The 68,677-nt window shown below is 31.4% G+C and overlaps 10 protein-coding genes, 2 long non-coding RNA genes, 1 other non-coding gene and 1 pseudogene across 17 annotated transcripts in view; 7 read left to right on the forward strand and 7 right to left on the reverse strand.

The window, feature by feature from the left end:
• Positions 1-4,844: 4,844 nt before the first annotated feature.
• On the reverse strand, positions 4,845-5,565 carry LOC107923670 (brassinosteroid-responsive RING protein 1). Its single transcript, XM_016853849.2, has one exon. The coding sequence runs from the start codon at positions 5,486-5,488 to the stop codon at positions 4,997-4,999; it is 492 nt and encodes a 163-aa protein (XP_016709338.2). The 5' UTR covers positions 5,489-5,565; the 3' UTR covers positions 4,845-4,996.
• A 1,883-nt stretch (positions 5,566-7,448) lies between these two features.
• LOC107923331 (1-aminocyclopropane-1-carboxylate synthase) lies at positions 7,449-9,604 on the reverse strand. Its single transcript, XM_016853536.2, has 4 exons — positions 9,229-9,604; positions 9,004-9,135; positions 8,757-8,917; positions 7,449-8,672 (listed from the first exon to the last, which is right to left on the reverse strand). The coding sequence occupies exons 1-4, from the start codon at positions 9,373-9,375 to the stop codon at positions 7,679-7,681; spliced, it is 1,434 nt and encodes a 477-aa protein (XP_016709025.2). The 5' UTR covers positions 9,376-9,604; the 3' UTR covers positions 7,449-7,678.
• A 3,226-nt stretch (positions 9,605-12,830) lies between these two features.
• LOC121209594 (uncharacterized) lies at positions 12,831-15,155 on the reverse strand. Of its 2 annotated transcripts, XR_005904717.1 has the most exons (3): positions 14,958-15,155; positions 14,116-14,206; positions 12,831-13,485 (listed from the first exon to the last, which is right to left on the reverse strand). It is a non-coding gene; the product is annotated as an uncharacterized lncRNA (long non-coding RNA). The 2 variants fall into 2 exon arrangements; XR_005904716.1 differs by lacking the exon at positions 12,831-13,485 and having other exon boundaries at positions 13,609-14,206.
• A 1,385-nt stretch (positions 15,156-16,540) lies between these two features.
• Positions 16,541-21,531, forward strand: LOC107924109 (uncharacterized). The gene is made up of 6 exons (XM_016854405.2): positions 16,541-16,850; positions 18,074-18,408; positions 18,909-19,064; positions 19,255-19,595; positions 19,830-20,337; positions 20,737-21,531. The coding sequence occupies exons 2-6, from the start codon at positions 18,171-18,173 to the stop codon at positions 21,243-21,245; spliced, it is 1,752 nt and encodes a 583-aa protein (XP_016709894.1). The 5' UTR covers positions 16,541-16,850; positions 18,074-18,170; the 3' UTR covers positions 21,246-21,531.
• A 577-nt stretch (positions 21,532-22,108) lies between these two features.
• On the reverse strand, positions 22,109-23,178 carry LOC107924110 (protein LURP-one-related 17). Its single transcript, XM_016854406.2, has 2 exons — positions 22,643-23,178; positions 22,109-22,549 (listed from the first exon to the last, which is right to left on the reverse strand). The coding sequence occupies exons 1-2, from the start codon at positions 22,904-22,906 to the stop codon at positions 22,163-22,165; spliced, it is 651 nt and encodes a 216-aa protein (XP_016709895.1). The 5' UTR covers positions 22,907-23,178; the 3' UTR covers positions 22,109-22,162.
• A 2,211-nt stretch (positions 23,179-25,389) lies between these two features.
• On the forward strand, positions 25,390-27,690 carry LOC107924112 (reticulon-like protein B3; annotated as a pseudogene).
• A 1,080-nt stretch (positions 27,691-28,770) lies between these two features.
• Positions 28,771-31,906, reverse strand: LOC107924394 (uncharacterized). Its single transcript, XM_016854829.2, has 4 exons — positions 31,552-31,906; positions 30,963-31,115; positions 30,396-30,467; positions 28,771-29,853 (listed from the first exon to the last, which is right to left on the reverse strand). Exons 1-4 carry the CDS (start codon positions 31,696-31,698, stop codon positions 29,185-29,187), a joined length of 1,041 nt encoding a protein of 346 aa, XP_016710318.2. The 5' UTR covers positions 31,699-31,906; the 3' UTR covers positions 28,771-29,184.
• Positions 31,907-33,264: 1,358 nt separating this feature from the next.
• LOC107924393 (calcium-dependent protein kinase 1) lies at positions 33,265-36,636 on the reverse strand. 3 transcript variants are annotated; one of them, XM_016854825.2, is made up of 9 exons: positions 36,121-36,633; positions 35,747-36,033; positions 35,311-35,454; positions 35,069-35,221; positions 34,849-34,964; positions 34,578-34,745; positions 33,990-34,117; positions 33,785-33,884; positions 33,265-33,690 (listed from the first exon to the last, which is right to left on the reverse strand). In XM_016854825.2, the coding sequence occupies exons 1-9, from the start codon at positions 36,531-36,533 to the stop codon at positions 33,607-33,609; spliced, it is 1,593 nt and encodes a 530-aa protein (XP_016710314.2). In that variant the 5' UTR covers positions 36,534-36,633; the 3' UTR covers positions 33,265-33,606. The 3 variants fall into 3 exon arrangements, 1 of the variants encoding a protein (XP_016710314.2); XR_005904718.1 differs by lacking the exon at positions 33,265-33,690 and having other exon boundaries at positions 33,830-33,884; positions 33,990-34,068; positions 36,121-36,636; XR_005904719.1 differs by lacking the exon at positions 33,265-33,690 and having other exon boundaries at positions 33,830-33,884; positions 33,990-34,470; positions 36,121-36,636.
• A 4,194-nt stretch (positions 36,637-40,830) lies between these two features.
• LOC107924594 (BTB/POZ domain-containing protein POB1) lies at positions 40,831-44,039 on the forward strand. The gene is made up of 7 exons (XM_016855108.2): positions 40,831-40,904; positions 41,001-41,274; positions 41,363-41,506; positions 41,851-41,972; positions 42,056-42,119; positions 42,365-42,644; positions 43,024-44,039. Exons 2-7 carry the CDS (start codon positions 41,010-41,012, stop codon positions 43,835-43,837), a joined length of 1,689 nt encoding a protein of 562 aa, XP_016710597.2. The 5' UTR covers positions 40,831-40,904; positions 41,001-41,009; the 3' UTR covers positions 43,838-44,039.
• A 469-nt stretch (positions 44,040-44,508) lies between these two features.
• TRNAM-CAU (transfer RNA methionine (anticodon CAU)) lies at positions 44,509-44,580 on the reverse strand. The gene has a single exon. It is a non-coding gene; the product is annotated as a tRNA-Met (tRNA).
• Positions 44,581-45,565: 985 nt separating this feature from the next.
• Positions 45,566-48,272, forward strand: LOC107924563 (ubiquitin-conjugating enzyme E2-17 kDa). 2 transcript variants are annotated; one of them, XM_016855072.2, is made up of 5 exons: positions 45,566-45,748; positions 45,885-45,964; positions 46,444-46,571; positions 47,591-47,695; positions 47,952-48,272. In XM_016855072.2, the coding sequence occupies exons 2-5, from the start codon at positions 45,895-45,897 to the stop codon at positions 48,093-48,095; spliced, it is 447 nt and encodes a 148-aa protein (XP_016710561.1). In that variant the 5' UTR covers positions 45,566-45,748; positions 45,885-45,894; the 3' UTR covers positions 48,096-48,272. The 2 variants fall into 2 exon arrangements, with proteins under 2 accessions (XP_016710561.1, XP_016710562.1); XM_016855073.2 differs by having other exon boundaries at positions 45,639-45,748; positions 45,864-45,964.
• A 6,277-nt stretch (positions 48,273-54,549) lies between these two features.
• Positions 54,550-59,470, forward strand: LOC107924173 (crooked neck-like protein 1). Its single transcript, XM_041080512.1, has 7 exons — positions 54,550-56,000; positions 56,087-56,152; positions 56,874-57,018; positions 57,106-57,324; positions 57,749-57,968; positions 58,070-58,268; positions 59,097-59,470. Exons 1-7 carry the CDS (start codon positions 54,847-54,849, stop codon positions 59,209-59,211), a joined length of 2,118 nt encoding a protein of 705 aa, XP_040936446.1. The 5' UTR covers positions 54,550-54,846; the 3' UTR covers positions 59,212-59,470.
• A 2,250-nt stretch (positions 59,471-61,720) lies between these two features.
• LOC107924645 (high mobility group B protein 6) lies at positions 61,721-63,853 on the forward strand. The gene is made up of 4 exons (XM_016855181.2): positions 61,721-62,426; positions 62,538-63,083; positions 63,169-63,513; positions 63,617-63,853. Exons 1-4 carry the CDS (start codon positions 61,956-61,958, stop codon positions 63,734-63,736), a joined length of 1,482 nt encoding a protein of 493 aa, XP_016710670.2. The 5' UTR covers positions 61,721-61,955; the 3' UTR covers positions 63,737-63,853.
• Positions 63,854-64,991: 1,138 nt separating this feature from the next.
• Positions 64,992-68,677, forward strand: part of LOC107923805 (uncharacterized) — a 5,027-nt gene continuing 1,341 nt past the window's right edge. The window contains exons 1-4 of the long non-coding RNA XR_005904720.1: positions 64,992-65,377; positions 65,472-65,785; positions 65,931-66,018; positions 66,945-68,677. The exon at positions 66,945-68,677 is cut by the window's right edge and continues 1,341 nt beyond it. This is a non-coding gene — a long non-coding RNA (uncharacterized lncRNA). The remainder of the gene's footprint in view (positions 65,378-65,471; positions 65,786-65,930; positions 66,019-66,944) is intronic.

The following is a 68,677-nucleotide window of genomic DNA, read 5'->3' on the forward strand; positions in this document are numbered from 1 at the left end:
ACCTTAAATCACAACTTTTTCACAATTAGGTCCTAAAATTAATTTCTATTGAAACTACTTGATAAAATCATCAAACAACAAAATCAAAGCTTCAAATTCATTTTATTTCATCATAAACAGCTAAAACTTATCAATTATAGCTTTTAATTTTGTTCATAAAATCAAAAACTAACGAATTAAACACTTGGACCAAATTGTAAAAGTCACAAAAACATAAAAATATCAAAGAAAAGGGTAAGAATTGAACTCACATATGTCAAAGTATGAAAAACCAGCAGCTTTCAGACATCCCATGGCGTTTTTGCTGAAGAAAAATGATGATATCTCTAGATTTTTCAAATTTGTATTGTTTTATATGTTTAATTTGCAAAATTTCCCATTTTGCCCTTGTTTCTCCTTGTCTTTTTTGCTGATTTTCTTGCCCAACCGTCCAGCCCATACAATTTGGGTCCAATTGCCTTTTAAATCTCTCCTTTTTAATCACTTAAACTATTTAATCACAATTTAATAAATTTTGTACTTTTTTCAATTTAGTCCTTTTTAATTAATTGACTAACCAAACGTTAAAATTTTCTAACGAAACTTTAATACTAACTTAATAACACTCCATAAATATTTATAAAAATATTTATGGCTCGGTTTATAAATCCGAGGTCTCGATACCTCGTTTTTAACCAAATTTACTTGATTAATTCTTTTAAAATCTTCACTAATTAAAAATAATTCTTTTAAGTTCGCGCTTGGCCTATAATTATTATTTGTTAAAATTTCTAAACTTACTCGTTGGATTTAGTGATCTCGAATCACTGTTTCCGACACCACTGAAAAATTTAGCTGTTACAGTATGACCCCTTATATAAACCAAAACACATGAGAGAATAAGGTTCCTTCTTCTTATCACTAGCTCTTCACCTTACACGAGTGAATTGGACTTTATCTCCACCATCTTCTCCTCCTTATTGGTATTTAGTATCGAACATATTATATTCAAATTAAATAATATATTTCATATATATATTGTATATTATAGATTATATGATACCATATCATTAAAAAAGTTGAATGAATATAAATTTAATTTTTTTTAATAATGTATCATAATCTAATTATCTAATTCAATATATCAAAATTTGATGCCCTTTCCCCTCAAATTTTCACCTCCAAAAAAATCCCTTTGAGATGAAAATCTCTTATTTTAATATTAAAAACAAAGAGAAATTCCCTAATTTTATTATATTACTAGTATGGTTTTCCATGCGGTACGTTAATTATTTCTGGATTAACTGATAGAGTTAAATTTAAATGTTATAATATTCTTTTAAGTTTATGTACTCTCTTTATACTTGAAATTTAGGCCCCATGCTTTGATTTTTAAGAATTTAGTCCCTATTCTTTTTGAATTTAAAAATTCAGGTTTAATTTTTAAAACTGTTAAAATTCTTCTATTAAATTTGTTGTTTTGACATCCTCAAGTTAAAGAAGAAGAAGAAGAAGAAAATACTCACTTGATACCCATGTGACCAAAAAAAAGTATTGTAATGGACTTTAATATGACAAAGAATTTTAAAGATGTTAACAATTCTTAAAATTCGTGTGTACATTTTAATCAAAATAAAATATCTAAACTAACCAATGACATATCAAATTATGTAAAAAAATAAATTATAAAGATTAAATCTCAAATTTAAATATAGTATAGAGACTGAAATTAAAATTTGTCAGTTTATATAATCTCTGAAAATAGAGGGGCCAGGATTGATATTTAACCATTACATCAAATAATGTCAGTATGAAATAGGGAAGGCCACCAATGCACGCCTTGGACCGTAAAAATCCTTAGACAGTACTTTCATATAGGTATCTCTCTCTATTTCGTCCAATTGGGCCCTCAGAACTTCAACATGAACTGGGTTTTGGTGGTCTGTTTCTAAGAATCGAACCGAAGTTTCTTTTATCAATTAAATCCAAAACTCCAAAATATATAATAAAATAATTAAAATTAACATATCTAGGCACTAAACACAATGGTGAAGCCAAATGAGCTGACAAGCCCGATCCACTTTAAAATAGAAAATTTTTTATTTAGATTTTTTTTTATAATTTATAATATTTTAAATTAATAATAATAAAATTATATTTTAGTTCCCTAAAAATAATAAAAATTTGATTTAATTTTTTAAAAATTATAAAGATATAAGCTAATAAAATAATGAAATTACATTTTTAGTATGATACAAATATACAATTTAATCAGGGGCGAAGCTAGAACAAATTTTTAGGGGAGGCCGAATGAAAATTTAATTTTTTATAGTCTATATCTTTATAATTTTTAAAGGATTAAATTGAATTTTTATAATTTTAGGGGGCCAAAATATAATTTTACCTTTACTAATTTAAAATTTTAAAAAATTTCAGGGGCTTAAATAAAAAATTTCTATTTTAGGGGGGGCCAAGGCCACTGCCATCCCCCCTTGTATCCGCCTCTGAATTTAATTTCGGTCTTCCAAGAAAAGTTTTCTAACTTCACCCTTGACGGAACATATGCTTAACAGAGTTAAACAAGTTGTTTGCGTGTATACAAATAATCAATATTGAACAAAATTTTTAAAATATATATATTTATATAAATTAATTTCTTTCATCATGAATTTATAATTATATCTATAAACTTATTACTTAAAAGAAATAAGAGACATGTGTTAACATTTATAGAATTGGAATTACTATGGATATTTAATGCATATATATATTTTATGGATAGTTATTTTTTTTAATGTTTTAAAATTTGGATGCACAATTACAATTATTATTATTATTATTATTATACTTTAAATAAAATAAAGATTGTATAGTTGAAGACGAAGAACGCAGTAAGTTGAAAAGGAGGTTTTGAATATGAAATAAAACCAATCATTTTCAGTCCATGCGTTAATTAAGAATGCAAAGTTGGCCTTATTTCTTAATCAAATTTATAAGGAGAGTTAAGACTTATTTAGTATTCCAATCCTGACGTGAATGTTAAAAGTACAAATATCATTATTAAAATCAAATTTTAATGTTTTCTGTTTTTAGAGTTTACCATTCTTATAAATTAATAACTATGACTAAATATATTTGGATAAATTTTAGGCATCATAATTGAATTGGGTTAGGTGAGACTTGAATTTGGATATTCAACGATAAAATATCTCAAAATTTGGGTAAATTTTATTCGTTTCTGCTGTTAAAAACTGGTCATTATACGTCAAAACAAGGTACACACGATATACATGTCAATGTTTAGTTATCCGATCAACCACGTTAATTTTTAACAATACAAATGAATGAATTTTTTAATAGAAATGACCGATTTACTTTTTAATCAAACCTATAACAACCAATTAAAAATTGTTGAAGTATTATTATTAAATTATTAAGAGAAGCAGCCCCTACCAGTCTTTGGAGCCGCCCTAAATCAAAAGTTCTTTGTTTTATTTTATTTTATTCCAAATTGATATAATTATTTGGTTAATTAGATACATTACCCCACTTTGAGAGTAAAATATAATGCCTTAAAATATTTTATTTCATTCCAAAGACCAACAATTTATCCACATCCTAAACAACAACAAATCTTCTCTCACTCTCAACCCTTCACCTTATCCCAATAATAATAATAATAATAATAATTAATATTATTTTTTTTTTACAAAACCTACCTAATTTCACCAACATAACTTCATATATTGATTTACATCAACCGTTAACACTCATTATTTAAATTATCTTGTAATATATATGATATAATCTTATTGCAACACATTTCTTAAATAATTTTAGTTCGCGAGTGTAATCTTAAATTTTAAGTTATTTTACCCTTTATTTTTATTATTCTAATCGATTTAAGATTTTTTTCTTAAATAAAATTTAAGACTAATTAAAAAACAAAAACAAAAAAATCTTAACAATAAACCATTAAATATCATGCATTACAATTATAAGCGTTATATTTTATTTAATAATTTTTCTGTTAATAAATTAATTATGCTTACAACTATAATTATGGTTGGTGTTATTATCACTTTTCATAATTTATTTTAATTATGATTTATAAATTTATTTCAACACAATACATTTACTTGTTAGTTTATAAATTTTAATAAAAAGTAAGAATTGCAATAATTTATAATAAATTTAGGAAAATTGAGACTAAAAAATATTAATGGAACTAAACTTGTAAAAAAAACAAATTCTATAATAAGGACAATTGAATAAAATGTGCTTTTAGATAATCTTACATTCCAGTCCAATGGATCAAATAAGATACTCTCACATTTCACCCGTAATGCTACATTCCCATAATTTTATTACGAAACACAATCTAATATTCAGCAAGCTAAACGCGTTTAGAGTTTAAAACTTCCATAAGAGTAAAAGTATCATGGAGACTTTTGTATTATGAATCAAATTACATTTTGTCCTTTCTACTAAAAAAACACAAATTAGTACTCGTATATTAAATCAAAAAGCAAATTGGTATTCTGTACAAAAAAAAAACCGTCAATTTCTGTTTATATAAAATGATTCATGTACGTCAAAACAAGTTACACATAAAATATGTCACACTATGTGTAATTATAGATTATTTTGCCCTGCACGTTAGTTTTTAATTTATTCTTTAATTTAACATATATGAATTAATTTATCTATAAATTAATTTAAAATTTTCTCAAGTCATTTCATGAATATTATATATATGTGCATAAATATATATATTAAAAAGAAAAGGGTAAAACCCATGCAATAGCCTGATAATTTAGGGTATTCACCGCCATAAATATGACATGTGTATAAGTTGTGCTGGTCGGGTTAATTATCCGGACTTCACTCAATTATTGTAATTAAAAAAAATTAATGCAAAAATATTTGTAATTTCGTGGATCTTTTGACTTTTAAACTTTATATACATAAAAATAATAATATAACAAAAATCCCCATTTTGTAAATTTGAGAAGAATCAATAATCATCAAACGATTCAGGGATGGAAGCAGCAACCCAAAGCCTTTCATTAAACGTCTCTTCCATATCATCGGGAACGAAGCTCATTCTACAAAGTGGACATGTTTTCCGATCATACCCCATCCAACGATCCAAACAGCTCCGGTGGAATACATGCCGACAATTCGTTAGCCATCTGATCTCATCCTCCCTTTCGAAGTCGTAAAAACAGACGGCGCAACTGTCCGGCGGGTCCACGAGGTCAGAGAACTTGACGACGGGTAGTAATTCCCGTAACAGGAGAGCGGTGATCGAGGTATCTCGGTGGCGCGCGGCGGGAACGCCGGTGTCCGCCGTGTGAGTCGGGGGAACGTGGGGTTCGAGGAAATCAGGGAAACCCAGAAAAAGGAAGAGAGCGGAAATGAAATCGCGAAGGTAAAGGAGGAGAGTTAATGTAGGGAGAAGTGGCTTTGGGAAGAGAACCGCTGAGAAACCTACTGGAAACCCCATTAAAATTCTTATTTGTTGTGCTGTGTGATAAAAGGAGAGAGGAAGACGAAGATATTGGGACGAATATGGTCGACTATATATAGTGATAGCTGCAAATGAAATTACCGTACAGCTTTCCATCAACCTTGGCTTCAAGTTTTTACTTACTATTATTTAAAATTTTGTCCAAAAAAAATTGTTTTAAAAATAATAAATTACCAACGTTGTCTTTGAAAGGCACGTTTTCTTTGTGTACGAAAAATCCTCGCTGGGTATCCACGATGTGAAAATGAAACTTCATGAAATTGAGTTGGATTATGTATTATTATTATTGGGACCAATTATTTCAAACATTTTTTTGTTAATAGCCTTTTGCTTTATTTATCTATGTGTTCCTTCTCTTACCCATTCACAAACTGTCCTTTCATGGCATGAAAACAACATTATCTCTTTTTAAATGCTTGTGTCAGGTTTGATAGATAATCATATTTCACTCTCCATTTAGATGCTCCACTAGAGTTGTCACCATCTAATATTCTTTCTCTTTTTCTTTCTAGGTCTCTCTCTAGACCTTTTGAGAAGAAAAGATTTTATTTAGTGGTGAAAAAGTTCATAAGTTATCATTTATGTAAGAATTTTAATCCTCTTTTATTTGATAAAATTACTTATTTAAGCTTCAAAAATTGTTCAATTCTGACATTATTCTTTGATATTATCTCGATGAAAGCTTAAATACCTAAAGATGTAGTGGGTACATAAAGTGAAAGTACCTCATTATATATACAAGTACATGAATATTGCGTACAATCTCACTCGAAGCAATGTCCTAATGCTTATAGGCATGCATAGAGGTGATATTAGTTCACTTTGGTTAAAATAATTTGGATTTTTTAACTGTCAATTAAAATTGTGTTTAGGTTAGTTCGAGTTTCGATTTTTTCATATTAATTTTTAGTTCTGAGTTTTAGGATTTATTTTGACAAAATAATATTTATTTTATAATTTGGTATTATTATTTAAAAATGTTTTAAATCCATTTTTCATAAATATTTCTAATTTTTTTTTCAAGAATTTTTAAATTATTTTCACTATTTTAAATACAAAATATTTATATTTATTTAATAAAAATTTAATTAATTATATATTAAATAAAAAATAGATTTTATTTCGATTTTAGATAGCTATAATTTTTAAACTTATTATCTCATAAACCGTTCAAATATCTCAATTTAAATTGATTTTCAATTTTTCAGTTTTTGTTGCTCAATCCTTGGTTTGTTATTATGCTATCACTTGAGCATATAAACAAACCCCTTTTTTTTTCAATTAAAAATGGGCTTTTTAATTGTTTCGGTCAAACACAAGGCATTGGGGCCCCATCGGGCAACACATCAAACTCCTCAATTGGGCAGCTTTTGATGGGCTATGTTCGAACATCGACCCACTACACTTTAGAAAGTTAGCTTTGAAAATGGGTAGTTAACTTAAACTTCATTTTTTAATGTAATAGATTTAAGGTAAAAATAAATATTTCGCCCCCTCTCAATTTCTAGTAGATTGATCTCTCCAAAAAAATTAGAGTAATTTAATCTCTATCATTTACAAAAGTAAGCATCTAAAGATAATTAATCACATTGTTAATGTTTTTCATCAAATTTAAATAATTTTAATTGCTATAATAACAAATTTAGCCCTCAAACGTTACACATTCTACTTGTTTTTTTTGAAGTTAAAGTTTTTTACATATTCTTTTTGAAATTTATATATATATATTTTAATTTTATACTTTTGGTTAGATAAATTTTTAAAATTAAGACCAAATTGATAGAATATATAAACATTGAGGGTTTAGTTTGATATTAAATCAATCAAAATTATGTACAATTGATAGGAAATATGAATTTTCATATTTGATAGAAATTAAATTGCTTCAAAATTTTTTAACCAATTTACTCAATATACTAACCAAAGTTTCAATGTAGCACAAAAACATTATGTTTAATAAAAAAAAATACAATATGTTATCCATGAATATGATCAACACAAATACAAGAAATTATAGTCCTTTATTTTGCACATTAACCCATGGAGTCCCACCAAAAAAGGATCTTGTTATCTCCATGGAAAAGAATAGTGATATCTAATCCTTGTATTAAAGAAAAAAAAAAAGGTTCCTTTGGATCCCAGTTTAAGCTCGGTTGCACCTCCGGTTTAAGTTCGGGCTTGGACGAGAGGTGATTGAGGAGACATGATACTTGGTGACATAATGAAATCATCCATTTTCCGAGATAAGCTTCGGGATAAGCTGAGTTTAAGGCTAGTTCGTCTCAATAATTTGTTACGTGGTGGAACCATGGTCTCATTGTTCTTAACCATGAAGTTCCTAATCCTCGATAAAGCAATTTCCATGGTGTAATCATCCATGTTAGCAAAACAAACCCTAAACCAACCCGGTTCGTGACAATGGAACGACGATCCTGGCGAAACGTTGAGCTTAACTTCATCGATGATGACTCGCCATAAATCCATTTCGGCTTCGAATGTTTTCTCTTTCAAGAGTTTACGTAGATCCATCCATATAAACAACCCAGCATTGCTTTTCAATGAACAAATCCCGATTTGTGAAAGCGTCCAAGTGAAATATTTGTGCCGTTTGAACAACCGTTCCCTACTTTCTGCGGCAAAATTATCGATGAATTCATCGTTAGACAGCATCGTCGCGATCAAATGTTGTGTTTGAGACGATACTAATCCAAAACTCGACATTTTACGTGCACAGCTCGTGACCGTATCGTTGTAGGAATACACAATGCCAACTCGGAATCCGGGGAATCCCATGTCTTTCGAAAGACTGTAAACAATATGGATCAAATCACGGTTGCATTCAACTTCTTCGATGACTTCTGATATACTAACGAATTCGGGTTCCGTGAAAACTGTGGCCGCGTAGATTTCGTCGCCGATTAAATGGATGTTCTTTTCGTTTACGAAGTTTATGATGTTCTTCAATGTGTCCTTATCCATGAATGTTCCTAATGGATTAGATGGATTCGTTATGAGCAAACCTTTGATTTTGATGTTAGCTTCTTGTGCTTTATGGTATGCAGATTGTAAAGAATCAATGGTGATCTTGAAATCGTTGGCACTGTCACAAACCACCGGAACAAGCTCGACTCCAGTTCGCCACCTTAAGTCCCGATCGAATCTGTAAATGAATGGAATTTATTTAAAACCCGAACTCGAATACATCCGAAAAGAAAATATATAAAAAAAAAATGCAATGCATTACCCTGGATAATAAGGAGTGGGAACCAGAAAAGCTTCACCGGGATCCGCCAAACAAAAGGCAACCATTTCATGAGCTCCAGTGGCTCCGCCGCTCATAACAATCCGGTCCGGATCGAATTTTACTCTATCCCCTCTCACTTTCCCCATAAATTTTGCTACAGCCTGGTGTATAAGTACACAAAGTTAATCAATAAATCAACACAGAGACACAAAAACACAAACACATTATGATCATAAATTTGCCATACTTGTCTGAACTCAGGGAATCCATGATAATCCTGGAAAAGAGCTGTCTCTTTGAATTTGCTAACACCTTCTGCAGTACATATGGAAGCTTCTGGGTGTTCCATTAGCCATTTTTCAATGAAATCAAAGCAAAGCTGAAGAGTTCAAAGAGCAAAAAAGTTATGAGTCGATCAAAAAAAGACACACACAGTTATAAATAAATGGAGTTTTTTATTTTTTCGACTTACTTGATTCTCAGCTAATCCCATTTGAATAACACCATCGGGTCTATCAGTAGGATGAAAAGGATTGGTCTCGTATGCTTTCCACCCATCAAAATAAGCTGAGTTTTCACCATGGCCATTACCTGTTGCAATCTTGGATATGGCAGCCATCTCGAAAATGAAAGAATCTTTAGATCAAAAAATGAAGTGGATTAGTATTTGGTGATGAGAGAGATTTGGGATCTTTGAGCTTTTTTTGTGGGTTTTGTTTTGTTTGATGGTAGTGTGTGTTTGCCTGCAAGGCTTATTTATAGTGTGTGTTTTTGATGTTATCCATGTAGGAAAGTTCGATGAAAAGAGGAAGAGTACCACGTATGTTCTGACAAGAATATGTGATTTGGTTTCCGACCAATTAAATAAAATTTTGCTATTTGTCTTTTAAAAAAGACAAATAAATTAGGTGACACAGATAGATTGATGAATGTTTTAAAGAATTTTAAACATTAATGAAAATAATTATCATATTTACTTCACTAATTATGTCACTTGAGTATGGTAGTGATTATAGTTGGATTAAATTAAATTAATTAGTTGAATTGATCTAATTTGGTTAATCGGTAGGTGGTCGAATTTAGTTTGGTCAGATGTTGATAAATGATTTTTTAAAATTTTAATTATTGATTAATTCAGTTCGAAATCGGGTAATTAACAGAATTAAATAATATATAATATATAATATATATAATTATTAATTTTTTGTTAGGTTATTAACTTTCATGATTTATGTAATATTTCTAATCTCTTATTTGTTATTGAAGTTCTTTAAACTATTAAAAAAAAACATTAGCAATGTATTTTTTTAATGTGTAATACTTATTAAAAGACAAAAATATGTAAATTTTGGTTAGTGTGGTTAATAGGACTAATCGAAATATTTCAATTTAATTAATGTATTTGAAAAAAACTTGAATTTATTTAACGATTAAAGATTTTTATAATTCGAGTATTAATTAAATCAGCCGTTTAAACACCCCTAATTAAATATATGTTAATAATCACTTTTTTTTTCATATTCAAAAGAATTACAGTAGACTAGTTGATTATGGGACTGCATCAAAAATTCAACAAACGACATGATCATAAAATACACTAAACTTTGCATGGTAAAAATTTTCGTCTTCTCCGACCACATTTTTCTTCCATTTTTCGTATGTTAAACATGGCACCATTTTTGAACTCAAAGTGTAAACACTGAAAATGAATGCATGTTTGATATAAATATGGGAATTTTTCAAAAATCATATTTCCGTATTCAGAACCAAATGCTACAAACTCGTCCCAAACCTGTGGATTATCTTCATTAATTAATGTTAATTACTTTGCTTTTGTACAAAAACATGACGAGTTCAACGACAAGGACAAATTATAAAATGAAAGATTAGCGGAATAAACACTGAAAGCATTGGCTGTAAACCACAAAAGAGTATATATATATTTTGCAGTAAGCATACCGACAATCCGACATAAGGGAGGCAAACTGTTACATTAGCTAATCCGACAGTGATCACCGACAGTATATTAATTAGGAATTGAAATTTATAAGAGGGACCGACTTTCAGTTTCACTTGACAGTTTTGAGAATCTTTAAATGTTGGATTAATATTCAGATTCAGTACCATGTCTTAATCTGCTTACCTGCAATGGCTATGGCCCCTTTCACTATAATAATTCAACTCGCTTTGGAACTCCTTTTTATATATAAATTGAACATCATTTCATTATAGATCAGTATTGAGGCACTGATTGAAAGGGTTATGACATATGCAATGACTTAGTGTTTATTTTAGTTTTTTTACCAACACTCCCATGGTAATTGTGATTAGAGATGTAAATAAGACATCGATAATCACAACCTGTTCAAATTTAGTAATTATTAAATTGAGCTATCAATTGAATTACATTCAAATTTAGTAATATTTGACTCAAATAGTTTACAAACCTTTTTATATCTTATATTATTAAATTTAATTATTAACCTTAATACATATTATTAATCTTAAATTTAATTATATTTCAAGTCGAATTTGATCTTAAAAGTAAATGTTTAATTAAAATTCTATTAATTTACTCACTATTCATTAATCCACATATGTCAAAAAATTAGTAGTGGGTACATAAAGTGGCATGGAGGAATTTTGTTCATCGAGCTTGATTCGAGTGTGGGGTTCGATCCACATGGTTTTACTGTTCCTGGATTTGTGGTTTTCCGATTTTAAGGCAGTCGAAACATTTGGCTCCTTAAACAGTAGGTTTGAAATTTCTTATCTGCTACTGTAATACATGCAACATGTGGAGTGGCCGGTCGGCTTATTTTCTTGTCCTGCTTTTGACTCAATGTGTTGATTTAGTTGGTGAGTTTTGCTTTATTATTTTAATTTGATTTAAATTTTTTGAGTTGAGTTTAATAAAATTAAATCATGATAATTATGTGATTAAATTTTAAGTTTTAAAAAAATATAAATATCATATATATTTAAAAATATTTTCGAAACAAAGTAAGATAATAATAACATTTAAAATTTGTAAAAGTAAACTTTATTTTTTTAAAACAAATAAAATACTCAAAACATAAAATTAATATAAAAAATCGACAACTAAACTAAATAAAACTAAATAATATAAACAGTTTTAATTGAATTAAACCAAACTCACCCTAAATGGTTTATGTTTGATCTAATTATCATCTAAATTTTAATAAAAACTCAATATTTAAATTTTTTTCGAACCTAAATTTAAACAAAATTTATCAATAAAAATCAAATTAAATCAAAACTCTTTTTACCAACCATAAGTTTGACTTTGGGTTTTATTTATTTTTTTAAAACTAAAACGCGTAGGATGCTGACTTAATTGACGATTTTAAAAGCTAATATAATTCCTAACCCAATCTTTGAAATGGTCGAAGCATAATATAAGTACTTTTTTCTAGTTTTATTATAGTGGATGCTCCCACTCAAAATGCCACTATATACAATTATAATAAAAATAATACAACTTGGATCCAAACCATTATACCCATGATCCAAGTATTAAAACGGAGCTCATTTTTATGATCGGGGACGGTACTGAAAACACTTCATTTTTTTATTATCTTTTTCTTCTCTACTCTTAAATCAGGACACCATTTTTCTCTCCACTTTGACCCCATTAATACTATGTGTCAACAATTATATTTAAATATTTAATTGAATTAATATCATAAATTAATAAAAGATAACTCATTAATTCAATTAGAAATGATTAAAAAATATTTCAAAAAATATTATTATATTTTTTAAAATTAAATTTATAAACCCAAAAAAACTCATAAATATATATTAACACAAATTATTTTTTATTTGAGCGTGCAATGATGTAATTTAATATAAATAGAATCATAGCGAGAGTATCATGAATTGCCAGCCATATAGAGTTTCTGAAAATGGTTTTTTATGTCTGCTAGTTTTGACTTGAGGGAACATTCTCAAACCTGAGTTGTCCAATTGAAACATCATAGTATTATTAGCTTTGTAGATTTCGTGTTAGGACGGGCAATTGCATGCAACAAAATAATATTTTTTAAAATTTGAGTGTAACTCTCACCAAACTTTATTAAATAATCACGTGAATTTCATGGTAATCATGTATTTCATATGAATTTTAGTGTGAAAACTTTGAGATAAAAGAATGAATCAAAAACACCAAAAGTTGAAATGTAACATTTCATTTCACGTCCTAAGTTGTTGGATGGTCTGCGGATGACACTTCACAAGGGACAGTCTCTTCTCATGGAAGGATGACTGAGTTGACCTATAGGCGGTCCGTCACGCGGCACTTACCAAAACCACTAAAGCATAACCACCATGTATGACCCTAAGGGCGAGAATGTCAAAGTAAGATCACAAAGTACACTCCATGACGGCAACTAACATGCAACAGCACAGCCACCTGGCTAACCCGCACAACCGTGCAGAAAACTGTACTGTTAGTTACGTGGCACTATAGAACAAAGGATGACCCCTCTATATAAGCCTGAGTGCACGAAGGACCAAATATCGACTTTTCTCCCTAGTAACATTACACATCAACTCTAGAGCATCCTCCTCCTCCTTGTCCTTCCTCCTTACACTGATTCGCCGCCTATCACAGGTAAACTGGCACTCCCTTCCACCATCTCTTTACCCGTATCAACAAGTTCCGATCTTTGAACCTACCTCGCGTACGAGTCTCACTTAAAATGAACTGTATTGCAAAGGCTGAGCTTTATTAATCTAAATAGAAGAAAAACAACATTTCAAAACAAAAATGGATGTCATGTAATTGCTAATCATTCTTCCTAATGCTAATCCCAAATGAAAACAACAATATCATAAACCCGAGTTGATTTCTCTCTTCAAATACAAACAGAAAGTAACGTGAGAGGTTCAAAGTGAGGCATATAGCATAAGTTGTTTACCATTTCTCTTTACAGACTAGGATTGAGATCATCATACGATATATTACCTAGTAAGAAAGAGACGACATTGTCAAATAGGGTTTTCCGGCACATACATGAATATACAAGAAAGGTGCGTCCGCACATACAATCCACTTTGAGGGCGAGATAGGATATAGGGATTTACAGAGTTTTCTATGCTATATTCACTGCCTGCTATCAGAGAATCAAAGACATCATAGCTTTGATCTAATGCAGTAGTATCATATGCACTTATCGATTCCTGGATACAACAGGCATCTATTCATTTGATTTGGCAATGCATCTAAGATGAACAAAAACAGATAGAAATTACCCAGCCATGCCATACCCCTCTAGAGATCAAACAGGTAGTGCTATATCATATGAGCAGCATGAAATTTCATCATCCAAATTACCCTGTAGATTGAAAATGACTTGAAACAGGTTGAATCCGTCATGCATTCAGACCCGATTTCTGGTTGATCCAGCCTATCATGTCCAACCTCCCTGAAAATAATTGATCAGCTTACATGCTGGAAATTCAGTTAAGCTGCAATTGAGCCTATTGCTCGTCGTAAATCAACAAAAGTATCAGTAGAAAAGAACCCGAATTTGAAACTTGGGAGGGAACAAGAACAAGACAAGCTTAAAACTTATGAAACGAAACAACAGAACAAAACCAGAAGTTAAACAACATAAACATTTGCCTAGCCCATGTTACAGTGAACCAAGGAATATGGGGGTGTTTGAAAACCTGCAAAAACTTGGTAAGTGAAGGGGATTTGTAAGGGATATTGATTCAAAGCAGTCATCAATGGCAAAAGAAATCTTGGTACTAAATGGTTGAATCTCTTTCCCTCAGTGGCACTAATTGAATGGGTACGAGAATACGATCTTCTAAGAAACTTTTATAAAAAAATTATAAAAAAAATTGAATATATCCTAATGGACTTAAACCCAAAACATACACGCTCGTCATGGCACCTGCATTATCAAATTCACCAATGTAATTTGGGTAACCATCTTCTACAAACTTGATCAAGTATAGAAACATAAAAGAAACAGTAAGAAAGTAATCTAATCGGAGTAAATACGATACAATATAATACACATTAATGAATCTGTATCAAACCCATATAAAGTCTGTTCAGATCCATTCTTTAAAACACAATTTTGATTATAATGGAGCATATTCAAAAGATCATATACATATATATGTCAAACAAACGAAGTCAATTTCATTGCCAAATTCTCGTACCTCAACAGCCAGACATCATAGCAACCTCGTAGCATCATCATCGGCTTCAGCTTTTGCTCTTCGAACTTCGATTTCAGCCATGGCTTCGACCTTCGTGGATTGGAGCTTGGGTACCCCTTGATCAGTGGCGGGATCGATATTCCTCAGCATTAATGCTGTGAGGCTCATCATTTTGGCGGGATCCAAAATGTCGGATCCGGGTTTGGTTAAAAAAATTGTTTTATTATTAAAATAACAACTTTCATGGAAATTTATTGGTAAAAATTTTCTATTAGTCTCTGTACTTTATGAAAGTTTTGGAATTAGTCCTTGTACTTTAATTTGCTCAATTTTAGTCCCTATGTTTTTTGAATTGGTCAATTTTAGTCCTTATAGTTTTTGAATTATGAAATTTTAGTCCTGACTTGGTTAAATTTAATTATTGCTCCTGTATTATGCATACAATTATAGATTTAGTCTATATTCTCCAATTGAATCATTTTAAATCATTATACTTCTTCAATTTTGAAATTTTAATTTTGACACAAATGATCCATTAATTGAATTTTTAATGATTAATATGTAAAAATAACAAGCTGACAAGTCGTTACGCAAATGACATTTGTTAATTCATTTATTATTTGTAATTAGTAGTTTAATCAATTCGATCACCTAATCGTGTTTACAATACTAGATATTGTAATAAAATTAAAATTATTTTTAAAATTTATAGATAAGGCACACATTATCCTTTTAAACATTACTTATAAAGTGTAAAAATTTCTTTAGTGGTATAAAGAATAATTAACCTAACTTCATATTTTTATAAGAATTAGCGGTACCAAACATCACCGGACTATGAACTAAACTTTAGTTGGTCATTAGAATTCAAATATTTTAATTAATTTCAATAATATTTTACCGTACGTAAAACATATTTATATTACATTCATTTGACTATAAATATATATTTATTGTATAAGCAAATTGGGTTTATCAATATAATTTAAAATGATTATTTTTTAATACATCACAATTACATATAAATCTTTGAGCACCCGCGAGTGCATATGAATGGACAAATTTTGCTTTTAGACCTTGTTATTTGCATAAGTTATTGACTTAGTATATATACTTTAATTTGATCAAATTTAGTCCCTCTACTTTTTGAATCACTTAATTTTAGTTATTGTACTTTTTCAATCTCGAAATTTATTCCTGACCAAATGGTAGTAGCTAAATCTGTTTGGTTAAATTCTGCTATTAGCCCCGTCTTAGTCTCTATGTTTTTTGAATTTTGAAATTTCGATCTTAATATAAACGACAACCATTAAATCTATTAAATAACTTTTTTATTTGTTTGTGTATGAGTAATATGTTTGTCACATCAGGTTTTGGACTGAAATTTATTGTTTGATAAGGACTGAAATTTTAAAATTCAAAATATATAAGGACTTAAAATGAACAAATTAAAGTACAGAGGTTGAATCCGCAACTTTCATAAAATATAGGGACTAACAGAAAATTTTAACCTATTCTTTTGGTAATATCGTAGTCTGTATTTCATAACTATATATATGTAAAGCATAAATAAACAATAAATTGGCTTTAAAATTTTCAACAAATTATATGAGATTCAGAATAATACGTGTTTTAAATTTAAATTTGTTTTTACTTTAATTTACTATTTTACCCATAATTTATATATACTTGAAAAATCCTAATCCCTAACCTAATTTCTCTCTCCCCCTCCATCTCCCACCCGCGTCTCCTTGCGCCCTTTTTTCTCAACCATAGCTGCTTTGTTGTCTTCCATTTCCACCGGCTCGTCCGCCGCCGGAGCCTCCTTATTTCTCTCCCGTGTTAGGTCACCGCCTCCGGCCAACGACTGTCGTGATACAACTCCCTTGGGAGGTAAGTCGGCAACGCAACTCTTTTCAGATTTGATAATAGGTCTGTGTATGTTGATTTACATGGTTTTGTTTGACTAACTGTTTTTTTTTTTTGCTTTGTTTGATGTGTCTAAAGATGTTTTTGGTTTCTTAGTTGAGAAATGCTAAATTTTTGTAAAATTAGAATTGAAAACGCGCCGAAATTTAATTGATTTCTTTAGGTTACTAAGATATATGCAGTGTTTCTAAGGCATGAAACCTCATGTAATCGTTCTGGAAATTTGTTATAAAATCAGTCAGTAAAGCAGGATCTATAATTTGATTCTTAGGGTTTCATAGTGGAAGTATTTTGGTTGTTCTCTCGAACAATGTATTTCCAATGACCATTTGAGTAGCAGTCTTAACTTCAAAACGCTTTAAATTTCACAACCTTTCTGTTATTTGTTTGTTTGTCAGTTTATTTATTACTTCATCCAAGCTAATAGAATCTTTTAAAGTTCAGATCAATAAATTTTATTGCAAAGAGAAAGAAACTTTGGTATAAAATTGCAAATGATTGCAACCGTTAATGTTCCTTTTCAATGATTAAAATAAACTAAATTACTCTTAATAAAGCAGAGAAAATGCACCCAAAAGGAATTGACAACCAGTTACATGAGCTTGTATCTACTAAGTTCTTTTCTTTTTTTCTAAAGGAGGAAAATATTATACTACTAATCTTGATGGGAGGAAAATACCATAAGCTTTCCTTGGAGGCAGCACAAAGTTGCCTTCTCTGAGCCTCGATCAGTTGAACTTACCTGGTGGTCCTCCCATTCATGATCACTACCAGTCTCCTTATGATATCATATCAAACTCTCACACATACAAAAGATAACCCTAAATTAACCCTCCTTTGCCCCCTCAAACTAACACTGGAAAACAACACATTCTCATTCAGAGAAATGTCTTTGATTATTATACTTTTTTCCAAAAGGAAACTGTATGTTCTGATACACTAGTAGCTGTTTATGTGGTGGGAAATGTGCTGCTAATTTTAGAATGTTGTTTTCTTGATGTAATACTTTACGGAACTTACTCTTGCATTACATTAATTGATTATGGTTATTGTATTTCGTTCATAGCGTTTACATGGTTGGAATCTTATCCCAACTTCTCTATTTACAAATTGTTGATCATTAGTGTGTAATGTTTTCTTCTTAAATTCTTCTTTGAAATCTATTCTAACAAGATCTGATTTTGTAGATGGGACTGGCATTTTTATTGCTTTGAAGTTGGCTTCATAGAGGAAGATTCCTTATGCTGAACTTTACAGGCATGTAGTCAGCTGCCCAGATGTCAGATGGAAGAATTGTCTGAGCTGCATGATCACAGGGGCAATGGTTGCCCCTTACCAAATCCGGGTCACGATGATGTTAACACTCCAAGAAAAGCTGGAAAAATGCTGAGTAATAGTAGCGGATATTCTAAGAAAGCACGTTTTAGTCAACTAGAAGACACTATGGTTTCAACCGGAGTTGATGACATAAAGGACATAAATGATAAGCTAGGGTGTTATACTACAAAATCTAACTTTCCAGGTTGTACCTTTTCTTCCCCTGTTTGGAAATAGTAGATTAATTTAATCTAGGTTTCAGTCAATCTAGTTAATTGCCTTCTTAGAGCTTGTCTGCTTCTTTTTATGCTCTTGTTTCTTTGCATGTTTAGTTTCTGCATAAGTGGCTCCTGTTCTTGTAGTTGCAATTCTTGGAGTAAAATATTTGGTATAGTAACTAATTTTATTTAGCTTGAAATTACAGTGTTGGCAAGTATCCTTGTTTTAACCTATGTATGTGTGTATCATGCAATCATTTTGATTGCCCCCAGCATCCTGGGGAGAACAAGTCTTATGAGAATAATGTTTTATAAAACTGGTTAAAATGAACTGCACAATTAAAGTTGGAAGTTTCCATGCATTTCATGTACTGAAGACAATAATATTAGAAGGAGAAATTTAAAAGTAGAATCTGGATTGCCTGTGCAGTTTGCTGGAGATTATGCTGATTGTCTGTTTGCTTCTTTTTGTAAAAATATAATCCAGATAAAACACAAATGTCGAGACAAAAGAACAGCTTTAGTGGCAAGCGATGTGACAGGAAAAATTTCAAAGTCCCTATGAAGCCGAAATTTGATTCTTTCTCCAAGAAAGCAGGTTTTGCGAGCTTTACTATGGCCTCCGGAGGAAACAACTTCCTTGGTATGTCGTTGTTACCAAAAGGGTTTTGTTAACATGCATTTTTTTAAAAGAATTATGCTAGGTTTCATATGAGCGGTCACAAATTTGTGGGTGACTGGTTATGTGATATAATCTATGCATTTAGTTAAAATTAGCTACTGGTTGTATGTTTCTGTTTTTTGCATGATTCACCTTTGGGCATCAATTTCAGGATTATATGGTCTGAAGTCTGATGATATTCATGATGTCACCGAGCTTGTAGAGGATTTATCATTAAATGAACTCCTTGATGGCATATATGAGCATCCCATTTTAGGCATCGAGAAGGGTAGGAAAGCAACTAACACAACTGAAAATTTTCTACATTCTGTTAAAAAGGTGTTCTCCGTTCTTCCACTTCGAAGGGTTCAGTCCCAAAACGTTACAGATATGGACAGTTCTTCCCACAAGAAAATGCCCTTGTGTCCACTGAGCTCTGTTTCTATTCCAGCATGTAGTGCTAATAGTGATAAAGAAGACACCTATTCTGTAGACCCATCACCATGTGACAAGGTGCGTTTTGAGCTAAAATCTAATATGATTAGTCCTGAAATCAATTATAAATGCAGTAAAAAAATTCACACCTGGCGATACTTGATTAAAAACACTGTGCATGCTCTGGAACACCCTGTTATTATGCCTTGAAGTCTTAGGTCCATCTGGAAAGGGTGTTTTATTTTTGTTTTTAAATCTTTATAGGCGCTGACAAGTTATTAACTTTGTACTTTAATCTTGTTCCAAACCCAGGATTCATCCGGCAAGCCTGAAATGCCTTCCAGTCCTCCAGATTTTTCATTGTGTCAACCGAAAGATATTCTGGAGCGCTTGGCATTGCCTCCACCAAAAGATCTGGACTCTCTACTTCTAGATGCGACCAAGCCTTCATCCACAAGGAATAATTCTGACGCTCGTCCAGGCAAGCAAATACTCCGCCGAGCTAGCTTGCCACCATTTCCTTGGTCACATACTATTAATGGGTGCAGAACCAACCCTGATGCGGTTAAGCTTTTATCAAATAAGAGTATGTGCCAAGGGCGATGGGTAAAAATACCAAATACTTCCAGTTCGCCTGGGACTGCAACTGGATGTTTTACGAACTTGGAGTCACTTGTCTATGATCCAAGCCTAATCCCTTCACTTCCAAAGTGCAGTAGTTTGGAAGGTGAAATAGCATCATCATCTTGTCATCTCCGTTTATGTGAACAGGGTGCATCACCTCTTACGACTTATTCCAAGGCTTTTAACCTTCCTCAAGGTACTTTCCCGAAGGGTAGCTTCTCGGTCTTTCCCTGTCTATAGATATACTGATTTTTCTAGAAGTCTTTTTACATGGTTTTCCAAGGGCAACTTGTTTTCTGGATCAAGTTACTTGTTTCACATGATTCTTCTTCGGAGTCCTGCCAGACCGAATCCGAGCATGTATATCCCTTCTTTTTAGCATTTTTTTTTTCATTCTGGGATAAAGAACTGAATTATAGAATCTTTCGAAGTGGAATCTGATCTACCTGTTCTGGTTCTGGTTATCTAGCCTTAGATTCTTAGAACCAAGTTACTTTAGTATGAAATATAGGTCATTTTGGTTAATTTAATGAACACAAATTTATTGCCATTTTGGTTTGTCATTTCTTATTTATTGTTCTCTTTTTGTTGATAGTTGGGCACTGTCCAAGAATATTGGCTGCAGCTCGAACATTGTGTGACATTGCAACTAAACCCTTGAGGCAAAACCCGGATGGTATTACAAGGTGGCCAAAGAAGCCTTCACAAAAGGCCATGAAAGCTCGTAAGACGAAATCAATTGAGAAACCGGACGAAATATATGCAACACCCTCTTCTTTATTGGGATCTGACAAACCGGTGAGATGTGACACAGACCAGTTAATCCTCTCGAAAAGGCCTAAGCTCTCCGTAGTTGAGAATAAGAAGGATCTCAACCACATAAACGGTGTTAGAAAAGGACCCATAGCTTGGTCTACTCCTAGATCAAGTAGATCATCGCCTGGCAAATCAGTAAGTGAAATACGGCATACCACTGCCAATGTAGTAAAGCCACCATGTACGAATCTTCCACCTACGGTTTTAGATAAGCCTTGCAACAGTCAACATAAGTTGCGGAAACTAATGTCCGTAGACTGGAAGAGGGGAAGAGATAGGCTTGATTAATGAAAAGTTGTCATCGTCTTCTTTTTCTCAGTGTCGAAGCTTGCATTCAACAATTATTGCAAAATTTATCGACCTCTTGTATGAGGTTAAACCGGTTTTCCTGGTTTATTTGTATATATATCGCGATGTAGGTGGGAATGAAATAGTTGTGCTATGGCTGGAAAGGGAAAAACAAAATGTTACAATAGTAACATCCAAGTGATAGTTTGTAGAAATACTGCAAGGGAATTCTTTGCCTTGTATATTTTAGAGCAATTGTTGAGGCAATAGAAATTTCAGTTTCTCACACTTTAGCTTTTCAGCTTCCAGTATGTGTTTGATAGGAGTATTGTTCCATTTTTCAAACTTCTATTTATTTGAAGGATCTTCTCCACATTCATATTTAAGTAGTTTAAGTTCATGTCCGATAATTATATTTCATACTTATATTTCAACTTTACTGGTACAAGTGTGTACTTCATACTTATATTTCAACTTTACAGATACAAGTGTGTACTGGTAAAAGTATCATAAAAATTTTTGATTAAAAAGTCAAATTATTTTTTTATTCGAAAAATAGTAAATTAGTTTCTATACTTAGAGTTGAAAAATAAAAAAAATTCATCCATTTTTAGTTAAAAATTGGTATTTGTGTGTCTGTATGTGGTATGTTATGTATCATTGTTTGGTTATTCATTAGTTATACTAGTTTTTAATAGTAAAAATAGATGAAATTTTTAACAGAAAATTTAACTAATTTATTCTGTTTTTAGTGTAAGAGTAAAATACAATCTTATCCTATTAAAGAGCTTTTATTGTAATTTTACCAAAAAATAAATATATATAAAAAATTAGAGTAATAGCTAATAATTGGATATGCAACTTTGGGTCTAAAATATGAATTACTTGTGATGTAAACAAAAACAAAACTGGAAAACCTAAGAAAACATTTGATCCAACAAAAGAACCAAAGCCATTGCCAAACCAGGATCAAATCCAGCCTCTACAATCAACATAAAAACCTCTACACCAAAAGAAACACCTCCAATTATTGCATCTTTTCTCTTAATCTCAGCCACCACTTTCTTTGCTTCATTCACCACTTTACACGATCTATGCGAATACGATCCTTCGATCATATAAACGTACTTTTCGTCCGATGACCGGCCCCGATATACGTATGCTAGTACATTAGGGTTGTTATGTAAGATGTTAATACATTTCTTTACGTAGAAAATCGGTTGCTTCTCTGATCGTTTTGTTGATATACAATGAGCACCTATTTCCCCACCATAGATAAACCAAGTATCCAACAATCTAAGGTTCTGTTCATAAAAAAAATGATAAATTAATCCCCGTAATTTTCAATAAAAAAATAAAGAGTCGAAGAAACATGAAAGGTATGAAAATTATAGTACCTTGTTACGTCGCATTGTTAGAATGGAATTTCCAACCCCATCCATAAGAACAAGTTCTTTAGGGCGTTGTCCTATGTAAGTTTTGACTCGATAAACTACATTACCATCGGAATTAATCACGGTGAATCCGTTACAGCTCATTACAAGCGATTTTCTCCACACCGTTAGCGACATGCATAGATCACTTTGGGTCGTCGGTAACTCGGCCGACCAACGTCGTTCTTCATGTACCGATCTTGATGAAGATTTCATGAAAAAAGACATTCTTACATATATGTTGGAACAAACATGGTGACAGGAAAGTATATTTATAAGGTAGATAGTAGAGTATAAATAAGTGTATAAAATATTTGAAATTTGTTTTAATATTTGTGCAAATTGTGGAAAGAGACAAATTCTTTTACCTGTCAATGACTCTTTTTCCAGAGAAAAATCTTGATGGGAAATATTTGATTAATTTAATCACATGTTGTTTAAAAATTCACTGTTGTTAGTCATGGGAAAATGTGAGATTCAGGGATTGATAGGGTATCATCGGCACTGCTATTTGTCATGGTGCTTTCTCTTGACGTCAAATAAAAAAAAACAAAATAGTATACGGCGAGTGTGGTGAGTTGGCGTCTTGTTTTTCCAGCAATTCTGGTCAAGGGTGTTTGGTCATTTGATTTTAATATTTAAATAATTAAATTATAATTACCATTGAGACTAATGACTTTGGTCCACATTATTTCATTATAAGGTATATCTGATTTTTTTAAAAATAATGTTTAGAATTATTTATAATCTTTCTTCTAATTTATAAATAAAAAGATAATATATTTTAGTATAAACTCATGTCTTTATATATCGATAATAATATTTATACTTATTGAACTATGATTTATTCAACTTCATTCATTTACGTCTTAATCCGAATTTTTTTTATTACAATTTTACAGAATGAACTCAACTGTTTTACAATGGGCCGACCAAGACTTGTACTACCTCATCTTTTGTTCTTTTCGTCCATTAATTTTTAATTTTTTGTGATGGTATTTCCTAAAACCAGAATTGGAAGCCATTGTTTATGAAAATTAATAATTGGATAAGCAAAGCTACGAAAAATATTCCAATGTGAGTCAATTAAGACAACCCAGAATCTAAAAACCAAACAAAAAACTTTATTATTTTCTTCAAACAAAGCAGATTTTTGTTTCTGGTACAGGATTTTGTGTAAACACACAACCATGTCTTTATCATAATATCGGAGAGATTTTATTCCATGGCTTATTATAAATAAACTAGGACATGCATGAAAGTCGTGCGGGCTTCTTAAGTGTCAAAAGATTGGGTTTTTTTTTTAAAAATTAAAAGTTGTATATTTTATGTCTATTTTACGATTTATAAAAATTAATCTGTTTGGAGTTCGTATTTACTATTTTTAATAATATTGTCTCTAAAATTCAAACTTAAGTTCTATCCGTGAGAGTGCAATGTAACTTAATATTGCATCTAATATCTGTTGATCTGGTATAAATTTTTTTGATACCCGAGTTTGACAAAAAAAATTAATTTGATACTCGTATTTTTTTTAAAAAAGGTATACATGTTGACACCCAAATAAAACAAAGTTGACTTTTTAGTGTTTGATTCAAATTTTACGATTGATTTGATGAAAGTTAATTGCTAATATTATTAGGGTTGGATTCTCGTTATTTTGTTAATAGAACAAATTTGGTGTGAATTGTGAATTAATTTAATTTGTTAAATGCAGATGGATGACCGTGATTTTTAATTTTTATTTTGCTTTTAGGGTTGATTGATGAAAGCTAATTGCTAATATTATTAGTTAATTATGAATTTTCATCAAATCAATTATAGAACTCGAATTAAACACTAAAATATTAATACTGTTAACTTCGAGTAGCAATATGTATAACTTTTATCAAACACAACTATTATATTAAACCAAAAAATAATTATACAAGTACCGTATTAAAAAAATGTCAAACTCAAATGTCAAATGATTTATTAAACTTTTAAATAGTAAATTTTTAACAAATTTTCATATGCAAATACAACATATTATCTTTGAAAAGAAGCTTGGAATGCAAAAAATTTAAATAAGAATAACAGTATTCCTCATATACCTACCTAATTACATCATCATTAAAATGACATCAATAAAAAAAATACATTTGAATTAAAAAATATTAGTTAATATTTAAAGCATTGATGATATATAATTTTATATATTGTTAGTGAATTAAATAACGACATATTATTTAAATTTTTTAAGATTCAGTTTATCAATACATAAAAATTATATATCATTAACGTATCAAATATAAATTTTTATATAAATAAATTTGAATTAATTTTTACTTCATTATTAATAAAGTATTTCCAGTTTCACAAAGTTAAAATACGATTACATATCTTTTTTATTGTGCTATAAACGAGATATGTTTCATTCTTAAAATCTTATTTATGGAGTTTAAAAGCTTTGGTAATAATATATCAATTAATTTTTCTATATAATTAAAAAGATTTTGGATTAATAATAAAGTTAAAGACTCTGAACAAGAAATCAAACAATTAATGGACTTAAAAATTTAAATGGGTATAATACAAATCCAACGGCTTATGGAACTCCACGTGGTGCAATATTATTGGTTTATTAGTTCGTCAAAATTAAAACTGCCGTGAATCCTCGAACCTATAAAAACGTACGTCTCATTCATTTATCTTTCCCGGTTTTTTTACAAGCCCACGGGTTATCAACGGTCCAGATCAAAACCTTCCCATTATAAACGGTCCAGATTAAGACTATTTTACCACAAAATGAAGCTGAGCTGAACTGAGCTGAGCTCCTAAGTAAAAAATAACAACACTCAAAATTATTTCTCCAGATTTTCGTTTTTAACTTTGGGGGTTTTCAATCTTCAAACGTTTTTCACAATTAGTAGTAAGGGTTTTAGAACTTTGGGGTTCAAAGGAAAATGGTGGAGCACGAGGAATCGTTGATGGAGAAGGTAGCAGAGAAGATCCACGACCATGATTCATCGTCTGATTCCGATGACGATAAGCCATCAAAAACGTCGGTCTAATACAAGGTCTTTCGTCTCTTTGGGAGAGAAAGACCCGTCCCCCATGTTTTCGTCGGAGGCAAACGTATGTTGCAAAAACTTTATTTTTTCATTTCCTAAATTTCTCTGTTTTTTTTTTTTGAAATTTTTTTTGTGTCATTGAGGAGTTAGACCTGGCTAAGGTCGAGCTTGGGTTTTTGCTTTGATTGATGCTACTTGTGCTTAATTTATGGTTTTTGATCTTTTATTACCCGTTTTAGCATGATTATTTGAAGTTAGGGTTTAGGATTTCTGTGATTATTTTTTGGGTAAACTATATTTGTAGCGGCCCAACTAGTCGCAAATTTCTTTTTAGTCACCTATTTATAGTAGTTGCATAATGGTCACGGCATATATTCAATATTCTTGTCACCAGCTGACAATATCCGTTTTTAAAAAAATTATATAATAGTAACTTTAACCCTCAACATTTATATATTGTGTCAATTTAGTCTTAATTCTAAAAAATCCAACCCTTTGCGTAATAATGTAATTTGTTTTTAGCAGTTTTATTTTTCTTTGTGACCATTTCATAGTTGGATGACTAGAAAAGAAATAATAAAAAAAAATACTTATAGTAGGGCGATCATTTTGTATTTTTTATAGTTGGGTGACCTTGAAAGAAATCTACTAATAGCTGGGTGACTACTGTTGGTACTGATTATTAATAACCTTTCTTAACGATGATAGTTTGATACTATTAAGTGATCATTATCAGTAATTATTACCGTTTGCCTCTTTTTTTTTCCTTGAATTGTGCTATACATACTTATGTGATGAAATTGTGCGTATGTGTAATAGCGGCTGACCTTTTCCTATGGAGGAACAAAAAGGCATCAGCCGGAGCCCTCGGGAATTGCTGGAATACAACCTTCTCCCTCTAGTGTGTCACTTGTTGGTGCTTACTCTTGCATTACTTTTCTTGTGGTCAAATGTTACTGCCTTCATCCAGAAGTAAGCTACTAAGCCACCAATTTTATCGTCTGATTTTGAGGTTATATTTGGATTCAGGTATCCTTTTTGTTTGTGCTAATGTTGAAATCGTTCTGAATAGGTCCCCAACACGTATCCCTGAAGTTCAAATACCTAAAGACCCTGTTTTAGAGTGTGGCCAAGCGCTTAGGTTTGAGATCAACTGTGCCTTTTCTGTCTTGCAGGATATCGCATCAGGAAGAGATCTTAAGAAGTTCCTCTCTGTATGTTTTCTAGTCATTTGCCTTTCTGGTCGAGCATAAAGCAATTCCTTCATCTGAAGCTCGTAATTAAGACAGTGATATAATGGTTAGATACGCATTTGCCACTATACTGAACTCTTGTTAGTGTACTCGTTAATTATATCCTAACGGCATTGTGAGTTTTTCAGGTGATTGCTAGCTTGTGGGTCTTGTCTATTGTAGGAAGTTGGTGCAACTTCTGGACACTTTTCTATATAGGTATTGCCGTTGTCTTCACTCTCCTTTTACCGTATAAACGTTTTGGGTTTCGCGTTATTTTATTATTATTATTTTTTTTTTGCGAACAGTCTTCATACTACTTCACACGGTACTCGTGCTATACGAGAAATATGAGGGCAAAGTTGATCCATTTGCTGAGAAAGCAATGCATGAGATTAAGAAGCAGTATGCAGTGTTCGATACAAAATTTCTAAGATTCCGAGGAGACGGTTGAAAGGAAAGAAGGATCAGATTTACTGGCCGAGATGTTTGCTGTTGCTAGGTTTTGACATACATATACGGTAGCTCTGTTTTATGAAGGCTATGTTTCATTTTAATATCAATTAGAACCCTTCATTTATACTTTTTAGTTTTATATTCACCGGGTTCACAATGTTGATGAATATGGGATCCTGTTTTAAATATTGTTTTTTCTATAGCCTTTTGTGATAATATTTTATCATATTTCATGTTGATTAGTGCATTTTACATTGGGTTCAAAATTCTCTCAATTTCCCTTGTGTTTGTGGATGATCATCATTTTTCTTGAAAAATCATATCCAACACTTGTAACATAGGAGCTTGAATTTTTCTTTTTTTGGTTCAAGTTAATTATTGATATTTCCTTGAAAATCTTATGATTCTGGCATTAGTATGGAAACAATTGTCAAATTTTGTGATAAACTTGGACAAAAAGAGAAGTTCAACCCACAATGTGGTAACAAATTCCTAACTCAGTTAAAGGACTAACTTGAATAAAAAAAAAGTTTAAATCTCAATGTGAGAATTATTGGAAAGATCAGGCCCATTAAAAAAAATAAATTTGGAGTAACATTAACTTGTTATGTTGATAAAAGCAAATCCATAGGTTAAAATTACCTTGTAGAATGATACAAGTGATTAGCAAATTGAATTCCATATTCTGTTTGATTTTATTTTTTATAATATAAATATTTTATTTCCTAGTAAAAAAGAATTACACCAATAATCCACAGTGTCAACTTACCAATCCTCTACTTTGACTGCCAATATTTTACATCAATATCACGGCTGGTGTAAAAATATTTTACATACATTTAATATGCATAATTATTTTCTGTATCATTTGCGAAGACCCTGCTGGCCTGATACTGTGCATTTTACTAGAATATAATTTCTCTATCATTTTTCAAGTAGGGGCAAAATAAATAATCTGTGGGCGTCAAAATAAAGTTATAAAACATCCAATATATCCCAAACATTGAGTCCTCAATTTCGTTTTCTATTGTTTTTACCTATTGGCTATGAATTTCAAACACCCAGAAAATATATATATATATTTATGAAAATTTATTTGGTTTAATGAAAAAATCCAAAAGCAAGGTTAAAAATAATGAGATATGGTTGTAGGATATAATTTAAAAACTTATATATATTGTATATCTATGAAAAAAATTTGGTTCAATGAAAAAAACTCCATAAGCAAATGAAACGCTAACATATGATTGTAGGATAAAGTTAAAAAAATAATAATAACTTTGTGAAATCGGAAAACTCCACTAGAAAAATATATAATAATTACCGTATATATATATATCACCTTGAAGAATGAGAAAAAACTTCTTACCTAACAAATTAAAACATGCAGTTCTACAATTCCAAGATGGAAGATTTGCATTTGGCCAAAATGCAAGATATATAATCTTCATTCTCTTTGTTGCTTTTTTACTGTTTCCTGGTAAAATCAAAGACAAGACAGAATCAGTGAAGGCAAATTCTCTTAAGCTATGCTGGGATTTAACTGAATGTCCTATTATGCATGTTAGCATTCAGTTGATGAGACTTGTACAAGTTTTCTAGGCATTCAATTTGTGTTGCAGATACGAGGAAGTCGCTTGTCGATCATCGAGAAATCACTTGAAAGCCTAGAAAGAAAGCATGCCCCAGAAAATTGACCTGAAACGTATTTTTGGTTCTGTAGGAATGAACCTATATTTCAGCTGATATGAGAAAACAAAACCAGTTATCTCATTAAATCCAAGAACACAAAGCCATTCCAGAGACTATGGAGGAGCATGGATGGTAATAGATTCCTTGACCGTGCGAAAACAACACCCATCACCATTCCTAAGAAAATAAGTGGCAACATTCTCCGAACATTAAAATGTGCCAGAGCAAAGGCGACTGAACTGACTAGTATTGCACACCAAACGGGCATGTATTTGGTCAATGAAGGGAGTAGGAAACCACGGAAAACTATTTCTTCCCATACAGGAGCACAAATCGAAACTACTATTGCATATAGTGCCATGGCTACTGGATCCCTTGCTAAAATTGACTGCTCAACACTTGAAAGGGTTACGGGTGTAGATGGCATAAGGGGTAATAAATTGAGGCTGAACTGTGATAATCTGTTGATGGCAGGAAACATGAGACATCCTAGCATAACATCGAAAAGCCACTTCCCTCTCAAACTAAATTTAAACCAATCTGATGGAAGGGGATAAAACTGAGACAAACAGCGGTGGAGTATCGCAATCCCAGCAAGACCTTCGGTTACATCAGTCACAAGGCTGAACAAGGCTTGTCCTCTGAATGTTAGAGATTCCTTGCTGAACCCCGACATGTGAGCAGCAAAAGGAATCATCCAAGACCCGATGAACCAGAAAGCAGCTACCCAGAGAAGCATAACCTATGTGAGCATAGAAAATATTATCATGCAACTAACTGACAGGTTTGTAATTCATCCAAAGTTTGAATGAGATTGTCATACAAGAGGCCATTCCTCAGTTCAATCGATCATTATAGTTTGTAATCGTGAAATAATGAAATGCTAAAAATATAGTGTTAGATTTGATTGATTTTAGCCTATTATGAAATATTCTTCCACAAATTCATTTTCAATACTAATCTCCTATACAAATAAATCATCGATTACTAGATGTAAAACAATAAGCAAAGATTTATCCCAGTTCAGCTATGATCTACCAGAAGGTATTAAACCTAAGGATCTCTTGATTTTCTCTTCTCCCCCAGATTCATTTAGGCTCAAAAGAATCCATTATGGGCTGAAGCTCCCAGTTGGCAGCTTCGCCCCAGAGGATGTTCATTGATAGAGTTCATGGACCTTAAGCTCTTATATCTGTGTAATTAATTGATAGAGCATGCTTAACATCTACACAAGCTAAAAGCACAATCAAGATGCCAAATATTTCTACAGAGTAACAAGCCAACCTGCAGAATTGTCTTTGCTGTCCATGGCACAGTCCACCTGCTACCCACTGCACTCAATACAGCATCTGCAGCCTGCAAACCAACTAATTTCATCATGTTCCCAACAAAATTTAAAAAAGAGATCAGCAAACATGTTGACATACTAGACAATTCTGCACTACACTCAAATTTTATATCCCATAAAACTATAATATTATCTACAATAATATTTCATTTCGAGTTTCAAAAAAAAAAAAAAAAAGAGACCAAAATGTAAAGGGTAAATGTCATGTTGCCGATTTAATTAGTTGATACAAAAGAAGTAGGATCACCAGAATTATACATGTTAAGATCGATTGTCCACAAATGACCAACATCTATTTTCTCCCGCAAATACTATCCCAGACTAAACTCTAGCTAACAAATTGATTGTCCAGTCTATGAAGAGGCTGATTGCAATAGACTCAATGAGTAGCCAATAATAGATAGCAGATGTGCAGATTAAACTGAACATACCATCTATTGTGGCATGTAAATAAATAAACATCAGCGGTCCACTAAACTGAACTGATTAAAAGAAAATATTACCTCCTGAAGAGTTGATTTCCAATCTCTTTTGCGAGCACTAGGCGTACTGAACTCAGGTTGTCCTAATTCTTCGGGCAGGAAATGCTCGATATACTCAGGTTTTGGGTTTTCTGGGGAGAACCCCTCATGCCTAAAGCATGAAATTTTCCATTTCTGCAAATTAAAAAATAGATAAATAAAACCAGAAATGCTTGTAAAGTAACAGTATATGAAGCATGATTGCGGAAATAAAAACCACAATAAACGAGATTCTAAATTGAACTCTAAACCTCAACTGATTAATAAAGCTGCCAACGTTCTACATCATGGCCTAAGTAGATCAATCAAGTTTCCTGCTACATAATTTTTTTCCCCTCATTTTCTCAGCAACCAAGAAGAACCTAACTAACTATAATTCATCTTCAGGGTCAAAAACTAACTATAATGCAATTCCAATTAAAGTTTCCTCAATTTTCTTGGTAACCAAACATAACCCATTTCAAGTTTTCAACTTCAGATTCTCAAAAACCAAAATTCTAACATAAAAATGAAATTAAAGTAACAGAAAACAAAATGCAAACAACAAAAATGCTTATGCATTTATACTTACGTTCTTTTTTAGCTTGGAGTTGGATTCAAAGATCCGGGAGCTTCGGGCTAAAGAAAAGGTACAACGTCGATTCGGAACCTGAAATTTGAAGACAGGAGCAAGGATTGGGCGCTGAGAGAAAGAGTGAGAACAGTAGGAACTCAACATGAGGCCCTAATTTCAAGAACTCTAATAATTTGCATTAAAAAGGCATAACTTGACATGTAATTTGGGAATTGTAAAATCAAAACCCTAATTTCTGATTTTTTTTTTGGTTTAGAGTTAGGTAGTGTGATTTTTTTTTTCTGGTGCAGAGAGGATTTTAGGGAGTGTTTGGAAACAAGGAATTAATTTTTCTTATTAGTTATGATTTCCGGAATTTTCCCCAATTTTCTTTCTGAAAAATAATAAATTTTCTTTGTGGTCCCTTCGGTGTTTATTAATTGCATTTGGTCCTTTTATTTCCCAATTAAGGCATAATAATAAATTTAGCCCTTAATTTTTACATTTTTATCAATTTGACCTCTTTTAGCTAAATTTGGCTCACAATCTTTTAAAAAGAATCATATTTGACCATCAACATTTTAAAAAGAGTCAAATTGTTGTTTTTAGCGAACATAATGACTAAAACATTAATTTTTTAAACATGGTAGCTTGCATGGCAATCCTTGTGCAATTTATGTTTTTTTTTTGAATTTTTATGAACTATTTATATATTTTGTTGAATTTTTTATTTTTTTATTTTTAAATATTTTATAATTTTTAAATATTTGTTAACGATGTAACAAACGATGTTGTGTCAGCATGAAGTAGGGGCGAGACTAAATTTCTTTTGGGGGGGCGAAATTAAGTTGTATATTTTTACGAGAGCTAAAATGTAATTTCACAATTTAATAACTTATATCTTTATAATTTTTAAAGGATTAAATCAAAATTTAATCATTTGAGGGGGGCCAAAGTGTAATTTTACCTTTTGCTAAATTAAAATCTTGTAAAAATTAAAAGACTAAAGTGAAATTTTCCATTTTTGGAGGTCGGCTCCTTGTCAGCCACCTAGCTTCACCCTTGGCATAAAGTACATGTAAGCTGTCACACAAATTATAATGCCAACCTCATTAAAGACTTAATATTTTAGCCAGTATTTCCGTTAAAAAAACAAATGATGTCGTGTTAGCATGAAGTAGGGGTGAAACCAAATTTTTGGGGAGCCAAAGTATAATTTTACCTTTTACTAAATTAAAATCTTGTAAAAATTAAAAGACCAAAATGAAATTTTCCATCCGGCCCCTTGTCAGCCACCCTAACTTCGCCCTTGGCATGATGCACATATAAGCTGCCACGCAAGTTATCATGCCAACTTCGTTAAAAACTTAATTAGCTAGTATTTTCGTTAAAAAAAAAGGACAAGATTAATGACCAAATATAACTAAAAGAATAAGGATGGAATTAATAAAAAATATAAATATTAAAGATTAAATTTATGATTATGCGAACCAATAACCATTCTACCCTATAAAATAGTTTATTTGTTTTTCTTATTAATAATGATTTCGGGAAATTTCCCCAATTTTCTTCTAAACGATAATGCATTTTCTTTGTGGTCCTTCCATGTTATTAATTACGTTTAATCCAAAAATAGTTTGCCATGCAGTTTTTTCTTTTAAATATTTAACAAATAATAAATTTATATTTTAGAATTTTAAATTAATATAAAAGATTTCTTAACAAAATTCCTTGAGCCAAATCCATATTTAAATATAAAAGATTTAATTTACATTCAACCCGGAATTGAAAATCATATTTTAACAATAACACAATGTCCAAACAAGCAAAAACTAAATATCATGAAACTCCCTCTATTAAGTTAAAAGTTCATATTAGTCAATACTCTTCCGCAGTTTGATGGCAAAACTTGGCCCATATATATGTCAAAGGGCAGAAATAGACCAACCACGAACATGATTTCCGAACACGAGCTCAGGGTCTCGAATGGGAAACCAAGATCAGGCAATGACGGTGTGATTTTGGTCATAACAAAACCAAACTGGTCGAGACATGAATTTATGGCACTGCAGGTTAAGTGTGTAGCCGGTTTCCAACCAACTCCGGATTGCTTTTTCTCATCATGGCAACGAACTCATCGTAATTAATTCTTCCATCCTGTACGAAGCAACACGGTACATCAAACATGAAGATGCCATTAAAATGGCTCAACTGCAGTAATTTCGTTTAAATGTATCCACCATTAGCAGACCTTATCAGTGTCAACTTCAGCAAGGATCTCGTTTATTGTTTTTTCATCTCTCGTGTTATACTTTTGAAGGGCCTGTTTGAGCTCTTCCATTGTTATGTACCTAAATCGATTCGAAATAAATATGCTCAGATATCACAAAGGGAACATATGATTCGGGAATGGAAGAAAATCGTTATATACTAAGAAAATGGTAAAGACTGGTTACCCGCTGTTGTCCTTGTCGAAGTGTTGGAAGGCAGTGTATAAACGTTTTTCCTTTTCCATTCGATTCATGTGCATGGTAGCTGTTATAAACTCCACGTAATCAATCGTTCCATTTCCGTCAATGTCGGTCTAGAGCAGTATGAAGTATATTTTGCTTAACAAGATTTACAATTACATTAGATATGTTTCAAGTAACACATGCAAAACACGATATTCATCACCCTTTTCTTTCAGTTCATAGAAAAATTCTAAAATGAACTTAAAATACATGTGAGCTGTTATCTTGGTTTTCGAGTATCTTTCAGGTCTGCAGGAGGGAGGGCTTGCATTTCTCCGACGTGCACTGTCCCTGTCTTGTCATCCATTTAGCATTATATAATTTGATGGCAAGTTACATGTTGACCTCACTCTGCATTTCTCCTTGTAAAAGATATTGGTTTCTATTCTGTTCCTCGGTCCTAGAGGCTCATTAAGACTTAATACTAATCCATATGACCAAGGTTACGTCATTAGATTGGAATTTAAGTAAATTATTTAAAAGTGCAGTGTTTATCAGGAAGGATAAATATATAAAAGGATCGAGACATACCGCTTCCATTAGCAGCCTCACTTCAGACTCGGAAACATTAGTACCAAGTTTACAGAGGCCAGCTTTTAACTCATCAAACGTGATTGTTTGACTGTTATCAGTGTCCATCAATTTGAACATCTCCTTCAAACCTACGATTTCTTCTTCCGATAGATTTTCTGCAATTACCTGGACAAAGAGAAAAAGGAAAACGGACGATGATGAGGACTATGCTGCCACAATGCTTACATATTAATGGTTCATAAGGGTATATCAGATAAAAGCAATTCACCTTTAGAGCAACTTTTTTGAATTTGTTCATTGCCCTGAATTGCTTCATTCTAGTTAAAACAGCGACATCGAGAGGCTTATCAGATGCATCACCATCTTCCCGCATCCACAGATGATCTGCAGTTTATTTCTTTTTTTACAGAATTGCCTAGAAACTCGAAGAAAAACTTAAAGCGAGACGAACAAGAATATAAAATATGATTTTTACACCCAAAACTTACTTAAGACTTCAGATGCTGAAAGCCGTTCCTTGGGATCTTGTCGTAGCATCTTCGACAAGAGATCTTTGGCACTGTCGGAAACAGAAGGCCATGGATCTGATAAGAAATTGATATTTCCCTGAAGAATAGACTTGAAGATACTCTTTTCGGTTTCTGCATATAATCAAAAGCAGAAATAAGAGACCTCTCACTCATCCACAACATAGCAATAGCTAATCTTCAATAAGGAACAATAGTACTACCTCCATAGAATGGTGGAGACCCGCTTAGGAGAACGTAAAGAATCACCCCAGCGCTCCAAATATCAGCTTCAGGTCCATATCGCCAATGCAATACTTCAGGAGCCATATAAAAAGCAGTTCCAACAAAATCCTTAAAAACCTCTCCTGCATTAGTAGAGAATGTTACCTTACCCGATCGGGTAAACTGCGAATAACATATGCAGGTTCACAATTCACTTTAAGTAGTAGCATTTCGATATAATGTACCATGAAAAGCAAACCCAAATAGGGAATTTTAACAAGCTTCGACCCTTCATTTTTCTTTAACTACCAAAGTCAGGCACTAGATACATATTCCGACATGGTTCGATGATATGTCCGTCCTAAGACACATACTGGGCAAATTAAACATACATTCACACCTGAGTTCGAGTAACATTGAATCACAAATACTCACCTGGCTTAAAAAAAGTAGAGAGCCCAAAATCTGTAGCTTTCAATGGAGAATCCTCGTCTTTACTCAAGAACAAGAAATTTTCAGGCTTCAAGTCCCTGTGCATTACCCCCATTGAATGACATTTATGAACCACCGTCACGATTTGCCTACACAAATTAGCCGCTTCCTTTTCTGAATAATGACCTTTGGCTAAAATCCGATCAAACAACTCCCCTCCGGCACACAGTTCCATAATCAGATTCACCGAGCGCCGATCCTCGCAAGCTTTTTCTAGCTCAACAATATTCCTATCAACAACACCATTAACTTAAAAACCTTTAAAATGATAAAAAAATAAATAAACAAGAAGTTTTGCTTTGGGGGAGGGGGGGAACCTGTGGCCGGTGAGATGATACATGATCTGAACTTCACGGCGGACGTCTTCGATATCATCACGGTTGAGAAGCTTACGCCTGGAGATAGACTTACAAGCGAAATGCTGTTTTGTTTCCTTATGTGTTACCAAGTAGGTAACGCCAAACTGACCACGGCCGAGTTCACGGCCGACGATGTAAGTTGACCGGACGTCCTCCATGGGACGGCCGAACACACGACCGATGGGTGGAGTGTTGGGGGTGGCGAGGCGGTTTTTGGAGGCGATGGTTGAAGAATGGTAGTAATGGGTTTTGGGAGGCGGTGAATAGCCGGGAACAGGTTTAACGTTGTCGCCATTATGATGGGTACCGCCTGTGTCCGATTCTGGTCGGAACCGGTTACTGGCGATGGGAGGACGGTTACAGTTACCCATTCTAACCGGAAAACGAAAAAAAAAAAAGTTGAAAAACGAGCGAGTTAAGGCGAGTCTGAAGGAAAAGCTACCTATTTGTCCTTGAGTTGTCTGAAACTGAAATTTTTGGCTAATCGGAAATGACTAAAATAGAGTTGATTGGGACTTCTATGGTACGTGCGTGTGCATGATTTCCTTTGGCGTGCGAAAGTTGGTTAAAATTCGATTTAGCCAATTTAATCCATGATATTATGCAATTTAGGTGGCTTGGTAAAGTTAGTTGGCTATGGTTTCGATTAAAATAATTTATTTATTTAATGGAGTGAAATTTTAATTATAAATTTTTAAAAGATTAAAATATAATTTTATATATCATTTTAGAATTTAAAGTATAATTTTATAATTTTATTAATTTATAAATTTCAAATTTCTTTAAAAAACTAAATTGATTTTATGACATTAAAACCGTTAAGAATAAATTATAAATTTTAAAACGATACATGTACTTTGATTTTGTATAATTTTATACATAAAATTTTAATTTGATCAAATTCTCATAAATTATTAACACAGCTATTGATATATCATTATCTTAATATATTAAAAAAATTATTATTAATTTTGAATTAATATATTTTAAATAGTATTTTTAAAAATTTTAATTTTAAAAAATAAGAGATATAAGCATTATTGTAATTTAAAGTTAGTTTATTTATTTATTTATTATGAATTATTCATAATCTGTTCAAAATGCACTTGAACATACTTGAATCCACATCCTCCTGACAATAATATCAATAGGAATTGAATTAAAACTCAATTGATAATTTTTTTTTAAAATTAATGTTGACTCAATTTTTTTTATTAATATTATAGTTACTTGTACAAATAAAATGTCTAATTTTATATCTATACTAGATTATTCTTATTCAAAGCCTTAATCCATATCAATAGCTGGTTGGGAAGAGTAAAGTGTTTTTTTTTTTTTAAATTCTGTTATTAGTCTTTTTGCTTTGGAAATGTTACGGATTTAGTTTTTATATTTTAATTTGATCATTTTTAGTCCCTATACTTTAAAATATTTAAATTTTCAGTCCTAACCAAGTGATAATTGTTAAATTCATTAAGTTACACTCTGGTATTTCTAAAATTTGATATGACAAATATATTATCACAGGTATAATATCATGTCAATTTGTTAATTTTATATATTACACACTAAAAATCCAATTAATGGATTAATGGCTATCATTTGCATCAAGACAAAAATTAAAATCCGAAAAGTATAGGGACTTAGAATGATTCAGTTGAAGAATATAGACTAATTTTACAATTGTACACATCGTACGTGACTAATAATTGAATTAAACCAGAAGGAATAAACTTTTACTATTTGATTCAGGACTAAATTTTCAAATTTTAAAATTTTTAGGGACTAAAATTAACTAATATGAAAAGCCCATATACTAAAATCAATTAAATTAAATTACAGAGATATAATTCACAATTTTCAAATGTATAAGGACCAATAACAGAATTTAACCTAAAAAATTTATTACGGAAACAAATATGAAAAATAATAATAACATAGTCGAAGTTTCTCCTTACCAGATAACTTGAGGTTTGCGCTTCTTTCGCTTGCGGGTCCACATCAAAATCCTTAAAACTTGAGAAAACGTCCAAGAGAACGAAACAAAAAAGTGTAAAAAGAAATTAAAATATTATAAAATAGTTATTCAACTTTTCAAAAATTTTTATTTAAGTAATTAGGTTATTAAAATTATTGTTATACAGTCTTGTCTATTCACACTGCTTACACCAATCAAAAGCTTCTCTTTCTCTTCTCTTCTACAATTTACTTTTTTTTCCAAAAACAGTTTTGAACATTAGGAATTTAAGAATTAAAATCCAAACAACTTTTTTCTTCGCTCTTTGACACTGGCCATCAGATTAACTTAAATTTAAGGTATGTTTTTCTGCTTATTGACGAGTATTGAACTATCTTACCGATCATCAAATCATCACTTGGAGCTCGCTAACTGGCCTTTAAAAATGAACTTAACAGTTTAATGATTTAAATAAAAAATTTTAAATAATTAAATGATTTAAATGAAAACGTTTAAATAATTTAATGACCATTTTATATCATTTTAAAACTTAATAACTAAAATGTAAAATTACTAATAACATAATGACCTTAAGTATAATTTTCGTTTCTTAAACTTTCATTTATTGCTGAAAATAGTATAAATAAAATGTTTTCAGATAATTTAATCCACCAGCAAAAACTATTATATACTATAAAGTTCAAAACCAATGATATGATGAGGGTCCATTAATTTTATATCGTCAAGTACGTATATTACAAATAGTTAATTGGTATTAAAATTTTCTATCATACGCATGTGCATCTGAAACATATAGTTGAAATTAATTGATTAAAATAATATATAAAATAGGTACGATATTAAGATAGAAAATAAATTAAATTATGAGTAAAACGAAGTTTAAATACATCAGATAAATAATATTAAATGCACTACTATTATTTATAATAGTTTTATCATAAAATATGAGTTAATTATATTATTAGTATATACATACAATTGATAGAGATAATAAGTCGTACATATTAAAAAATGTATAAAAAGTTTAAAATAAAACTTTGAATGAGTGATAAATTTAAGATTTTATTAATTCAATTTATATGGATTTAAATTCCATTATATGTATATATTTTTTTGTTAAAATAAAAAGACTAAAATACCATCAAATAATATGACATATTTTATTTATAAAAACATGTTTCTGTAATTTTTTAACCGCCAACTCAATCGAAAGTTTTATTAATAATATATATACAACTAGCAAATGTAATAAATTTTGCATATTAAAAAAATATATAAAAATCTTAAAAATAAAGTTTTGGTTGAGTGATAAATTTAATATTTACAAACTAGAGCCTAACTTTTTAGGGGTTACTTGTATAAGGTCAAACATTTAAAAATGTTCATATAAAGACTTAATCTCTCGATAATTTTCACACATTTCAATCTAAATTGAGTAAAAATTAGGTGAATTCTAATGTATTTAGAATAAAATATATGATAGTTGAATAAAATATTACTTGAAAATGAAAATAAAAGAAAATAACAAAAACATAATTTGAGATTTGACATGTGTAATTTGAAAAGTTCAATTTGAGTACTTTAAAAAATGTTTGACTTTTATTTGAGTACATTGAAAGGTTTAGATTTCATTTGAGCACTTTGTAAAGGTTATTTATTTATACGAGTATTTACAAATATTTAACTCTTACGTGAGCAACTCCCTAAAAGGTTGAGCCCAATATGAGCATTTAGTCTCTAAGATTTTATTAATCTGATTAGCGGAGGTTTGAATTCTACCATATGCATATAACTTATTTTAATTACGAATGGACATTTCTATAACTTCCTAACCGATTTGGTACCCAATTAATTCACAATACCAATTCAATGAGGGGTTCTATTAATGGCATGAATATATTCATATACACTAAGATAGTATACGCATCAAATTGGGCTTTTTAAAAAAAAATAAAATAAAAAATTTAGATACCACATAGTACATTAGGTGAAATTCACGAGCTAATTGTAACATTAGCCCTATTTTACGTTAGTATGGCTATTAGATAATTTTAATGTTTTTGGAATCTGATTAGTATTCAAATTGATTAGACTATCAACTTTTGATTCGATTAAAAGATTTAAAGTAAAAAAAATTAAAAAAGTAAAAAAAATAAAAGTTCAATGGATTCAATTGATTTTTTTTTTTAGTTTGCCTCATCAGATTCATGCTAGTTCGTAAGTAAATTGATTTTTTTTATCTATCATCAGACTCTATTCCTATCAACCACATTAGATGACTTCTAAACACTCACGTTGAAAAAAAGTTTACAATCTTGAACTATATTTAATTTAAAAAAATATACATGTTATCATCTTAAACTCGGGGTTAAGGTCAAAAACATTTTTAATTTTAATTTTTAAATTTAATGGTACAACATTTTAAAATAAAAAAAAATACTTATTTACTAGCAATGTAATAAAAAGAATGACATTACAATGATCTTAAATTTAACAAAAAAATTAATAGAATTAATAGTTAAACCTGAATTTTGAAACTCGAAAAATAAAGAACTAAATTTCTAAAAATAAAAATATAATGACTAAATTTTAAATTTAAAAAAATATATACAAACTTATTAGATGGTATAACCTTTGTAAACATATAAAAAACCTTTTTATTTTGAAATTTAAATTTTAGTCTTTTTTTTTTTTTACATATATAAGATACGAACAAAGCAACTCTAAATTCGGAAACTAACCAGCGAATGTTTCAAGTTCTATAGTATTTTGAAAATTTTAATTCATTTTTCCAACTAACTTCTAATTTTTTCAAACTTTGCTTATACGTATACTTACTTATAATCTGTTTGTATTTTAGGGTTTCGGCATGAGAGTGCTTAACGTTCCTGATCTTTTCGATCTATCAACGATTATGGTCTCCGACTTTTCACCCGGCGGAGCTTTCGGTTCAGATACCACTGAACCGGACTTCGGTTTTGCTTTCAACGACAGTAACTTTTCCGATCGGGTATTGAGGATTGAGATCATTCCGGATTCGCCGGAGACGAAATCCGACGGTGACTGTTGTTCTTCCATCGCTGATTGGGCACGTAATAGGAAGAGACGAAGGGAAGATTTCAAGAAAGAAATTGGTTCGTTCTTCTTTCTGTTATTGACATTATTTTATATAATTTTACTTGTGTTTCTTTTAGGTTTTGACGGTTTCTGGTGTTCTTGTAGATGTCGTGCAACGTCAGGAGCAAGTCTTGAATTGTAACGTGCCGGACACTGTGGATGGGTTAACATATGAAAATCGAGATGAAGATGCTGTGGCAATGATTGAAGGGTCGCCTTCTGATGTTGGATTGAACTGCAATCAAATTGGTAACTAGTAAATTTCATGAAGGCATTGTTTTTACTTGATCTTTTTATTGTAACAACTGAAACTATTGCGGTTTCTTCATTTTTTTTTTGTGTGTGTGTGCGCGTTTGGTTGTTTGTGGCTCCTTATTCATAAATTGCTAAAAGAAAAAAACAAGAAAGTATCACACTAAGTCGAATTTTGACTGGAAATGAGCAAATGGGTCGCAATAAACCGTGGATTCTGTTATTCAAGAACGTTAATTTTGAACTTTTCCTTAGGCTTTTTTGTATTTGAGAGCAAAATATTAGTTACCATCTGATTGCAACAAATGAACCTTCTTGATACAGGTTTGGTATTTTTGTAGGGAATGATACGGCTCATGACAATTATTCATCTTTGAATAAGGATCATTTGACAGTTCTAAGAGTTAATATCATTCATATAAGTTCTCCAATTTTAGCAGCTAAAAGTCCATTCTTTTATAAGGTAAGGGATTGTGGTTGGTTTCTGCCTTTATCATTGGTTGGCTTATTCGTGATTGACATACTTGTTTGTGCCTCTTGTTGCAGTTGTTTTCAAATGGAATGACAGAGTCAGAGCAGCGATATGTAACCCTTTGGGTACATGCTTCTGGTAAATGTTAAGGATATTAAATATTCCCATTACAGTTTCCTGTTTTTGTTTGCCCCTTATGATATGAACCCATTGAACAAAGACTGCTTTCATGTGGGAATCAGCTATGTATTTATGAGTTGATTCATGCATTTAATTGTGATCTAAAAGATCATTATATTCTTTATTAGGTCATTACTTATTGACTAGGCAAACCATAAATATGACCTAGTACTGTTTGTTCTCTTCTTTTTCTTCCCGAGCAGAAGAAGCAGCTCTCCTGGACCTCCTTAATTTTATGTATAGCAACACCCTATCAACTACCACTCCTACTGCCTTGCTAGATGTGTTGATGGCAGCTGACAAATTTGAGGTTGCATCGTGCATGAGATATTGTAGTCGATTGTTACGAAACCTTCCTATGACCCGTGAATCTGCCTTACTGTATCTGGATCTTCCTTCTACTGTTTTAATGGCAGATGCTGTTCAGCCACTGGCAGATGCAGCAAAGCTATTTCTTGCTGCAAAATACAAGGATGTAACCAAGTGAGTGCTGTCATTATCTACAATATTAAATACTTATTTATATTTTTGAGTAATTTCTATCTGTAACAAGGTTGCTTTCTTTGTTAATTGTTACTATATGTATTTCAGTATGTTTGACATCCTTTTGTTGATATTTTTTGGTTTTATTTCGAGGTTTTTCCCTTCAAAATTATGGTCATTCTTCTTTAGATAACTATGAGGGCAATAGTTGCAATCTTGTATAACATGGGTACATTAGTGTAAAATTAAGTAGCTTGGATGTTGGTGGTCTGAAGTGGCAAAGTTAGTGAAGTTGCTGTCAACATTTCATTAACTATTTTTTGGGGGGTCCAATTTGTAGATCTTTTAATAAACTAGTTTGTACCGTGTTCTTTTTCAGGTTCCAGGATGAGGTACTCAACTTGCCTCTTGCTGGTATAGAGGCAGTTTTTTCCAGTGATGATCTCCAGGTAGCTTCAGAGGATGCTGTTTATGACTTTTTGCTGAAGTGGGCTCGGACTCATTACCCAAAACTGGAGGAAAGGCGTGGAGTTTTTGCTACACGCCTTGGCCGACTAATCCGTTTTCCGCATATGACTTGCAGAAAGCTTAAAAAAGTTTTAACCTGCAATGACTTTGATGCAGAAATTGCACCCAAGATTGTGCTCGAAGCCCTCTTTTTCAAGGCTGAGACACCACAGAAACAGCGTGCTCTTGCATCGGAGGAGGCAAATGCCCCTTTTCGCCACTTTCTTGAACGGGCTTACAAGTACCGCCCAGTCAAGGTTCTAGAGTTTGAAAAGCCAAAACAACAGTGCGTTGTGTACCTGGACCTGAAGCGCGAGGAATGCGCGCATCTGTTTCCAGGTGGTAAAGTTTATTCACAAGCATTCCATCTTGGTGGACAAGGGTTTTTCTTCTCCGCACATTGCCATATGGACCAGCAAAGCTCATTCCACTGCTTTGGGCTATTTTTGGGAATGCAAGAGAAGGGTGCCGTCACTTTTGCCGTTGACTATGAGTTTGCAGCAAGGTCAAAACCAACTGAGGATTACGTAAGTAAGTACAAAGGTAACTACACATTCACAGGCAGAAAGGCCATTGGCTATCGTAACCTGTTCGGTATACCATGGACGACATTCATGGCCGATGATAGTAATTTCTTCATAAATGGTGTCCTCCATCTCAGGGCTGAACTAACTGTTAGACAATGAGATTTAGCTAGGTTTATATAGTATTGTATACAGTCCATTAGATTACTATATCAGTTACTGATACGCACCATGTGTAAATACATTTGGAATCATAGAATTTTGAATAATTTGGAAAATTGTGATGATGTAAGGAAAAAGGGAAACACAATAACAGTGTTGTAAAAATCAAGATGACTAGGTTAAAAAAAAAAATTTCCCGCCATTGAAATGGGCTTCTTTTGTACATTCAATTTCAAATTTGTTCCTTTTCAGGCAGTTCGACATCAACAAAAGTTAGAATAGGGCTCCACAATTGATACTAAAATTTCAGATAATCTTTTACTTTCATTGGATGCTTTGTACATTTGGTCTTGGTTTCATTTGTATGGTAATGACTTGATTAATGACACCCTAAACCATGTTTAGCATGTATTAATCAAAGCTCTCAGTCTAATGGTTTTCCACTAAACTGATATAGCTTGTTTTGTGGTAACTTAAACTGATTGAAAATGAGGTTTTATGTATGAGAATGACAATCCCATTTAATAAGAAACTTACGATGTCAGAATTCGAAATTTTAATGAGAACGGTCCGGAGTTAAGCAAAAGTGTGTAATCTTCGATCAGGGACCTGAAAGGTTTAATAAGAAGTGAAAGGGGCCAAAATTTATCAGGCCAGCTGAGCTAATCTAATATCAGAGCCAGGTTTCGATCCTGGGACCTGTGGGTTATGGGCCCACCACGCTTCCGCTGCGCCACTCTGATTGTTGATTGTATTTTACAAATAAAAATATTTAACTGTAAAATATTATCCAATATCCTTTCAGCCGTCACTCTCACTCATTTACCATTCAAGTAACTTAACTCTTCAACTTAATTATAGTCCGCTTTGATTCTTTCATAAAAAAAATCTAATTAATCTTTTTTTAAGAATTAAATTAAATATCATAGAAAATCAATCGCTTTGACGAGTAATTTTAAAAAATAAAAAGACTTTTATATTTCTATTACTAATTTAAAAATGAAATATTTATTTTTGTAATATAAAAGAATTGAGAATAAATTAAAATAAGTTCAGCAGAGATAATAGTTATTACAGTAGCAGTAATAAAATAAAATACATTTTATTACAAAAAAACGTACAAGAGGTCCGCGAAGATAGCCAATGAGAACGCAAGAAGACAACCCAATTCTCCTATTTTTTTATTAAATATTTCTAGAAGAAAGGGTAAATTACGCCCCACGGTCACAAAACTATTAATAAGATCATATATTTATCACTCAACTTCCAAAAGTTACAAAATGATTATTAAACTATTCAAAAGTTTTATTTCAAGTCATTGGATTGTTAAAATAGCATTTGTATGGTTTTCCCTGTTCACATTGCCTACATCAATCGAAGCCTCTCATTCCCCTTCTTTTTTATAGATTAAGTTTTTTTTTATAAAACAATTTTAAACATCATGAATCTCTGAACTAAAATTTAAATAACTTTTTTCTTCGATCTTTGACATTGAATGTTAAATTAACTTGAATCTAAGGTATGTTCTACTTGTTGATAAATACAGATCCATCGTGTTGATCATTGAATCGTCACTTGGAGCTCACTCATCGGACTTAAAAAAAAAACCTTAACAACCTAGTGACTTAAATAAAACTTTTGAATAGTTTACTGACTATTTTGTAACTTTTTAAAGTTAAGTGACTAAAACGTGAACATACTAATAGTTTAGTGACCTCGGATGATTTTACCCAAAAAATTATTATTCAACCTCTCGTCCTCTCCTTTTTACACCTTTTTATTATTTTTTAATTTTTCTCTTTACTTTGTTTTTTTAGCTATTTCCAGCGACTACTAAACAAAATAAAAATTAGCCCAGGACAGGAGGATCTCTCAGCTACTTTTTCTCTCAAAATTTCTCCAATTAGCTCTGTAATTTTCTATTTTGTTTCTCTTTATTTTAGATTTTTTTTGGTCCGTGTTAATCTTCGTTGAAGGCGATCTAGCTTTGATTTGAATTTCATTTTTTTTCTTTTTTCCTTTTAAGATACTTTTTTGTTTGTTTTAGGGTTTAGGCGATGGCTTCAAAGCGGATCTTGAAGGAGCTCAAGGATCTACAGAAAGATCCTCCTACCTCTTGCAGTGCAGGTTCAATTTCTTCTTTCTTTTCCTTTTTTTTCTAGCTTCAATTTCTTTACTTCTTGTTGTTTATTCTTATCATCCTTTTTTAGTTTTGTTTTCATGAAACTTCACTTCTTTTTTAATTTTTTTTGAATCATGAAATGAGATAATTATTTATGTATATGATGGATCTATAGTTTTTATTAGGGATATGATGTTGATCATGATGTTTCCATTGACTAAAGTTTTAGATTCACATCATTGGATTCTGTTTCATTCTAAATTGTTAATGGTTTTCTTTTTGGTGCCTTATTGATTTCTGTTCATTTTCATGTTATTATAGGTTAATTTGTGAGGAAATGATCATGTTTTGGAGAAGAAACTTTTTTTTTTTAAATATTGCATATCAGAGCTTATTTTTGTATCATTATTTCAGTTAAATGTTACTTGCTGTTTTGGTTTTTACATCTCGCTGATGTTTTACTTCATTTTATCATTGAAATAAGGCCCTGTTGCTGAAGACATGTTTCATTGGCAAGCGACTATTATGGGTCCACCTGACAGTCCATATGCCGGTGGAGTGTTTCTAGTCACCATTCATTTCCCTCCGGACTATCCATTTAAGCCACCCAAGGCACTTAATCTTATTCCTTAGCCTTCTATTTTACGTTATTCCTGGATTAACTGTATATTGTGTATGTCTACTTTTCCTGACTGTGTATATAACTGTAACTGACTTTCTTTTACGTTTTAGAAACATGCCATTTTATGTGTCTAGAGACAAAATTGCATAGCCCTCTATCTACTGCAAGTTCTTTTTCCATGCAAGTCTTGTATACGTGACTGTTCTTTTAATTGACCGATACTCCTGCATCCCCCATTCTACGTTTCAAGCTTTGGAGGGATATGTATGAGCATAAATGTTTTAAAGCCTTCATGTTATTTAGTTAATTCCTTACTGTAAATACTCTGTGACCATGGTGTCTTTACAGGGTAAATGGCTTGTGCAAACATTGCTTGGCATTGACATGAGTAAAAGCTAATTCTTTGTAGCTTTTGTTAGCTTATTCTGTTACACAATTATTTTTCTTTTGGCATGTATGCATGCACCACTGTGCATGCATATGCATGCTAGGTGTCTAATGGTTTAGTTTATATGTGAAAGGCTATTATTAGGCGGTTTTCAGTGCCAAAGTTTACATGATCTATTGTTATTTTTAACTTTTGTAAACAGTCTCAGGTAAGCCTTCTCTGTTACATGCAGATAGATGTTTCATTATGGCTCCTCACATTTACTATAAACTTTTTGGTTAAACAAATCTACTGTGCATGGACACCAGAGGAATATTTATAATTTTATCCAACAATGATGTCGCTCATATAATTTAAGATAGAATACATGAAATTTTTTTAGAGAAATATATTTGTATGCTATTGATAATGGCTTGTCAATCCTGAGCTAGACTTATGCTAATTCTCGTAATTACATGGTGATGTTATTTCATACTTTTTTTCCGCCTTAATGGCCTTATAACATACTCGTTTAGCAGCTGATTCATGACTAGCAAGTTTCTCATTTAGTTTTGTTTGGTTATCTTTTTTTCTTGTTTTGTACTTATTATTTTTATTATTATATTTTCCCCTTGAATTCAGGTTGCATTCAGGACAAAGGTCTTTCACCCTAATATTAACAGCAATGGCAGCATTTGCCTCGATATTTTGAAGGAGCAGTGGAGCCCTGCCCTCACCATATCCAAGGTTATTGTTCAACATGTCTTGAAGCATATACATCTCTTAATTTGAATAATTATACATTTCTCTGTTATGTCATCTATTAGCAATTCTTCATGAAACCATTAAAAAATTTAACTGTTTTAAAAATGAAGGTTAGAGCAACCCTAGCATTTCATCTACTGCCCAAGTAGTTTGCTTTGCATCATTCATCTTTTGGTTGCTTCGGTTTTAGTGGTATTTGAAGTGTGGGAATGTGTTCTTATTTGTATTTTGATTCTAGGTATTGCTCTCAATCTGCTCACTTTTGACGGACCCAAATCCCGATGATCCCTTGGTGCCAGAGATTGCCCACATGTACAAGACCGACAGGGCTAAGTACGAGACAACTGCTCGGAGCTGGACCCAGAAGTATGCTATGGGTTAGTGTGCTAATATGCATATAATAGGAGGGCTTTATTCTATGTGGCTTTGATCTTCAATTTAATATGTATGAATCAATGAAACAGTATGTGTGATCTGTCTCTCCAACTATGTACTGGACCAATCCCTCCTTAAAACACATTTGTTGCCTTAATTGTTTGTATGGAAATTATGTTTCAAACTTTGAAAGTCCCCACTTTTCTAATAACCCCCCTGTTTTCAATCTTCTGGAAAAAAAAAAAAAAAGCTGATCAGATCAGCTGCTAAACTCCGACTTCAACTCCGTCGTGTTACAGTTAACAGCAACCTGTAAGGTGTTGTTTGTTAGTGTCTTGTTGAGTTTCACAATTCTAGCACACGTTGTGAGATTCTGATTAAAAATGTCCTTTGGATATGGTGCAAAGAAGTAAATAGAGTTTGAAAAGTACAAGCATAGAGACTTTTGTACTAGGATTTCGATTGAGTTTTGTCCTTTATATTAAAAAATAGGCAATTTAGTTCTTGCTAGATAGATTAAAGAGTAAATTGATTTTTTTATTAAAATTTTTATTCATTTTTACTGTTAATAACTAGTATAGCTAACGAAATAATTAGATTGTGACGCATGGCACTTTACATGTAACTTATGTTGAGATATATGAACCGGTTTATAATAGTAAAAATGAATGGAATTTTAGACTAATAAAAGGGTCATAAGTTTCCTATGAAGTGTATAGTAAACTATTAAAATAATTATTATTTAAAAGAAAAAATACTCATAGTAATTTTTTTAAGATGCTTGTGGAATAGAGTAAGTACATTGTTTGTGTACTAAATATTAACACTTTATTTGTTCTTTGCAATTTGTTTCTTTTTCTGTCTGTGAAGAACTAGTTGCTCTTAGTATTTGAGTAAATCATTACAAATAAGGTGGAAATCTTTTATTTTTAATTGAGCTTTTCGAAATTCAAAAGTAGTCTAAATTATATTTGACGGTTAAGATCAAAACTTATCTTATTTATTAAGACTTATAATATTCACTATGATAACTCGAATTTCATTGGAGTATTTCACCGGGTTACCAATGTTTCAAATAGACTAGCTTGTTCCACAAATTGAGTCAATTCGAGTAGGTCAAATGAGTTTTTTTAATCAGTTGACCTCCATGAGATGTTCTGTATGTATTTATCATGAACTTCGATTTTTAACCCATGACACTAAAACATGCTTCCTTTTTCTATTTAAGTTAAATAAGTTACATTAAATGAGCTAAAGTATAAAATATTACATATTTAAGTGTATTCGAATTCGTATGCTTCAATCTTTTGCAACACATCTATTTTATTAAATATACATCTATAATGATATTAATCAAAATTAAACTCAATTTATATAATATAGTCATGCTATTATGATTAAACTGAATCTGTTTTGTAATATATGTAACACATTTTTATTATTTTCACCTCAAAAAAGAAAAAGAAAACCATCATGCTTTAATGTTAGGGTTGAACACGAAAGTTGGAATAATTGAAAATATCGACATGTTTAAACGAATTATGGAATATAAATAAAAAAAATCACCGTTTACTTCAATTGAATTGTATTTTTTATTTAATTTATAATTAATTTTATTTTTATGGAAATAAATAAATATTTATGTTTAAAATAATGAAATTAATTTTAAAACACTAAATAAAAAATATTTTTCAAAAAAATGTTATATAATAGCTATTGATTATTTTTAATTAACTTGAAATTTTATTTTTAAAAATATTTATAAAAATATTAAAACTTCACTGAATTATGTTGAAAAGCTATTAAAATAAATCCAAAAATCTAAAATTAGTAAAACAAATAAACAAACAGAGCCGAACTTGAACTCACCCTTAATTATTGGGCTCTATAACTTTTCTTCAAAATTTTATTAAAAAGGTGAATTGAACGTTCAAAATTTTATTTTATTTTGAAATACAGTTAATCCAGATGATTATTGTTTTTTTTAGCAACATCACAGCTTTCCAGAATAAGCTAAATCGATTAGGATTTGAGAGACGAAAAATGGAAGATACAGCAGCAAAAAGAGAATTAGCAAATGATAGAAGATTAAAGAGACTAACACCAAAGATTAAAAAAAAAATTGACATTATCAACGAATCCCAACAATTAATATCTAAAGTCACAAAAAACAACCCTTTTAGGACTCAAATCGAGACCAGCCAACCATTGTTTCACATAAATTGTTCAAATGCAAAAATTAAAAAAATCAAAATCAAAAGCTAAAACAGAAATCAGCAGCGTGAATGAGGTAAGTGAGCACCAAAGCCACCAGCATCAACACGTACGCAATCCCTAAATCGATTGAATTCCCTGTCGCGCCCCAAAAAAATAATAAAAATTTTCTTAATCATTTAAAATCTAAAATGGCATTTGATCTCGGAAGCCAGATCTAAAACGTCAGTAGGAAATTTTTTTTTAAAGAAAGAACTAACCGTCGCTTGTGGGAGCAGGGGCGGGAGCAGAAGACTGGGCATCAACAGCCATAGCAAAAACAAGAGCTGCAAAAACAGCCATGAAACAAACCTTGGGAACTGCCATTCTTCCTTATAAGTGAACAAATGCTCTCTCTCTCTCTCTTTCTCTGCGGTGTGCCTCAAATGTTAAGCTTTTTTTTTTCTCTCTCTCAAAGAGAAATGGCTGAGCAGTAGAAAGAGAGAGAAAGAGATAAAGAAATTTGATTCTTTTGACGATGTTGATAACGTATGCCGAGAGAAAGGGTTGCAGAACATGATTTTATAATATGAATACTTTAATTATATAAAAATAAAAAAGAGCAAACCACATGTTTTAGTTATTAATTTAAAATAAAATCATTTTATAATTTTTTAGAGTTTAACAATTAAAACATAAATTTACTAATAGTTTAGTGACTTTGGATTTATTTACCCAAATCAAAAAAGGATTAATATATCATTTGATACTTGAGTTCAGTTTTAACGCTCAATTTGATACTTAGATTTTTTGTCTTAATTTGGTACTTGAGTTCGACTTTAGTATTCAATTTGATACCTAGATCAAAAAGCATCATCTGATCTAATGAATGTTTGGCACAAACGCTCTAATAAAAAAATATAAATATTTATTTAGGACAAAAAAAAACTCAAATATCATATTAAATATTGAAACTAAATTGAAGTACTTCAACATATAAGCTAAACTCAAGTATGATTAGGAAAAAATACTTAGTTACTAAATTGAACGTTAAAGCTATATTCAGATACTAAATAGTAGATTAACCCAAAATAAAATTAATTTGAGTGCAAATCATAATATTACGGTATAAATAAAAGAAGTAGAACTAGTCCAATGTCTCTTCCCATTTTTGTTTTTCTTTTTCTCTGGTGACAGTTTGTCACATTAGTTGGACCTATCTGCTTGCATATGGGAAGAATAATATATGATTATAGGTTAAAGTACCTAGTAGGTCCCTGTATTTTAGGCACTAGATCAAATTAGTCCCTCTATTATTAAATGTATCAAGTTAGTCTCTATATTGATAAAAAGAATTAAATAAGTCCATTTTGTAATGAAAGTTAACATTTACTGGATAAAATATGTCCTGAATTTTTTCAATTACAGTTCAATTCTAAGCATTTATAGAACTATAAAAAACTTTAAAAATATTAACTCTACTCTAATTTGACATTATTTAAATTTTTTAATAGTCGGATTAATTTGATTAGGTCCCTATATTATAGGGACCTATCAAGTCCATTAACTAAATGAAATTAATCTGGAAAAATAAATTGGAAAGGTTATATTACCTTAAGTAAATGAAATTAGAAACAATACTATATTGCTTGAAATTGGAAATTGGAATCTTTTTATATTTTCTTTTTATTTTTTTCCTTTAAATTCTAAATTAATTTAGAATATAATGTTGTGTTTTAGAACCTGTACAATTATTTCTAAGTATAAACTTAGTACAATTATAAAATAATACAAAAATACAAAAATCAACAAATAATTGAAATATAATTAACGAACATATATTTACAAAGTAAATAAAATACAAATGGAGAAAAAAAATTCAGAAAAAAAGTCTTACAAAACATAATACTTCTTATTAGTTTGTTCTGTCATAATAAAAAAAACATATTAATTAATTATAAGAATATATAAATATTATTTAAAAATAGTTAAATATTTTATATTTTGTGAATAGTTAATTGAATGAATATATTGACTTAACTAATTAATGAATCCATTTGAATCTCCTTAAAAAAAATATTAAGATAAAAAATATTTTTTCCATTTTTTTTAAGACAAAACAGGCCCTTAGCAGAACAAGTTGTATATTACAATAAAGAATCTAGAGAGGATTAACCGGGCCCGACCCCTTAATTTTTGTCAAGTTGTATTTTAGGCCCTAAAAAAGTTGTAAAAAGAAAAGAAAATAATATTTTAATCCTTATAATCAATATTTAAAAAAAAAATGTTTGCCATCAAAAGTTTTAAATTTGACTCTTTTTTTTAATAGAATTTGTCTATTTTTATGATAAATTTGATAATATTTTTAGTTTAAATCGTATTAATTCTATTAGCTTTAATATATTTATTATGTTTTCAGTTAATAATAAATATATTTATATTGACTATAGTATTAATTTTCTAATCTTATGCAAAAACGTTCTAATATTTCAATAAAACCTTATATTTTTTTTTTGTAACATAAAATATTTTTGTCTCTAATTTAATTATTTTGCTTTATACTATATACATATATTAAGAAATCTCGACGTGTGTGATTTTACTTGAAATTTTGAAAGTTTCATTTGATTTTACTTAAAGTGTTAGTGTAAATTTTAAACTCACAACTAAAATTATAGTAAAATATTAAAAGACATTTACAAAAAAAATACATGTCCAAATTCTAGAATTATTTGTAGAATGTAAAAAATATACCAAATACTCATTTAATGTGAAATATTAATGATAAATATAATATTTAAATTTTTTATGCTTTGGTTAAAGTTTGGACAACAAAAATTTTATTAGCGCCACATTAACACACTTTATACTTACCTAAACTCGTTGCGATCCAAAATATAATGTTAAAATTTTACCCAAACCCACACATATTTGTAAATAGAGTTGTCCAGGGTCAGGTCACCCAACCCAGCTCGAATGCTTGTCCAAATATGAGAGGGTTTAGACAAAAATATAGGTTAGGAAAATGAGTTTAGGCAAAAAAATAAAATTTGTTTGAAAAATGGGTTGGGCCTCCAGTAAGGTGTTTTTAGCTTGGGCCTAGCCTGCTCCAACTCGAATTTGCAATAAAAAACCCTTGTTATTTTTCCACTTTTTACCATTGTTTTGCTACAATTTCATTATGATGTTGCTACTATTTTGTTGTTAATGTTTAAATATTGTATAACACTTATTTTATTGTTAATTTTGCTACTATTTTAGAGGCATTTGCTTGTTAGATTGCACTTATCTTAGTGTTATTTAAGTATAGAGACTTTTTTTAATTTATTTTCAATTTGTTGAGAAGTATTTATTTTAATATTTTTAGCATATTTGGTGTATTATATTTTTTAGATTTTTTATATAAAGATTAAAAATTTAAAAAATGTATTACAGGCGGGCCGGACCAAGTTCAAATTTTAGTATTTTTATCTGAGTTGGGCTTGGGCAACAATTTAGGCCCATTTTTGGGTCAAGCTTAGGCCTAAAATTTTGTTAAGAACGGACCCAACCCATGAACAATTCTATTTGTAAATAATTAGTCCAAACTTGTTTTAAGTTGCCCATTTTGTTCTTTTAAAAATTTTAAATATATTTATGTTATTTTAATTTAATATTTAATAGGGTGATCTACATCCAGAGTCACTCTAAAATCGAGTGTTATTTAGCCTATTTAATAATTATATATAATTTCATTTGTTAAACTTTTATATACATGTATCTTAATATTTTATTAATATTTACATTATAATATTATGTATTATTATAGATTTAATTTTATGCCTTATAAATACCTTCACAAAAGTTATGTACTAAAAATTACCTAATATATAAAAAAACATAATAAAAATTGAAAACAAACAGAATTGAACTTGAACTTGATATTTTAAGCGGTCCTAATTTTTTTAAGCGGTCCTAATTTTTTTGTCTAAATTCTTTTAAAATTTATGAAGACTTTCAGACTAAGATAAATAACTCGAGTTATGAATAAATATAATTACAACACAATTTAAATAATAAAACTTAATTTAAATCAAAATTATTTCAAAAAAGCTATTTTTAAACACCAAATAATAACATGTTATGTTTTTCTAGTAGCTTTTGAGTTTTTTCAATAAATTATATATAAAATCAAATTTAAACTAATAAAAAATATAAAAAATAAGGATCAAAATTATTATTATATCAATTAAAAAGGTGTAAACAACAACAAAAACTTCTCCGTGACCAAATTTAACCTTTAAATTTAAGTGGGATACTTATTATTCTCTCTCCTCGAATTACAATTTACAACCCTAATTTTTTTGTTCATTTGATTTGAAAAATCTTTTCTTTCGTCTATCATCATCTTCCTCCTACCATCGTCCCTGCTCTCTCTGCAAAATAGTTTTTTTTCCTTCTCATCTCAGTTCTCGCCCACCGCCCTGTCAAATCATTTTTCTTTCTTCTCATCTCAGTTCTCACCCACCGCCGTGTCCGCTGGTTCTTTCCGGATCTGACTCGTATCCCGTGTCGGATCGTGAAGCATGGCATCCAAAGATGCTGACCCTTCGCTCGGGTATTTGACCCGTAAAGACACGGAGGTCAAACTCCCTCGACCGACCCGTGTCAAAAATAAAACTCCTGCACCAATCCAGATTACCGCCGAACAGATCCTCCGAGAAGCTCGAGAACGTCAAGAGGCGGAAATCCGACCGCCTAAGCAAAAGATTACGGACCCAACTGAACTCGCCGACTATCGCCTCCGCAAACGCAAGGAGTTCGAAGACCTAATTCGCCGCGTTCGGTGGAACCAAAGTGTTTGGATCAAGTACGCCCAATGGGAAGAGTCACAAAAGGACTTCAATCGAGCGAGGAGCGTGTGGGAGCGCGCACTGGAAGTCGATTACCGGAACCACACATTGTGGTTGAAATACGCCGAAGTGGAGATGAAGAACAAGTTCATCAACCACGCGAGGAATGTTTGGGACCGTGCCGTTACGCTTCTCCCGCGCGTGGACCAGCTTTGGTACAAGTACATCCACATGGAAGAGATGTTAGGGAACGTCGCCGGAGCTCGCCAGATTTTCGAACGCTGGATGTCGTGGATGCCTGACCAACAAGGTTGGCTTTCCTACATCAAATTCGAGCTCCGTTACAACGAAGTCGAACGCGCCCGTGCAATTTACGAACGGTTCGTTCAGTGCCACCCCAAAGTCGGAGCTTGGATTAGATATGCCAAATTCGAGATGAAGAATGGGGAGATTGTACGGGCTAGGAATGTGTACGAACGTGCGGTGGAGAAGCTGGCGGATGAAGAAGATGCGGAGCAGTTATTCGTTGCATTCGCCGAATTTGAGGAACGGTGTAAGGAAACGGAACGAGCTCGTTGTATTTACAAGTTTGCTTTGGATCATATACCCAAAGGTAGCGCAGAGGATTTGTATAGAAAGTTTGTGGCTTTTGAGAAGCAATATGGAGATAAGGAAGGGATTGAGGATGCCATTGTGGGGAAGAGGAGGTTTCAGTATGAGGATGAAGTCAGGAAGAATCCATTGAATTATGATGCTTGGTTCGATTATATAAGGTTGGAAGAGAGTGTAGGCAATAAGGGGAGGATTAGGGAGGTTTATGAGAGAGCTATTGCTAATGTTCCTCCAGCTGAGGAGAAGCGATATTGGCAGAGATATATTTACTTGTGGTGAGTTTTTGTGTGCCTAATGGTTGTATGCTTGGTTTAATATTATAGTTCTGTACTAACCAAATTATGGTTTACTTGTAATTTAGGATTAATTATGCTTTATATGAGGAGCTTGATGCTGGGGATATGGAGCGGACGAGAGATGTGTACAGGTATCTTTATGTTCTTGCAATGGATTTATGGTTCTGTTGGTTGCTACTGTTGCTAAATTGCAAGTGAAATAATTGCTTTACTAATAAATCTTGTCAACTGAACTCTGCAAGAAATTTCCCAGTTGCCTACTATTTGAATGTTTGCATGTTTTGGTTTCATGTTCTGCTAACAGTCCATTTCATTACCCTGTAATGTGCCGATTAAAAGGGAAAAGGAAAGAAGAAAATCTAAAATTTAACATTCGAAGTTAGCTTTGTTGAACCTTTTTTCTCATTGAGTGTTCTATTTCTTTGTGTTATCAGTATCTTTGTTCTTTTCATGGTAGTGTTTTTGTTCCATATTTCCTTGTTTTGCATTGGTGCCTCTCTTCTGGTTTATTTGTAAGACAGCTCATTATATCTAAAATGTCATGAGAAATGATGTTGTATAAAATAGAAAGAACACATTTCAGCATTTGCATTGTTTCCCTTTGACATGAGTTAATGTATTATCATGGGATTATATGGTGGTGGTTTTATAGTAGTCAGTAGGTAGTGAATTATTGTTACATTTATAGCATACATCAAAATGTTATTTTGATTTTTATCTTGTCTCCCTCATCCATAGACATATGGTGTATTCTAAAGAATCATTCAGTTTTTGCGTGTTTTTCACCATTCGTATTTGTGGTTGGTTAAAATAGACATTGAGTAGTTCCTTATTAATTTAAAAATTATCCAGGGAGTGCCTTAAGCTTATTCCACACGAGAAGTTTTCTTTTGCAAAGATCTGGCTTCTTGCTGCACAGTTTGAAATAAGACAGCTCAATCTCAACGGTGCACGGCAAATTTTGGGAAATGCTATTGGAAAGGCACCTAAAGATAAGGTAAATGTCCAGCTTATGCTGAAAGTTTATAAATTTGACTACTTTTAACATGAACTTTTCTCATTATGTTGTTTTGTTCAAATTCAGATATTTAAGAAGTATATTGAAATTGAGCTGCAACTTGGTAATATTGACCGTTGCCGAAAACTGTATGAGAAGTATCTGGAGTGGGCACCTGAGAACTGCTATGCATGGAGCAAATATGCTGAGTTAGAAAGATCATTAGCTGAAACAGAGCGGGCAAGAGCTATTTTTGAGCTTGCCATCACACAACCAGCTTTGGACATGCCGGAGTTATTGTGGAAGGTATTTACCCTATGAGCAACTGTTTTATGTTGTTTATCTTTGTGATTGTATTTACTCTATTAAGGTAGAAGCTATTACAACAAGTTCTGGGTTTGGAGGGTGAATTACTTGTCTTTTTGTTGGTAATGCTCAATAATTTTGTCTTATTGCTTCATAATTCATCCAATAAGTATTTCTCATCTCATGATTAATGTTTCTCTAGTGAAATGGCTGATGATTATCTGGTGAAAACTTCATTTTATAACTAGTTGCATGTTTGCTAGTAGATATATACATGGTACTAAAATTTGGACAGTGAAGGGGTGTCTTTAAGAGTGATTTCTCCATTTCTCATCGTATCTTTCTTGACTGACAGTTTTTAGTCTCAAATAATATTCAATTCTAATGATGTTATGTGGTAATGCTTCATATTCTTTGTTGACAGGCATACATAGATTTTGAAATTTCTGAAGGTGAATATGAACGAACTAGAGGATTGTACGAGAGACTATTAGATCGTACAAAGCACTTGAAGGTGTGGATTAGTTATGCAAACTTTGAAGCCTCTGCAATGGAGGAGAATGATGAGAGTTCGGACTTGCCACAAGATGGGGTTCAGGAATATAATCATGAAGCAAAGAAGGAATGCGTTCAGCGTGCAAGAAGTGAGTTCGGACCAATCCAATTTTTGCTGCCTGTTATACATTTACTTTGATTATGTATTAGTATAACCAATTCTTACCTTTTATTTGTCTATTTTTATCAGGAATCTTTGAAAGAGCAGTTAACTATTATAGAACGTCAGCACCAGAACTGAAAGAAGAGCGTGCTATGCTCCTGGAAGAGTGGCTTAAAACGGAAAGCAGTTTCGGTGAGCTTGGTGACATTAGTGTAGTCCAGTCTAAGTTGCCTAAAAAACTCAAAAAGAGGAAGCAAATTACGAGTGAAGATGGTGGTGTTACCGGGTATGTAACTCCTTATCATTTACTTCTTTTCTTTTGCAAGTTGCTTGGATCTCTCATGTTACTGTTTTGTGCTTTCCCTTCATCTTTAGTTGTTTTCTTGAATCAAACAATTAGGAACTGTGGTATAAAACCATTGAACATGCAAGTCAACATAGTTTCCCTATGTTTCATAGGACAATTCTGCTGTACACTCGGGGTGTGTACCCAGCAATTTAACCTTTTACCAGTATTTCTAATTTATACCAATACGAATATTTCTAAAAAAGTGAAATATTTTTGTGCACGCAATACCAATATTTTTAACAAAAAATGTTAAATGTTTTGGTAAAAATTAGATATTTGTGTGCACGTCAGGGAAGAATTTTCGTGTTCCCTAGCCCCTTAAATTGAGAATTTCTTTTTCTTTGTTTTGTCTACTACCATAAAGGGTCTACTTGTATTTTCCTCATTTCCATTAATTATTTTCTTTTCTGATTTCACAATTATAAGCCCCCATTCGAACAAAATTACCCTCCATTAGAAAAATGAACAAATTAGTCTTTGTACATTAGACCAAAGAGCATCCGGTCCTTTTATTAAAAATTTCATTCATTTTTTATGTTAAAAATTGGTCCTTGTACGTCAGCATGAGGTACATATGACATATCACATGTAACTGTTTGGTTCTTTCGTTGGATGCCAGTTTTTAACGGGGATTAATTTGTCCAAATTTTTTTAGTAAAGTGGGCAAAATGCAATCTGACTATTGATATAGGGACTTCTATGGTACTTATAACGCATGTCTGTGTTTTGCTGCAAAACTAAATGTTGAATCATCTGGCTTGGCAGGTATGAAGAATACTTCGATTATGTATTCCCTGAAGAAAACCAGGCGACGAACCTCAAGATTTTGGAAGCTGCATACAAATGGAAAAAACAAAAGATTACTTCAGATGATGATTAGGATGATGATATGTGTATTGTAACCCTTTCTTTTGTCGCACTTCCAAATGTATACAAGCATGTGCCCAGCTTAACTGCATAATTCTTTAGTGCCTGGATTTTGTTATGCTGTATCTGTGTTTTGGAAAACAAGCTTTTGAAGGGAACTGTTATGGGAGAAGATCTCTTGTAATATGAAATGAGTTTAGTATTCTTTTAGAAATCTTAGTTTACACTGAGATTGATCTATGATCACTGGAATCAAGACTAATTCATTGCTATTGCTACTTGTGACTCTTATATTTTCTGTACCAAAATATAAGTTCGAGCATTATATAGTCTAGGTTTTTAACAGGATAGAATTAAGTTCCAAGTGCTTGATGGAATTTCATTTTAAAATTTTATCTTGATTTTGAAATAAATTGCATTCTTGTATTTTATTTTTTAAACAGATAATATACTTCTTGCCATCTAAGTTTATTTTTAAGGTAAATTATTCCGGTAGTTATTAAATTAGGGTAAATTTTCGTTTTTATTTTTAATTAAAGAAGTTACAATTTTTTATATTTTTTTGTCAATTTCATCTTGATCATATATATAAAATTAAAAAAATAATTTTTAAAAATTTTGAAAATTTAAAAAACTAAATAAAAGTAGATAAAATATTCAAAAATAGACAGCGAGAAAATTAAGAAAAAATGTTTTTAAATCCTCCAAATCTCTGTATTATTTGCATAAAAATATTCAATACTCATACTTTAGAAAATCATTAAAGAAAATAAAAATATTAAGTTCCTTCATAAAAATATTAAGTTACTTCACGTAGCATTTTTTATTACAAGAAAAGAAAAAATAAAAATAAAGTATAGTATGCATTTCAATTTTGAAAAACAATTTAAATAATTTGAAAATTTGAATTGAATCTAAAAAAGAAAAAAATTGTAGTATATTTTGTATTTTTTTTGTTAAAAAAAGATATTAGAGTTTATTTTACAACCCTCTATAATATGAATATGAGTTCCTGATGTTCTTTTTAAGGGTATGGAATTTAACTTGATGATATTACTAATTTAATTTTGAGAAAAGCCTTATTTACTGTTTGACCTTGAGTTATATCATTTCTCTCATATACCAACTTAAACTTTTTTCTTTTTTATTTTGATATTTAAATTATAATTCCGTTACACGTTTTGGCCATTGCCATTAGCAATATTAAAAAAAGCAACCGATCAAAACACACCACGTGGTGTGGATTGATTGTGCATGATGGTGTGGATGATGACGTGGTAGTTGAGCGCATTGATTGTGCATTGACTAGAAAAAATATTGTAAAAAATTTATTAAAAATCATAAACAATTTATAAAAAAAATATTGTAAATAATTATTAGATATTGTTAAAATTTGTAAAGATGTTGTTGAAAATTATAAAATAATATTTAAAGTTGCAAATAATTATTAAAAAATTGTAGAACTTATTTAAAACTTATGAATAGGTGGCATTTAAGTGACAATTTCATAATTTTAAGATATTTTTATAATTTTTTAATCAAATTATATGTTGTTACTATTTCAAGACTGCGAATTTAAAAACAGTAATGCCAAAATAAATCAAGAAAAAAAAGTAAGTGACAACGTAAAAATCTCCTCGTATTCTTTTGGAATTTGTAGAGAAAATTGAAGAAGAATTATTTGATTTGTTAATTATTTACAATATTTAATTTCTTTTTTAGAATTTTTATTTTTATTTTCGATTTTTAATATTTTTTAATATTTTTTGGGTCCGGTCAACGCTGTTAGACAACTGCATCATCGTCCACTTCAGTAGTCAATGGGGACATGTGGCGTGTTCTGATTTGTTGCTATTCTTTTTAACATTGGTCACAACAGGGTTAAACAAGTGTAATGGAACTATAGTTCAGGTGGCAAAATAGAACAAAAAAAACTTAGGTACCAATTTGAGAAATTTGGGTATAATTCAAGGCCCAAATAGTGATTAAAGCCTTTAAGATACACTGAGGAAGCACAATGATGTAACTTTTTTTTTGTTATATGTTATTTTCAATTTGTTATTAAACTCTTTTGAATGGTAATTTTCTTTATTTCATATAGATATTATTTCTTCAACAACATCTTTTCGAAATTTTATTTTTCTAAATTTTTTATATAGAATCTTCTATTTTTAAATAATTTTATATAAAATTAAGGTAAAATTGATATAAAATATAAAATTCGGGGACTAAAATTACCATACCAGCTAAACAATGTCACTTAATAGCAGGGTGACAAAAAAAAATTGAAAACAGTAGTGATTAAGTTGTAATTTTTTTAATTAAATGACTAAAACGAAAATTTAGAAATAGTTAAGTAACTAATGGTGTAATTTACCCTTAATTTTAATATAAAATTTTGTATTTGAGTTTTTATTTTCCAATTAAGTACTTAATATCTTTTTTCCCTACTACGGTTTTCTTTTACCAGCCATATTTAATTTGAGTTCAACTACCTGCTTAAAAAAAAATAAACTTGCTCAATTTAATCCATCTTACCTCCATCTTCCCTTCAATTGCCATTCAACGTTCATCTTAAATTTGAATTTGAAAAATCAGACCGTTCAACGTTCATCTTATATTTTGAATTTTGAAAAACCAGACCGTTGCTCACCTCGTCAGCCCCTCTTTAAAAAACCCACCACCGCTTTTCTTCATTTATATCAAAATCAAGAGACACATTTCTGTAGCTTAAAATTTTTCCCCTTCCCCCCAAAAATGGCGGATACAGCTGTTGTTGTTGATGTGCCAAGGAAATCAAGAAACAATGGAAGAAAAGCCTTGAAACAGAAGAACTCATCATCATCATCATCAACAACAACAACAACAAATGAAGCCAATATTTTGGCACAAAAGCTCTCACAGCAGCTTTCCCCAACGCAGGCTCCTTCTCCGATGAAATCCGATCCGTCGAAAGAGAACCACGACGGACTCTCTCAATCTCTCAAAGGAAAAGCCGCGGGCAAAGGGAAACAGAGCAAGAAATCTTTCGAGAAAGACTTGCAAGAAATGCAAGATATGCTTCAAAAGCTAAGGATAGAGAAAGAAAAGACCGAAGAGTTATTGAAAGAGAAAGATGAAATGTTGAAGATGAAGGATGAAGAGATTGAAAATAAAGGTAAAGAGCAAGAGAAATTGCAATTGGAGCTGAAGAAATTGCAGAAAATGAAGGAATTCAAGCCTAATATGGTAAAATGTCTTTTTTGTTTTGTTTTTGTTTTTGATTTTTTGTTTTTTTTTTTACATTGGGTTATGCTTTATATTTCTTTTTAGTGATTTAAATTTTGGGTTTTATTTCAGAATTTCGCAATTTCGATGAACAAAGGAGGAGGATTTGAAAAGAAAAGGCCATCTCCACCTTACATTTTGTGGTGCAAAGATCAATGGAAAGAGATAAAGAAAGAGAATCCCGAGGCTGATTTCAAAGAAGTTTCGAATATTTTGGGTGCGAAATGGAAGACGATCACGGCCGAAGAAAAGAAGCCTTACGAAGAGGTATATCGAGCCAAAAAGGAAGTGTATTTACAGGCCATTGCGAAAGAGAAACGCGAGACGGAAGCCATGAAACTCTTTGAAGATGAACATAAACAAAAGACAGCAATGGAGTTATTGGAACAATACTTGCAGTTCAAGGAAGAAGCTGAGAAAGAAACCAAGAAAAAAACCAAGAAAGAAAGGGATCCCTTAAAGCCTAAGCAACCCATGTCGGCTTTCTTTTTGTTCTCCAACGAGAGAAGGGCGGCTTTACTCGCCGATACCGGAAGCAAGAACGTTTTGGAAGCGGCGAAAATCGCGGGCGAAGAATGGAAGAACATGACTGAAGAACAAAAAAAGCCTTATGAAGAGGTAAAAATGAATAAAATGAACAAATCCTATGTTTTTCTTTAATTTAAGATCACGTAATCTCATTTTTTGTTACGGATTTTTGTAGATAGCAAAGAAGAACAAGGAAAAATACATGGAAGAAATGGAGGTTTACAAGCAGAAAAAGGAAGTAGAAGCATTGAATGTTAAAAAACAAGAAGAAGAGATGATGAAACTACAGAAACAAGAAGCACTTCAATTGCTTAAAAAGAAAGAGAAAACTGATCATATCATTAAAAAAACCAAAGAGAAACGTCAACAAAAGAAGCAGCAGAATTCAGATCCTAATAAACCTAAAAAGCCTGCATCTTCTTTCCTTTTGTTCAGCAAAGAAGCAAGGAAAACTCTGGTACAAGAACGACAAGGAATCAACAACTCTACACTTAATGCCCTGATTTCAGTGAAATGGAAGGTATGTTATCATCCTAAAATCACCAATTTTGCAATTTTTAAACTTTTTTTTTGTTTAATTGATATTGGGTTTGTGTTGATTTTTTTGGGTTTGGATTTATTAGGAGCTTAGTGGAGAAGAAAGGGATGTTTGGAATGCGAAAGCAAGTGAAGCCATGGAAGTATACAAGAAACAAATGGAACAATACAACAAATCTGCAGAGGAGAAGGAGCAGCAGCACTAGTGAAAGACTTTTTTTTAATGTTGATGTTTTAAGTGTTTTGTCTGAACATCAATCCTTTTGATGATGATTTGATTAACATTTTCTGGCTGCAATTATTATTTCTTTCAAGTTTCAATATTTCCCTCTCCTCGAGTAAATTTAATGCGAATTTTCTCTCTCATATTTAATGTTATCTGCATATGAATGGGGACAGACAATGATGGCAATCACGCTTTGAATTTCTCTGGATCGTGGTAACTCAGAACCTACACGTTTTATTATACCGCGTGTACCGACTATTGGAAAACCAAACATAAGCTCTTGTAATAGAAAAAAGAAAAAAAAAATCTCGTCATCTACTTCTTTTTTTGTTTGTTTGTTTTCGAGAAAATAAAATGGAGAAATTCCAAGAAAAACGCGAACAAAAGAAAAAGCAAAACTCAGAGGGCAATAATCTTATATGGGATTGCGGTAGCACCCTTTACGACTCGTTCGAATTCAACGCTTTCAATCGACAGCTCAACTCAGCAATAGTCCATTCCAGAACCATGTCCATGCCTCATTTAGAACATTGCGCTCCTCTTCCGCCGACACCGTCGAAGCTTTCTCGATCCATTGAGAAACTACTCAAATCCACGTTCAAGTTCAGACCAATTTGCAGTTGTTCGTCTGTTTTGTTGCCGGAAAAAAAGATCGAAGAAAGAGCATTACGTTGTTTGCGACAAGATAGGCACAGTGAGATACGGGAAGTCTCCAACGTTGATTTAGGAGGGTTTTGTTCGACTCAGATTATAAACTCGTGGGTTGTTAAACTTTAAGCAACTGCTTAATTATAAATTAGCATGTCTTACGTACTAATATATTTATGAATAAACAAAGATCTGTTATCAAATTTGTGAGTCGGATGTTTTTGTTTCTCTATGTCTGGTATGATATAAAATATATATTATATTTTTCATGTTTAAGTTTTATATGATTATTAGCTGAATCACTTTAATCAAGATTAATTCTTTTATTTTTTATTTTTATTACAAAACTAGTTTTAAATACATGTTGATATTATCGAATCATAATATGTTAAAAGGATAAAAATATTTATTTTCTCAACTTGATAATTTTTTTTTTTGACCTTTGAATTCTTTTATACGTTTCAGAACTTAAATAAGCTTTTTACCATTTTCGTTGGCTACCTCCTGCATCACAACAATTCCACTAATCGCGACTATTATTTTAACAAAGTAAAAAATTTGCCTTGAAAAATGCATTTTTAGAGATAGAAAAAAAAATACATTTTACAATACGTGTTTTTATTACAGCATCAGTAAAAACGCATTTTATAAAATATATTTTCTTTTCCCTCTAAAAACATCATATATCGATAAATTTTTAAAAGAACAATACACTCAGGTTTCGTTTGTTTGCTTGTATTTTGTTCTCTGGAAAATATTTTCATCATTTTTCACCGTTTGTTTGGTGGAAAACAAATTCCAATTGTAAAAGTTTTTTCCAAAACACGGGGAAATGATGCCTTCTTCTAGGAAAATGTCTTACATTTTTTTTTCGGTAAGACATTTTTCAAAACACGGGAAAATGACACATTCTTCTCCGCTTTCCTCTTCCCCTTCCGCTTCCCCTTGGGTTGCAAATCAGTGCCATTGCCAGGTACCCTGCTTTATATTCTCTCTAGTCTACCTATTTTTATCTCTTCGATCATTCTGATTTTTGTTATCTATCTATTTTTTTTTCAATCTCTTAGCAAATTTGTCAGGTACCCTACCCCCGCCCTAAATTTCTCAAGAGCTGCGCAATTTCGAAGAACGACAACAAGAAAGTTTGGTCAATGACCAACACTAGGGTCAGTGTTAAAGATGCCGGCAGTACGGTTTCAGGTTTGAGCCAAAACTTGAGGTTGTACGTACAATTTTCGGCTCAGGTGAAGTGAGGATCGAAGCCTAGCAAAAACGAAGAGGAGAAGCAGGATTATTACGTGAATATGGGTTACGCTATTCGGACCTTGATAAAGGAGTTCCCGGACATCTTCTACTGAGAGCTCAGTTTTGATATTTACAGGTTCGGATTCAATTTTCCCACATTTAATTTCTTTGAAATGGAGTAAATAATTGAGAATTCTGTAAAATAAATTCAATTTTTCGAAGTTTTCCTTGTTCATCTACTAATTTTGGATTCTCATTGTTAAATTCAAAAAAAAAAAAAGAAGGAGAAAGGGTAAAATGAAAATGGCGTAGGTTTAGGCCTTGCCTTCTTCACGGAAACAAGAGCATCTAGAAGTTGGGAAGCGCCAGGTACATCTTTTGGTTCTTAATTTTTTCCTTTTATCGGTTGATTTAATGGTTTCTTTCTGTTTTGAAATACGATTTTCGATCTGGTAAATGGTTTGGTTACTATAAAGTCAGCTATTTTGGATATCGATTTTGGAATAGGACAGAATTGGCGGTCTATTTTGGTATTTTCATATATGATCTGTAGTATATTTGCATTGTCTTGCAATTATTTGGTAGATCATGTCCGAAATTGATGGTATATGGAATTAATTATTTTGTTAGATTACACCTTTTGGGAATTTCAATGCTTTTATGCCTTAAATCTTTGCAATTGCATAAGGTGATGCTATTGGAGCTAAAAATATGACCAATGTTTTTTGGTTTTTCTTCTTAAATTAGATTTGAGAGTTCATTTTTATCATTATGTGCTTTTGTTTGTATTCAAGCTAGAAAAGATGAAGAAGCTTCATTGCATTTGACACTTTTATAACAGTGATTTCAGATGAAGAGTGTATTTAAGTTGCATAACGATAGCATTGCAATTTAAGGTTGCCTATATGCGTTTGTGTATGAGTGAAGTGTCTTATTTCTACTTCTATTTTATGATGTGTTGAATCTATTTTGGTTGTTTAGAACTCTTCTTCTGATTTTTTTCAGTAGTCATTCATGTTCTACTAACTAGGTCTGGTAAACAAAAAGAACTCCATTCTACATTTCTATGTTTTGTCTTTGAATGTTGTGCCTTTTACATAGTTTGAAAAGTTAATATCCTCCTAAATCGTCCATTTAGTTGATTGGATTTTGTATAATTTTTACTCTGGATTTATGCTTATGATAGAAGTTTTCAGTTAGATTTTATTACATAAATGGGTTTTTGCAAATGAACAAATAATTATTTAGAGTATTTTTATCAAGTACTGTTACAATTGATCCCTCCTTTCTTGTAGCTGGAGGAATTCCGCAAGAAAAAAACAGCCAAGAAGGCAGCATCTACCTCCCAAACCAATGTTTTTTATAACAGCCTAATTTTCAGTGGTATCGGGAATAGAGATTTGAGATCACCAAATCCGACGGGTGAGTTAAAAATTTAATAAATTAATATCTATGAGTCAAATGCGAATATAAAAGCATTTTTGAATTAGTGAATTTGGTAATTTAAAAGAATTAATTAGATAAATTGGGTCGAGAATGAGGTATCGAGACCTCGACTTCATAAATCAAGCCATAAATATTTTTAGAAATATTTATGGAGTGTTGGTGAGGTAGTATTAAAATTTAGTCAGAAAATTTTGACGTTTGGGTGGTTAATTAAATAAAAAGAACTAAATTGAAAAGGGTGTAAAAGTTGCTAGAAGGATTAAATAGCTCAATTGTCAAATAAGGAAGGACCTAAAGTAAAAATAGTCCTAAAGGAGATATTTTGGGCGGCAATAGCTGAGAAAAATCAGGAAATGGATGAAATAAGGGCAAAATTGAAAAATTGCCAAAATTGGCTAAATAAAAATGGGACTAAATTGGAATATCTAGAATTCTCTTCATTTCTCTTCATATTCATCAGCTGAAAAACAACCATGGAGGAGGGTTCAAGCTGGTTTTCATACTCTAGCTTCATGTAAGTTTAATTCTTGCTTTCTCCTTGAAATTTTTATGTTTTGTGACTTTTACAACTGGGTCCACTTGTTGAATTCATTAGTTTTTGATTCTATGAAAGAAATTGAAAGTTGCTATGAATATGTGCTGGAAGTATATGATGATTTGGCATGGAATTAGAGCTTTAAATTATTTATATGCTGATTTTATTGAAAGAATTGAATAGAAAGTGAATGTTTGGGACCTAATTGTAAAAGAGTTTGAAGTTAGATTTTCATATGGAAATTCTGAATTTCAATAGTTATGAAATAACTTATAATGTCTAGAAAAAGTGTTAATTGAGAAAATTATCTTAATTGAGGGGTTAATTGAGTAAGGACTGAATTGTATGAATTGTGAAATTTGGGGCAAAATGGAAATCAACATTTTGCACTAAAACTGTTTTAGACAGCAGCAGTAGTCTAACTTTGAAAAATCACTAAAAATTATAGAAATTGAATTAGAGGATGAATAAAATATGAAATTAAAGCTTATTGAGTCTAGTTTCTTATAAAAGAAATTCTGTAAGCAATGGAATTGTAAATCATGAGATACAATAACTTTTGTGAGACAAGGTCAGAATGATTTCGAGTTCCCCTGTTCTGACTTTGGAAAATCATAAAAAATTGGATAAAAATAATTATGGGCTTAAATTTATATTTTTATAATCCTGAATGAGTCTATTTTCAAGAGAAACAAACGAGGACATCATTCAAATCCTGTACAAGAATATAATTAATTTTTAGTGAAGAAGGGCGGAACTGTCAGACAGCAGAACAGGGGAGACTTTAATGAATAAACTGTATTAATTGGCCCAACCAAAAAATATTAAATTTTTATGGTAAGAAGGTATATGAGTATAGTTTCAGAGAAAATTATAGGATCTTAATTTTGAGTTCTGTAGCTCAAGATAAAAATAATTTAGTGACTATGACACAGATGGACAACTTGAATATTCACATAAGTAGATAGTGAAAATTATGGATAATGTTACCTACAAGTGTGTTGTTTATACTAAGGATGTGAAATGGAGAGGAGGAGGAGGAAAATA

The sequence above is a fragment of the Gossypium hirsutum genome, chromosome A11 (genome assembly GCF_007990345.1).
Source record: "Gossypium hirsutum isolate 1008001.06 chromosome A11, Gossypium_hirsutum_v2.1, whole genome shotgun sequence".
NCBI lineage: Eukaryota > Viridiplantae > Streptophyta > Magnoliopsida > Malvales > Malvaceae > Gossypium > Gossypium hirsutum.

Bases quoted from the DNA above. Each gene is read 5' to 3' on its own strand.
- LOC107923670 (XM_016853849.2), bottom strand. From the start codon at position 5,488: ATGGGGTTTCCAGTAGGTTTCTCAGCGGTTCTCTTCCCAAAGCCACTT.
- LOC107923331 (XM_016853536.2), bottom strand. From the start codon at position 9,375: ATGGCTGCCATATCCAAGATTGCAACAGGTAATGGCCATGGTGAAAAC. The intron at 9,136-9,228 runs GTAAGTCGAAAA...TGAACTCTTCAG, and splicing joins TGGGATTAGCTGAGAATCAA to CTTTGCTTTGATTTCATTGA. The intron at 8,918-9,003 runs GTATGGCAAATT...CTTATACACCAG, and splicing joins GATTCCCTGAGTTCAGACAA to GCTGTAGCAAAATTTATGGG.
- LOC107924109 (XM_016854405.2), top strand. From the start codon at position 18,171: ATGGAAGAATTGTCTGAGCTGCATGATCACAGGGGCAATGGTTGCCCC. The intron at 18,409-18,908 runs GTTGTACCTTTT...AATATAATCCAG, and splicing joins TACAAAATCTAACTTTCCAG to ATAAAACACAAATGTCGAGA. The intron at 19,065-19,254 runs GTATGTCGTTGT...CATCAATTTCAG, and splicing joins CGGAGGAAACAACTTCCTTG to GATTATATGGTCTGAAGTCT.
- LOC107924110 (XM_016854406.2), bottom strand. From the start codon at position 22,906: ATGTCTTTTTTCATGAAATCTTCATCAAGATCGGTACATGAAGAACGA. The intron at 22,550-22,642 runs GTACTATAATTT...TTTTATGAACAG, and splicing joins TAACAATGCGACGTAACAAG to AACCTTAGATTGTTGGATAC.
- LOC107924394 (XM_016854829.2), bottom strand. From the start codon at position 31,698: ATGTTGAGTTCCTACTGTTCTCACTCTTTCTCTCAGCGCCCAATCCTT. The intron at 31,116-31,551 runs GTAAGTATAAAT...TTTAATTTGCAG, and splicing joins ACTCCAAGCTAAAAAAGAAC to AAATGGAAAATTTCATGCTT. The intron at 30,468-30,962 runs GTAATATTTTCT...GTTGGTTTGCAG, and splicing joins GGAAATCAACTCTTCAGGAG to GCTGCAGATGCTGTATTGAG.
- LOC107924393 (XM_016854825.2), bottom strand. From the start codon at position 36,533: ATGGGTAACTGTAACCGTCCTCCCATCGCCAGTAACCGGTTCCGACCA. The intron at 36,034-36,120 runs GTTCCCCCCCTC...TGTTGTTGATAG, and splicing joins TATCATCTCACCGGCCACAG to GAATATTGTTGAGCTAGAAA. The intron at 34,746-34,848 runs GTGAATTGCTTT...CTCTTTGTCCAG, and splicing joins TCAAAAAAGTTGCTCTAAAG to GTAATTGCAGAAAATCTATC.
- LOC107924594 (XM_016855108.2), top strand. From the start codon at position 41,010: ATGAGAGTGCTTAACGTTCCTGATCTTTTCGATCTATCAACGATTATG. The intron at 41,507-41,850 runs GTAACTAGTAAA...GTATTTTTGTAG, and splicing joins ATTGAACTGCAATCAAATTG to GGAATGATACGGCTCATGAC. The intron at 42,120-42,364 runs GTAAATGTTAAG...CTTCCCGAGCAG, and splicing joins CCTTTGGGTACATGCTTCTG to AAGAAGCAGCTCTCCTGGAC.
- LOC107924563 (XM_016855072.2), top strand. From the start codon at position 45,895: ATGGCTTCAAAGCGGATCTTGAAGGAGCTCAAGGATCTACAGAAAGAT. The intron at 46,572-47,590 runs GCACTTAATCTT...CCTTGAATTCAG, and splicing joins ATCCATTTAAGCCACCCAAG to GTTGCATTCAGGACAAAGGT. The intron at 47,696-47,951 runs GTTATTGTTCAA...TTTTGATTCTAG, and splicing joins CTGCCCTCACCATATCCAAG to GTATTGCTCTCAATCTGCTC.
- LOC107924173 (XM_041080512.1), top strand. From the start codon at position 54,847: ATGGCATCCAAAGATGCTGACCCTTCGCTCGGGTATTTGACCCGTAAA. The intron at 56,001-56,086 runs GTGAGTTTTTGT...CTTGTAATTTAG, and splicing joins CAGAGATATATTTACTTGTG to GATTAATTATGCTTTATATG. The intron at 56,153-56,873 runs GTATCTTTATGT...AAAATTATCCAG, and splicing joins CGGACGAGAGATGTGTACAG to GGAGTGCCTTAAGCTTATTC.
- LOC107924645 (XM_016855181.2), top strand. From the start codon at position 61,956: ATGGCGGATACAGCTGTTGTTGTTGATGTGCCAAGGAAATCAAGAAAC. The intron at 63,084-63,168 runs GTAAAAATGAAT...GGATTTTTGTAG, and splicing joins AAAAAAAGCCTTATGAAGAG to ATAGCAAAGAAGAACAAGGA. The intron at 63,514-63,616 runs GTATGTTATCAT...TGGATTTATTAG, and splicing joins TGATTTCAGTGAAATGGAAG to GAGCTTAGTGGAGAAGAAAG.